Source organism: Dermacentor andersoni, chromosome 3 (genome assembly GCF_023375885.2).
Source record: "Dermacentor andersoni chromosome 3, qqDerAnde1_hic_scaffold, whole genome shotgun sequence".
Taxonomy (NCBI): domain Eukaryota; kingdom Metazoa; phylum Arthropoda; class Arachnida; order Ixodida; family Ixodidae; genus Dermacentor; species Dermacentor andersoni.
The window spans coordinates 112,227,682-112,299,770 of NC_092816.1; the positions used below are offsets into that span (position 1 = coordinate 112,227,682).

General features: G+C 45.2%; 1 long non-coding RNA gene across 1 annotated transcript; it reads left to right on the forward strand.

Annotated features, from left to right (window-relative positions):
* The first annotated feature begins 41,937 nt into the window (after nt 1-41,937).
* LOC126540289 (uncharacterized) lies at nt 41,938-59,952 on the forward strand. The gene is made up of 4 exons (XR_008613747.2): nt 41,938-42,015; nt 57,240-57,284; nt 57,363-57,414; nt 59,720-59,952. It is a non-coding gene; the product is annotated as an uncharacterized lncRNA (long non-coding RNA).
* Nucleotides 59,953-72,089: the final 12,137 nt, after the last annotated feature.

Here is a 72,089-nt window from a genome sequence, read left to right on the forward strand (position 1 = left end):
CGCGACTGGTGTTGGGGAACTCAACAAGACGAAGCTTTTGAGAAGATCAAGAGTACTCTCAGCTCGAACAGACGCCTAGCAAGGTACAGCCCCATGTACTCGACAAACGTTTCGGCGGACGCGTCTTCGCAAGGACATGGCGCCCTACGACTCCAGGATCAGCCATCTGGCAGAAGACGTCTAGTAGCATATGCCTCCAGATCACTCACGAAAACAGAGCACAGGTATTCACAAATCGAAAAGGAAGCGTTGGCTTTGACCTGAGGAGCAGAATGCATCGAATTACTGAGAGGCCTCACGTTTTTTTTTTTTTTTTGAGACAGACCACATGCCCCTCATTCCGCTACTGGGTCGCGATCCTCTCGATGCTCTTTCACCAAGAATCAAAAGGTTCAGAATGCGTCTTATGGGATACTGGTTCACGATCACGCATGTCCCGGGTAAAATCATCGCTACAGCAGACACTCTTTCTCGAACCAGACTAATGAACACGGGATGGTCTATCGGATAATAGTCTGAAGTTGACGTATCGGTTCACGTGGATGGATTCGTTCGATATGCACTCTCATATGACTTGCTCGACTGCATACACTCAGAGCAGGCAACGGACCCCGAATGCGCATTGTTGCTCGAAGCTTGCGTGCAAGGTTGGCCCGCAAAGGACCGGCTACAGCAACTTCTCAAACCATTCTGGACACATCGTGGCAACATAACGGTTTTCAAGCAGTTGCTTCTAATGGACTCCAGACTAGTAATCTCAAGAGCTCTGTGGAAATAAATGCTCCAGAGAACCTACGAAGGGCATCAAGGCATTGCCCGCTGCCACGCGAACGCTAAGGAATAAGTCTGGTGGCCAGAAATTAGCCAGGAAATCGCAACAACCGTAGCCAACTGCCAAACGTGTGCTGCAGAGCGCACCCAATTTTCCGAACCCATGATCACATCTGAAACAACTGAGCTTGCATGGGAGAAAATCGGAATTGTTTTATTTGAGATGAAAGGAGCTATCTATCTTGTTGTTATCGACTACCATTCCAGGTATCCTAAGATCGCCATACTGCATCACGGAACATCGTCACAGGTTGTCATCCAGCATCTGAAAAGCATCTTTGCCAGGCACGGGATCCTGAAAGCGGTAATATCAGACAACAGACCACAGTTCATCTCATTTGCTTTCATTGATTTTGCAAGAAAATATGGCTTCAAGCATGTCACAACAAGCCCGCGTTACCCACAAGCTAACGGGGAAGCTGAGAACATGGAAATGACTATCAAAAGACTACTGAAGAAAGCGGCGGGCCCTTGCATTGCCATGCTGAATTATAGCAACACACCGGGCCCAACCAGCTATAGTGAAACACAACTGCTAATGAGTCACCGCTTACGCTCACGAGTACCATGCACGCCATTCGCGTTAAAACCACGAGTGGTAATCGTTTCTTGGAAAAAGCAGGACGTAAAATATACATAGAGACAAAAGATGTATTTTGACAGACGTCATGCTGCGAGACCTGTTCCCAGTTTATCCGCAGGCAACCAAGTATAGCTGAGAGACAGATGCAGCAAGAGCACAGTCCTTCGTGCTTCCTCAGCACCAAGATACTACTGGGTCCAGACTGCAGGGGGCCTCGCACGCAGAAACGGACGCCATCTGTTCCTGCTCCCAAACGGGGGAGGAACTGGTCCGGTCTCGGCCGAACAGCCTAGACAAAGAAGCCTGCCAACGTACACGACCGATAACGAGGACATCGTGGCTAAGCAATCGTCCGAAACCTAAAAGGCCCTTGCACCGAACGAAACTTCAAGACCACAGCAAAGAACGACGCGATATGGGCGCGTTGCAAGAGAGCTGCAAAGACTCGGCATTGATGACTCATTTGTAAAGTGCTTTCCTTTCTTGGTAGGCACACAGTGCTTGTAAAACCGGGAAGATGTGACGTCATTCTGATATTCACTGTGTGTGCCTGAGCCGAAGACAAGCGCTGAGATAAGCGCTATACTTTCATTTCCTTTTACCAGTTCTCGCACAAGTCATGTGACCATTCTGGCTGTATATATATCTTTATGACGGAACAATAAAGGGAACAATTCTTGGTCATGAGACGACGAGCGTCAAAGGAATCGAAGTATCAGAGCAAAAGGGCCAGTTTACAGGTCTCTGGGAAGGTACCCTGCTCGCAAAACAAAAACGGAACGAAGACTACCACAACACCCGTAACCTCTCCCGGGCGAACTTGGACGACAAGCTACGCATATAGTTCGTCTTCGTCGTACTGGCATGGCTTTGGCACAGGTTATATTAGACATGGCGCCAATTTCTACGACGGACCAGCAACATAATCAACAACGTTGTCCGTGTACCCGATGCCATAGCGACACATCGGCGATGTCAGAGCACTTGTTATAGTAGAACAAAAGTTAGCCGGGTATCCTACAACTGTCCACCTAGTGAACAGGTTAATTTGCAATTGTCTGATTCTAAAGCGTTGATTGTGTGGGAATGCCACGCATAACGAGCACAGCGCGCCGACATTGACATGGCGAGATTCGAATAATGAATTGGGACTTAGGGCAATGGCATGACCACGATGGAATCACGACGACATCTTGGCAACGATTGTGCCACGAATGTGTGACAAATATGTCGTTTTCACGACTGCAAGTCGAACATCGAACGACAAAGCTGGAATGACGACGATCCAACGACCACGAAGGCATCACGACCACGAACATATCCATAGAGGCCCTAGCTATTAATCAAGTTTGGCCACCATACCCACGCAGAAAGCCTGAGGCAGACAACATGAGGGGAGCCAGATGGCAAAAGTATAAGGATGACGATAGAACGATCCCGACCACAAGCAGAAAGCTGGTGGCGTAACCTAGTACGCAATTTGGGAAACTTTCTTCGCAGAAGAGGACGGACGGACGGACGGATAGATGCAACACGCTTGAAGTAGGCTAAGAATTATAACGCATGAAAACGCTTGCGCCAAGACACAGCCACACCTACTGAAAGCTGCGACAAAGCAATCGGAAAACTTAAGAATGCAGTAAATAACTATTTACTAAAATATGTTCTCACAAAATACAAAATTTAGGTTTACGCCCGCCTCATTACTTTATCGGGTATTGCGTACTGCGTAGCGATGCAAGAGATTGCGGGTCTAATTCCTTGTGCAGACAGACGCATAAATATGGGAGCGAAATTCAAACACGCATATAACAAGCATTAAGCGCACTTTATGTAAATACTGGTGGTCTAAATAAATCTGCACTCTTTCACTGCTACGTGTCACGTAATATTATTTTAGTTATCGCACCTAAAACTTCAGATGTTATTCAATTTAACTTTAACATGCGAATGCAACATCGAGCTGAAGTCGCAGAGCTAAAAGTGAAAGAAAATCACGTAGCTCGGACACCCTATCTACAGCTCTTTTACACTCATTGCAGAAGATAACAGATGTCATTTTCCCAGAACAAGGAGCCACAGTGTGTAAGTGCGTTTCCAGCATGCTGTAACTCTGTTGCTATGCCATCGATTTTCAGCGGCTCTCGTTTTCACGAGTTGTTCAGCAAAGATAGTCACGCCAAACCGACGCGGATATAGCTGCACTTAAGATATGACTTGCGCGCAAGTGAATGGGACATCCATCTGTTTCTCAAATCATGCCAGTTGAGGCCACTTGCTTTCTCGAGGCATCACATGCCAGCTAGTACAAGCCAAGAAGCTGCTTGACAGAATTCTCCTGTGTCTCTCACTGCAATAATTGATGCGTCAGTCATTGTCACTTTGGAATGCTTGACATAGCGTAAACGTCAGCATTCAATAAATTTTTCATTCTCCGCGTACGGGCGCCTCTACGTGCTAGACACTTACTGTTGTCACTAGATTTTAATGGTGATATTTAAAAATATAAATAATTATTAGCGATGGCGCATCTTCGACGAAATTTCCGGCGCAGCTTTGTACTGCGATGGGGGCTTTTTATTTGGTGCCACAAGAAAAGAGAAGCAGTTTTGTATAGCAAAAAAAACGTTACCAAATTTCACGAGGGTTCTTACGCCTAAGTTATGAAATTTGATGCTGTAGAGGAGCCACTTTCAATGAAGATTTGTAAAGATAGCTCGCAATGGCATTAATTTTATTAAATCAAAAGGATGATTCTGCACCACGACAGCGCGCGGTTCAGAAGGTGAAGCAGAGACGTCGCAACTTCGCCCGAAGAGCGAAGCGTCGATTAGGATAGCAAATGCGTAGACAGCTATACGAAGTAAGGATGGCAAAATTGCCATGCGTATAACGTCGTAAACATTCACTTATTAAGTAAATTAAGAACCATGGTCTCATGCGCGCCCATTCAAACATGAACAAATCCTAATCGATGTAGTCGCTATGGATGAAACGACACGTCGCTAGTGTGCGTCGACAATGCAAAGCGGGTGAATCAAAACACCTGCGGCCACTGTGGGGCGCCAGATGTAGCCTGAGAGGAGAAGTTATCGCAGCGACACCATTCCCCGAAAAGTAACGACACCTCCGACAAGTAACTCCCAAAAAAGTAACTCCGAAAACTAACGAAGCCGCTTTCTGACATTACATTGAGCAGTGCGAGCTCACAACGAATCCTACCTTTCACTGCGTGCACAGCAGGTGTCATTATTCACTATGTTTTGAACGCCGTCGAGATTCTCGTGCTTTAGCAATGCTCACACGATGCAATACTAAGCTGGGACTTCCTTTCCGCTCACATTGCCGTGATCCACGGTGCTCGCGTCGAGAAGTCGAGTTTTCCCCGTTCTATGACCTCGCTTTCGTCGAGTCACCGCCTCTGCCTGCAAAAGTTCTTGTGGTAGCTGACACTGCGACACCCCCTTTCTCATCCCCCCTAGTATCTCTTTCTTGTGACATCCCTACTGGCTCAACCGTTCTTTTTACTCCTGAATCCGCTGCCCGTCGCAAGAGTTTTCTGGTTCCCATCGCCGTACTGACATTTGACGACACTTACACGGCCAGCCATGCTTCAATCCGTTTTTCTGCCCCTCCAATTTACTGCGGTCGAGTGTCTTGGCAGTGTTGACGAACTCGATGCCATTTCTAAATGTGTGGTTGCTGATCTAGATGCTCGTCCATCTTGAATCTTTTTTGCACTTTAAGATTTGCTCCTACGAAGGAGATGGCTACTATGCGGTATCAATGAATCGTAAAAGTAAGCTGTTGCATAATTTGTGCGCATTTGAGCATTTCACATGCGTTTAAATCTACGTATTTGCGCCGCATATATTGAAAACGTGAAGATGCTGTGAACGACCGTTAGTCATAAATGATGCTCTGCTAACGGTCGCTGACATAACTACAGCGAAAATCGTTGGCAACGATCAGCAGCCAAAATGCGCTCAGATAACAGTCCACCTTACTTGTGTGAAGCCTTCCTTAAACACCCTTTAAAACACTTCTTGCCTTCCAGCCTTGGTGAGAAAACGTCATCTACATACTGGAAAACATTGCACTGCTTTTTGTTGCAAGGTACAGCATGTTTGCACGCGAACTTTTGCGCTGTTTGTGCCACCGACGCAGTCAGGATCGAGGGCAGTCCTGCCCCCTATATGTACGTTCATGCGTCGGTTTGTATTAATGTTATGGAGTTTTACGTGCCAAAACTATTTTCTTATTATGAGGCACGCCGTAGTAGTGGACCCCGGCAATTTCGACCAGCTAGGGTTGGTTAACTTGCACCTAAATCTAAGTACTCGGGTGTTTTCGCATTCCACCTCCATTGAAATGCGGTGGCCGTGACCGGTATTGTATCCCGCGACCTCTTGCTCAGCAGCCCAACACCATAGCCACTGAGCAACCTCGGCCGGTCGTGTGTCTGTATGTGTGTGTGTATATATGTGCATGCAAACAAAATTTCTGAGAGCTGGAACCCATTCAGGCTACGCCAATGGTTAGAGCGTAGCATGGATTAAAAAGCGTAATCTTGCTTAGCGCTTGCGACCGCATGTAGCTCGCGACCAGAAGACAAAAAGGCAAATGGAACACCGCACGGCATTAGCCTCCTGCGCGCGTGAGGCGTCGCTTCACTGCATGGCTGGACTATACTGGTGGAGCTGTGCGCAACTCTACTCCATGCGGGACCATATACATGGACACACTCCAAAATAGTGATGAACTCATCCTAGCGGGTATTTTGGTTACCGACTGGAGCGCAATGTTTCTTTCCAATCACACCATTTATGCCTCGTAGCGCTGATGAGGAAAATAACACCAAAGTACGATCAATACTTTCATTTGCAGTGCTCTCTTAGGCGAAGAGCAAGAAAACCGCAGAATATACAAGACCCACAAAAAATACCAAGAGGAAAAAAACAAACCCAATTCGTCGAATTTCGCGTCGCCGAAAAGCTGCTTAGTTGAAAAAAAATATCGGAACTGATTAAACAAAGAATTGTAGGCTACGTAGTTTGAATATTTGGTTAATGTATTCCCCAATTCGCCCACTGGAAATTTCTCAAATGGGCTGAAATTAACAAGCTTGTTACTTTTTACAAGTAGAATAACATTTGTTCTTGGCCAAACGAGCTGCTTCAGGTATTTCCCCTTGCATTTGTTATAATTTTTGCGCAGCGTGTGTTCTGACATGTGTGCGACGCGAACTGTACAAGAAGGGTGTAGAAGTTGGCTTGTTGGTGAAACATGCTTTTATGTTTGAATAACAGCACAAGGGCAGCACCGCAGCCACCGTTGTCCTCCATAAAAAAAGCAACAAAATCCCAATAAAGAAAGGCGTCAGGCAGGGAGATACAATCTCTCCAATGCTATTCACAGCGTGTTTACAGGAGGTATTCAGAGACCTGGATTGGGAAGAATTGGGGATAAAACTTAATGGAGAATACCTTAGTAACTTGCGATTTGCTGATGATATTGCCTTGCTTAGTAACTAAGGGGACCAATTGCAATGCATGCTCACTGACCTGGAGAGGCAAAGCAGAAGAGTGGGTCTAAAAATTTATCTGCAGAAAATCAAAGTAATGTTTAACAGTCTCGGAAGAGAACAGCAATTTACAATACGTAGCGAGGCACTGAAAGTGGTAAGGGAATACATCTACTTATTTGCAGGTAGTGACGGCGGATACGGATTATGAGACGGAAATAATCAGAAGAATAAGAATGGGCTGGGGTGCGTTTGGCAGGCATTCTCAGATCATGAACAGCAGGTTGCCATTATCCCTCAAGAGAAAAGTGTATAATAGCTGTGTCTTCCCAGTACTCACCTACGCGGCAGAAACCTGGAGGCTTACGAAAAGAGTTCTACTCAAATTGAGGACGACGCAGCGAGCTATGGAAAGAAGAATGATAGGTGTAACGTTAAGAGAGAAGAAAACAGCAGATTGGGTGAGGGAACAAACGCGAGGTAATGACATCTTAGTTGAAATCAAGAAAACGAAATGGGCATGGGCAGGACATGTAATGAGGAGGGAAGATAACCGATCGTGATTAAGGGTTACGGACTGGATTCCAAGGGAAGGGAAGCGTAGCAGGGGGCGACAGAAAGTTAGGTGGGCGGATGAGATTAAGAAGTTTGCAGGGACGACATGGCCACAATTAGTACATGACCGGGGTTGTTGGAGAAGTATGGGAGAGGCCTTTGCCCTGCAGTGGGCGTACAGGCTAATGATGATGATGATGCAAGGGCAGCATAGCGGACAGAAGAGAGCACGGGGCGCTGACATGCAACCATCTATTTCCTTTTCAGAAAGCATACCAATATGTATAACCACACACTACAGCACACTAATCATGCGCAGAACACCGCGACACAGCCATACAATATTCAACGTATCTATAACTCGAGGTATCTGACCTCCTTGTCGGTTAGCGCAGCAGTGGGAGTGCGGAAAAAGGAAGTGATTTCTTGAAAGAGAATAAACTGTTGGAAATCAGTGCTCTATCCGCACTCCTGTCCCTTCTGCTGCAATTGGGCTGTAATTCGAACTTAAACGTAGTTCGAACAAGAATGGGGGATTGATGTATCTCCAGGTTATCATTGTATTCTTATTGAAAGTATAGACGACATTCACCCGATTTGTTTTTTAATATAATAGAAACTGTAGGGACACTTCTGGTGAAATTGCGCCGATGCGGCGTAAGCAGGGTACGTGCGCCACAGTAGCGTGTTGCTTCGTAAGCACTGTGCCCGGGCCGCTATAGTGTCGAAGGTCGGGTAAACTTAGGAGAACGAACTCCGGAAACGCGTTGTGGTTCAAAGCAGCAAAAAGCGATCGCCCGTCCTGCTTCTCCACTTCAGCACACCTGCATTGCGATCGCGAGTCATTGAGTGAGATGTATTCATATTTGTCTACGAACATAACAGCAAGCTTGTTAATTTAATGAGTAAGCAAAGGTTTAGGATAATTTTCACTGGCGGTAACACGCACAGCTGCTTAATCAATAAATCTGTCTGGTAATTTGCTATCGCAATCGCTAATTCGCCATTAGGGAGAAGTTCCACCATTATTACCGTTATTAGCTCGTTTGAGGAAGCCACGCTGACGTAGAGTAATTAGGATAATTGGATTTATCTTTGCACGCAGTCTAAGTTATTACTGCTTTTCTGGTGGCTATCAGCTCAGCTAACTTTTATAAAATCACAAGGAGGCAAAGCTATTGTCAGAACCAGCAGATTACTGTCAAGTGTGCAGCTTGTTATCATGCACATACATGGTGGATAGTATGTAGTGTACATATTTCCACACGCTCTTCTTGCATACTCTACAGCCATAATGCGTGTGTTTCATCTAACTGATGTTACTTGGGGTTGACATCATTCTTCATAACTGCACACTACTGAAGCAAGCCCACAGATATCTGCTAACTTTCTTAGCTATCTTTATTAGCATCTCTGCTCATAACGGTGCATTTCAGCATCTGCGACTGCTCAAATGAACCCGCAGCATTACTAGTAAATTATTTAGTCCCCAAGATACCGTTGGCCTCTTCTATTCTGCAACTGCAAACATGGATTAAAGGCTGCACCTAGCAAACGCTAACATTCTAGGGGCCAATGTATCTGTGAACTCTGGCATAAATTGCGTATGTCAGTGTTGAAGCAAGTCTACAGAAATTCCCCACTAAATTTCATAGCGCATGTGAAGTCCGGTGCATTTTGTGTCTGCAACATCTGAAGCCAACCTGAGCGAATTTTAGTAATTTGCGTACTGATCAAGATACCTATGATACCTTGAGAAGTATTTGTATCTGCAGCCATGGAAGAACAGCCACAATCAGCCTCTGGTCACTTCCTTTGAGGCCGTGTGATGCACGGGACTTGTTAGGATGAATTTCTTTGTGTGACCCCTGAAACAAGACCACACACATCCTGTCAATATTTAGTACGGGTGAACTTTTAAAATAAGTTTTTCCATCTGTGACCACTGAAGCAAGCTTGCTGCAATGTTTTAGTGAATCGTGCATTAGTCAATGTACCAGTGACATCTCCTGCAGTATTTGGCAGCGACCACGGAAGAAAGGCACCGTTCAGTCTTTGTTCATTTGCATAGAAACCTTTGAACATGCCAATTCTTGAAGGGTATTTGCATATGTGACTACTCAACCACAGCAAGGATTTTGTGACTTATAGTACCCGTGAACTTTATTTGGTTTTGTGCAGAAGCAAGTGTCTTGTAACTAATTTTGTACCTGTGAACTCTCAGTTGTGTTTGCGTCTTGAACTGCTAAAGTGAGCCTTTATTAATTTATCAGTGACCAATGCATCTCAATCATATTTATTATTATTGCTGTGTGGGACCGCTGAAGCAAGCCCACATAAATCCTGAATGAAGCAGCTTCCTTATGGCTTAGACACCTGTGAACTTTTAAGCAAATTTTGAGTACCTGCAACCGTAGAAGTGAGACAGCCCCTAGCAGGCGTCCTACTAAAGTACCTTGTGCCCAACCTTTACAAAAGCAAAAGTGTGATTGAGATTCTGGTAGTGAGCCTAGGGCAAGCCTCATGATAATTTCTGTAGTAGCTCCACTGCTAGGTAAAGTGTAAGGCTACCCAAAGTGCATATGTAAACAATTTATTTCCTGCACATCTTACTGGTCATAGTTCGTCATAACCTCTAAAAGCTTAACTTTTATGACGAAATTATTGAGTCTCCTTTATTTCATTTGGTTTCCTTTACTGAAAACTGCTGATTGCGTTTGAGAGTGGAACTGGTGATGCACCTGCAACTGTTTTATCAAAAAAAATTCTATATTTATTGAAAAAATCAAATGAATAAGCAGGTTTCAGAACATGGTTCTGTAGCTTCGTTCATGTTAGCACAAAAAACTATAATTTGTTTCTACTGGCGGGTTGTAGTTTATGCTACTTGTTTTTATTGCATCTTTTTCAAGTTCTATGTAATGTGTTATCTTCCCGTAACAGGAAATTAGGTGCAACATTCTTAGCTGCATTGCAGCTTTCTTTAGCATTCTTTGAGATGCGCTGGGCTGTATTCATGGCTTTCCCCCTAGTACTTCAGCTATTGCATGCCAAAAATATTTGGTAGCCTTACTGATCCGCTGGCATGGATCTTAATAGCTATGCAGTTCCTTTAACGTCAATGTCCCACCAGCCAACACAAAACCCGGCCAAGCTTACTTTGTTAGTGCTATTTAAAATGCGGAGGGGCCATCTGCACCACTAGGGAACATACTGATGAACGTCCCTATTGTGGTAATCTGTGATCAATGTGGACGCCCTGCAGGTATCCTAAATCAACAACCAACTGGGCCAACGTCCTTAGGACGTACTCTGGATTGTGGAATAAGAATCATTCGCATTTTAAGATCTATTGGACATCCGAATATCTCATGGCAATGTTCGTAGGACGTATTTAAGAACATCAATTGATGTGCATGTGACGATGCCATGGGCATCCAAAAACTATCCACAGCATTGTCCATTGTCCAAGGGCCATTTGAATTTCCCGTTCCGGACACTGTTCGACATATCTAAGTCCAATGCGAGAGATTAAAAGAGCTTGAAATAGGCAAAACTACTTAATGTATGAAAGGATTTGCGACAACATAGCGCCGAAGCCACTAGTTGATGCTTAATCCCCCCTTACAATAATTTTATGCGTGTAAACGTCGGCTTCAACTTTGTTTTTACGTTAGTAATTATGTTTTCTCCTTCAGTCACAAGACAACGCTCCTCGACGATGACCTGACATCGCACACCTGTAGCAACCAAAAACGCCAAACAAGCCTTAAATTGCAGTGGTTTACAAACGACTGTTAGCCATAAACATTACGAAGTGCCACATATAACATACCTCGTCTTTATGTTATTCCTCGTCATGTTGGACGTTTTAATGTATTTCCATATTTTAGCCACAGCATTGAGTAAAGCATGTATCAGGTATATTATATCCCACTGAACTCACGCAAGCTAAAAATCAGCGACATTATTCATGCCAGATGCAATTCTGCGCCTAAAAGTAGAGGTGGTCATTTTTTGCATTCGTTCATTGCTTATTGAAGTAGGTCTATTATATAAATGTTATTTGGTAACCAAACGCAGCGATATAGCTTCTTTCGACTTAGGCATAGCAGTGCATAGTGCGCTCGCCCCTTGGCGTATGCAATGGCAAGGCTACTGGAAACTATTCTTAGAGATTGAATACAAGCAACAAGGTCATGCTTTTTTTGTGTTACTCCATCCCTGTGCTCATTCAGGGCTATTTTATTCCTATCGTACATTGGTGTTATTTTCGTTCCAGATTGCAGTGTTCTTATTTTGACTTAATTTCATCTGATGCCCTCGCATTTCTGTCGCTATCCGCAGGCCTTGAAAATATAAGGTGGCGCTTACGTAGCCTTCTTTTACTCTCACTGTAGCAGATATCAAATGTAATTTCCCCATATGCGGAAAAAAACAGTGTGTGCGCGCATTTAAATCATTCCGTAGTTACATTGCCGTGCCCGCCGTTTTCAACGGTTACCCGCCGCGGTTGCTCAGTGGCTATGGTGTTGGGCTGCTGAGCACGAGGTCGCGGGATCGAATCCCGGCCACGGCAGCCGCATTTCGATGGGGGCAAAATGCGAAAACACCCATGTACTTAGATTTACGTGCACGCTAAAGATCCCCAAGTGGTCGAAATTTCCGGAGTGCTCCACTACGGCGTGCCTCATAATCAGAAAGTGGTTTTGGCACGTTAAACCCCATAATTTTTTTTCAGCGGTTTACATTTTGATAAAGTCTTTAAGCAAAAATACCGGTGCCGAACAGATGCGTACCCAGCAACAAAAACGACAGGACGGGCGAATAGTCGAAAGGAACGTTCATCTGTTTTTACGTCTGCGTCAGTTCCACGGAATATATTTTATTGACGCATGACCCGCCGACTAGTACAAGCCAAGACACTGCATGAAGGATTTCTACTTGTATTCTGCTGCAATAATCGATGTGTCAGTTGTTATCACTGTAGTATGTTTCACATAGGGGTAACGTCACACGCCTTCCTCGCGGACGTTCACCTCGAATAGTACAATTCAAGACGCTACATGATAGATTTCTACATGTTTCCCGCTACAATAATCGATATGTGAGTTATTATCACTGTGGAATGTTTCACAAAGTGGAAACGTCACACTCCTTTCCCGTGTACGCGCACCTGTATAAGGTGGACACACGCAAATGTTACGAGATCTCCGCAATGTTTTTTTTATATTACCAATGGGTGCCTACTAGGTGCGAAATAGTTTAATGAATGTAATGATGATTCGTTAATTAACATTGAGTTGTAGCTCGCGAGAAAGGCACTCTGTGTGAGAGCATGAAAATAATTTACGCGAGATTTCCAAATCATCAGGTATAAAGGGTGCTGACCAGAAAAGTTAAGCGAAGCTATGCTGTTGGTTCACGTCGAGGAGCTGCGCCCAGGTGGATCTGCGCTCTTTTTTGTCTGTATGGAAAGAGAATAAGTTTCTAGACCCAACTCCATCATGTTTGGCACCAGTCTATTGTAGTTGTCTACTATGACGAAGAAAAATGTTCGAGTGTGTCGTAGAATACGGCGGCATCTAACAGTAAGCGTGAGGGAACATTTATGCACCACAAAGTAATTGTTAGGTGGAATTCAAAGGTCATATACAACTTCCGCGATAATTAAAATTTCACTGTGATGGCGAAAGTAACGGCAATGAAACAGTAATAACTTCCACAGGAATAACATAGGTACGCGTCACGAATTTTTACACCAAATATTCCTAAATGCCCACTGCCGAAAAGCTGATTAACACTAAAGATAAAAAAATTATGGGCTTTTACGTGCCGAAACCACTTTCTGACTGAGGCACGCCGTAATGGAGGACTCCAGAAATTTCGACCACCTGAGGTTCTTCAACCGGCACCTAAATCTAAGCACACGGGTGTCTTCGCATTTCGCCCCATAGAAATGCGGCCGCCGTGGCCGGGATTCGATCCCGCGACCTTGTACTTAGCAGCCTGACAACATAGCCACTGAGCAACCACGGCGGGTAGCACTAAAGATAGCCTGCGACGAAAGGTAAACGCGATAACGCTTACAGCACATCGAACGTATCATTGCGCATATTGTCTGTGCACAGGGAGTGAAAGCTGGACATAGGAAAACAGTCATCGATAGCTAAGTTGCTTGCGATTTAAAGAACACTGATTTAGCGGCTCGACATCTCTAAAGCCGGCTTGGAAATGACTTGACGAGCTTGCTTGCGAGTTTTCGAAATGCAGACGCCCAACCAGTGAAGCCCACCGAACACTCCAAAGCAGAGTAAAATTTCAGCACCCTCGAAGCAGATTAGAATGCAAAAGCGACGCCACACGGCACGCAATTACATACAAAGTCAGCCACGCTTCATAGCCTTCAAACTTTAAATCAACACTACAACATAGCGCCTGGCATTCCACCGCCAACCACGCAGCCTGTGGACTATGCGAATGCCTTTGACGCCTTACGCAGATGTCACGCTGTACAAATGCAAATAAACTATCTGTCCGCTCTGAATGAGAGGCCAAGATGGGGTCATACAACACGACACACTCTAACTGAGCTACAGAAATCTTTCGCGAGTGGCAAAGAGCATCAACTCTCGCGTCTGCACTGCGCGCCTCCGCGTTAACTCGTCATAACTCTTCAAACAAGCCACTCAGAGGCTAGACTCTGAGCATCATGGCTGCCCGCAGGAATTATACCGTTGAAACAACAGGAGTCCCTATATTATTTCAGTGGAACTGCTGTTTCAACCTGCGGAAGGCAAAACTACAACTTAATGTTCAACACCTGCGTGACCCTGTGGCCATTGTCCCACAAGATGTGAATGCTACAGACCCCAGGCCTCCCCGATGCGAGCAGTACATTAAGCCGTCTGTAGTGTATCGAAATAAAAAGTTTTGGCAGCATGCTACACTCCTGTAGCACGTGAAGGCGAAAGCCTGCTGCTCACTGGCTAATGCGCCGTCTCGCATTATCGTGTTGAATCAACTTCACAGTGATGATAGTGTTAGAGTACATGACGTGTATTCTGGCTCTGCTTCTAGCAAGACTGGTGAAATGCGTATGCTTTGGGAATCCTTAAGCGCTGCTTTGTTTTGTAACGTGGTTTAGTGAAACTTGCTACCAGCATGATTTGCTGCAAAAGGGAGTGTGGAAAGGGTAATCAAAAGGAATGGAGAACAGGGTGAGCGCTCACCCTGTTCTCCATTCATTTTCATTATCCCTTCCAGCTTCCTTTCTGCTCTTTCTGAGTTGCGCTACGAACCTAAGCCTACATAGCAACTCGCCCAAACTGCTACAATATACTAGACATTCTCGTTAGATTTTTTTTATTATAATAGAAAGTGTCGGGACACTACAGGCAAAATTTCTCGGATACGGCGTACGCAGGGCACCTGCGGCACGGTGGGGTGTTGCATCATGAGCTCTCTTGCCGCGCAGCGATAGCGTCAAATGCCGCGTAAGCTTCGGGCCCTGGAAACGCGCTGTGGTTCGAGGCAGTAAGAAACGATTCCTTGTCGCTGCTTCACTTCAACACGCCAGCGTTCCCAACAGGGAGCTTCCCCTCTCATCCCATGAGATGTGTTCATGTTTGTCTTCGGGCACAACGCCACACTTGTTAATTTAATGAGTAAGCGAAAGTTTACAATAATTTAGACTGGCGATAACACGCACAGCTCTTTAATTATTGAAGCTGTCTGGTAATTAGCTATCCCGATCGCTAATTCGCCATTAGGGAGAAATTGCACTATTATTACTATTATCAGCTCGTTTGAGATAGCCATGCTAACGTTGAGTCATTAGGATAATTGGTTTTATCATTCCACAGAGTCGAAATTATTATTTCTTTTCTGGTGGCTATGAGCTATTTTTGATAAAGTGACAGGGAAGCAAAGTTGCTGCCAGAACCACCAGATTGCTGTTAAATGTGCAGCTTGTAAACATGCGCCTGGTGGATAGGCATTAGTACACATATTTCTAACTCGCCTTTATTGCATAATCTAAAGCCATGCTTCGTGCCCTACATCACCACGATGCCGCTTGGAGTTGACACCACTCTTCGTAACTCCTCACTACTGCAGCAAGTCCACAGCTATGTGCTAACTTAGCTAACTTTCTTAGATAAGGGTGCAGTTTAGTCTCTGTGACCGCTGAAATGATCCTGCAGCATGACTAGTAAATTCTGTAGTCGCCAAGGTACACGTGACCTCTTCGATTCTGCAACTGCAAACATGGATGAAAGGCTCCACCCACCAAATGGTGACATTCTTAGGTGACGATGTATCTGTTAACTCTGAGATAACTTGTCTCTGTGACTTTTAAAGGAAGTCCACAGAAGTGCCCACATAAATTTGTGTGTATAAGTGTGTGAAGTGCAGACCATTTTGCGTCTGCAACCGCTGAAACCAACCTGAGTGAGTCTTAGTAAATTGTGTAGTGATCAAGATACCTATGACCTTTTGAGAAATATTTGTACCTGCAGACTCGGAAGAACAGCCACAGTCAGCCTCTGGTCACTTCCTTTGATGCCGTCTGATACCCGGGTCTTGTTAGGATGAATTTATGTTTGTGTTACCGCTGAAACAAGCACACAGAAATCGTGTTAACTATTAGCACCGGCAAACAAATACAATAATTTACTGCATCCGTGACCATTGACGCAAGTTTGCTGCAAGGTCTTAGTGAATTGTATAGTAGCCAACTTGCCCTTCATGTGTTCAACACTATTTGGCTGCTACCACGCTAGAAAGGCTGCATTAAGTTTATTAATGTACTTAGAGGCCTTCGAGCCTGCGAAATCTTGAGGTGAATTTGTATATGAGACCGCTAAAGCACAGCAAGAATTTTGGGACTTCTAGTACCCGTGAAATGTTTAGTTTTGCGCTGAAGCAAGTGTCCTGTATGTGCCCTTGTACCGTAGAACTCTCCAGTTCTGTTTGCGTCTTTAACTGCTAAAGGTAGCCTTTAGTAAATTGATTAGTAACCAATGGCTCTCTAAAATGTTTTGTATTCTCCCTATGTGCTACGTTGAAGAAGCCTACAGAAAACCTGAATAAGGTAGCTTTCTTGATGGCTGACACACTTGTGGACTTATCAAATTTTGTGTTTATGTGCCTGCAACCACAGAAATGAGCCAGCCCGTAGTAGACCTCCTACTAACTTCCTTTGTGCCCCACCCTTGCAAATGGATTTTAATATTGTTTTACTGGCCTAGGTGTATCTGGAGTGTGTTAGAGCCACTCAAATGCTCTCATCACTACTCGAAAAGCATTCCTCTAATGAACCTAACCAGAATGTGCCGTGAATGCAGAGTGCATTAGCACTCTGAATGGGTGACCATATAGCAGCCGTTTGTATCTACGACCGCTGAACTAGTATCAGGTAACTTCGTTAACGCCTAAGGTCGTTGTGACACGTTGAGCATAACTTGTGTTAGTGTGGGTTACTACTGAAGGCGGCCTCAAATAAGACTCTTGCAACTTCCTTATAGTGGCTGACATATCTGAACATTCCAGCAAATTTTTCGTTGGAGTGCCTGAGATTGTGGCAGTTAGCCTAGGGCAGGCCTCATGATAACTTCTGTAATTTATCTTGCTACACAAAGTGCATTGATAAGCAGTTTATTTTCGGCACATATTACTGGTCGTGGTGCGTCATAAACTTTAATGGCTGAGAGATTATGACGAAATTGATGAGTCTTATATATTTAAATGATCTGCGTTACATAAAGCTACTGAGTGTATTTGAGAGTTGAACCTGTAATTTTCCTCCACCGGTTTTATTCCAATCATTGCTTTATTTTAAATGAGATCGTGAAATCACTAGGCAGCCTGCAGAACATAGTTCGGCAGCTTGGTTCCTCTTAGCACAAAAAACTTTAGTTTGCATCTGCTGAATGGTTGTAGTTTATGCTATGTGTTCTGATTTAATGGATCTTTATCAAATTCTATGCAATGTATTATCTTACCCTAACAGGAAATTATGTGTTCAAGGCTTAGCTGCATTGCAGAATTGTTTAGCCGAGCCTGTCTTCTGGTACTTCGGTGGTTGTATGACAAAAACATTTGGTCACCTTATTTAACCGCTGGGATGGATCTTCAAGAGCCATGCAAATCCTTTAGCACCAATGTCCTACCAGCCAATACATTACCAGGCCACGCTTACTTTGTTAGTGGTATTTTAAGTGCAGCGGGCCTGCTGCACTGCTTTGGCACATTCTGAGGAATATCAATATTATGTTAGTTATGATCAATGTGGGCGCACTTTGTACATGCTAAATCTACAAGCAAATAGGCCAAAGTGCTCAGGATGTACTCGGCATTATGCGAAAAGAATAACTCATAATTGAACATCTCTTGGACATCGGAATATCTGATTGCAAGGTTCGTAGGACATACATACGAACGTCAATTCGCGTACATGCTACGATGCCATCGACATTCGAAAATGATCCACAGGATATTTACGTATGTCCTGGGACCATATGAATTTTATGTCCCGGACACTGTTCGATATATGTACGACTTTGGTGGTCCAGTGGGAGAGATGCAAAACGCTTGAAGTAAGCAAAAATACTAATTTTATTTAAAGGTTTGCGGCAAGATAGCGCCGAAGCTACTCCGTCATGCTTGATCCTCCATCACAATAATTTTATACATGTAAATGTCTGCTTCAACTTTGTGTTTACGTTAGCAATTATGTTTTCTCTTTCAGTCACAAGAGAATCGCGCCTCGACGGGAATCTGACATTGAGACCTGTAGCAACCAAACACGTCAAAGAGGCGGTAAATTGCCGTCGTTTACAAAAAGCTGTTAGCCATAAAGGTCATGAAGTGCCACGTATGAAATATCTCGTTATTGTGTTAATTCATATCATGTTCAACGTTTTAATGCATTCCCCTATTTTAGCCCGAGCATCGAGTCAAGCACTGACCAGGTGTATTATATCCGACTGAACTCACGGAAGCTATAACTCAGCGACTTTATTCCTGCCGGACGCAATCCTATGCATAAACGTAGAGGAGCTCACTTGTTGCACTAGTTCATTTTATTTATAAATTTTATTTGTGAACGAAATCCAGACATATTGCTTTTTTTACTTAGGCATGGCAGTGCAGATTGCGCTCGCCCCTTCGCGAATGCAATAAGAAGGTTACTGCAAACTACCCATAGAGATTGTACACAAGCAAATACGTCATGCTTTTTTGTGTTACGCCGTCCCCATGTTCATTCAATGGCATTTTATTCGCATCGTACATTGGAGTTATTTTCCTGTCGGAGCACAGTGTTGTTGTTCCAAGTGAAGAACATCTGACGCCCTTGCATTTTTGTCGCGATCAGCAGGCCTTGAAAATGGCACTTACGTATTCTTGTATTACTCTCAGTGTAGTAGATATCAAATTTAAGTTCACCATAAGCAGAAAAACATGGCGTACGTGCATTGGAAGCATTCTGTAATTGTGTTGCTATACCCGTCGTTTTCAATGATTCACATTTTGATAACGGCGCCAAGGAAAAATTCCCGTGCCAAGCAGACGCGCGCCGAACGACACAAACGACAGGACGGGCGCATAGTTGAAAGGAACATTTCTCTGTTTTGAAGTCTGAGTCATCATGGCGGAATATATTTTTTAGAAGCATGACACGCCAACTAGTACAAGCCACCACGCTTCATGATAGAGTGCTCCTTGTTTCCCGCTGCAATAACAGATGGGTAAGTTATTATCACTGTGGAATGCTTCACAAATCGCAAGCGTCATACTCCTTCGCCGCGTACTGACGTCTTTATATGAAAGACACACGCAAATGTCACGAGATCTCCTCGATATTTTTGCAAATTTCAACGAAATGCACGTACTAGGCGCGCAAAAGTTAAAGGAATGCAATCACAATTCAGCGATTATCATTATGTTGTAGCTCGTGAGAAAGGCAGTCTATGTATGGGCATATATATGATTTACGCGAAATATTGAAATCATGAGGCTAGAAAGTGGGTCGACTGAAAACGTTAAGCAAAGCTATGCTGTTGGTTCACGTCGATGAGCTGCGCCCAGGTTGATCTGTTCTCTCTTGTTTTTCTATATGGAAAAAAAATAAGTTTCTGTACCAAACTCCGTCATGTGTGGCACCAGTGTGTTATATTTGTCTGCTATGAGCAAGAAGAATGCTACTGGGTGAACGAAAATACGGTGGCATTTAAGGGTGAGTGTGAGGGATCATTTATGTAGCAGAAAGATGATTGCTTGGTGAAGTGAAATGACCCTCTTCAACTTCAGCGATCAGTACGATTTCATTCTGATGGTGAAGGTAACGGCAATTAAAGAATATTAACATGCACAGTAAAGCGTAGGAAAGCCTCAGGAATTGTTAACACCAAATATTGCTAATTGTCCGCAACCGGAGACCTGATTAGTGCTACAGATAGCCGGTGATGAAAGGTAAACGCGATAACGCTTACAGCACATCGAACGAATCATGGTGTGTGATGTCAGTGCATAGGAAGTGAAAGCTTGGCATGGTACAACAGTCATTGATAGCTAAGTTGCTTGCGATTTAAGTAACACTGATTTAGCACCTCGACATCTCTAAAGCCGGCTTGGAATTGACTTCATGAGCTTGCCTTCGAGTGTTTGAAATACAAACGCCCAACCACTGAAGCCCACCGAGCCGTCTAAGCAGAGCAAGACTTCGACACCCGCGATGCAAAATACGATGCAAAAAGCGGCTCCTCTCGGCACACAATCACAAGGTCAGCCAGGCTTCATAGCCTTCAACCTTTAAATTAGCACTGCAACATAGCGTCTCGCCTTCTAACGCCAACCATGCAGCATGCGGACTGTACGAAAGCCTTTGACGCCTTACGCGGGGGACACGCCATACAAATGCAAATAAAGTATCTGCCCGCACTGAAGGAGAGGCTAAGATGAGGTCACACAACAACATGACACACTCCAAATGAGACAGAAATCTTGCACGAGTGGCAAGGAGCATTATCTCTCTCGACTGCACAGCGCGCCTCCGCGTTAACCCATCTTCACGCTTCAAACTAGCCACCCAGAGGCTAGACTGTAAGCATCACGGCTACCCGCAGGAAACATACCGCTGAAATAACCGAAGTGCATATAGTATTTAGGTGGAACTGCTGTTTCAACCTGCGGTAGGTAGAGCTTCAACCTATTATTCAACACCTGGGTGGCCCTGTGGCCATTATCGTACAATATGCGGATGCTACAGACCACAGGTTGCCCTGGTTCGAGCAGTACATTAAGCCGTCTGTAGTGTATCGAAAGAAAAAGTTTCGCCAGCATACTGCACTCATGTAAAACACAAAGGCGAACGCCTGCTGCTTACTGGGTAATGTGCCGACTTGCATCGTCGCACTTCGGCTTCTTCGGCTCGTTTTCGAAGCTTAGCGGTGGTTTCGCGTGCTCCAAAAGCGGGGTCACACTCGTGCCAACGACGTTTATCGTCGAATTTGCGCTGCATCGTCTGAGTAGGGGGTTGAAACGTATACTGTTCCGGGTGTTGTATCGGTGATTTCGATAAATCTATGCACTGCTCGCTTCACATTCCTGCACGCTTGTAACCTGTGACTTAAGCGTCTATCAGCCTTTTAATTTTTTTTCCTTTTTTGCGGAGGTATTAACACAATGATGTGGGGCTCCCGCACCGCGGGATTGCGCGCGCCAAGGTCGGCGCCATGAAAGACGGTGAAGCGCGTGAGCTGCACGTTCTTCTTTTGGCCCGCCATTAAAGAAAAGAGCCTATTTTGTAGAACTCCATCTTCTGTCTATGTTACATTTTTCTGTTGGAGGTGCTGGGTACATGCTACCACTCCCAGATCGAACACCGCCTACAAGCCGAGTACGAAGTCCAGTCGAGCTGACTCCAGTTCACGTACGGATAAGCCGCCGACTTCAAGGACTGCCACCTGAGCACAAGCCTCTACCAAATCCAGTCAGAAGGATGAGTACATCAGTTTCGTTTTCTTCCACAACGGCACCGATCGTCCTTAACCAGCCGCGAATCCCCACATCCTTCCATGGGGACACCTTCGAGGATGTTGAGGACTGGCTCGATCAATTTGAGCGTGTCGCAGAATTCAACGGCTGGACTCCAGAGCGCAATCTACGCAACGCCTACTTTGCCCTCGAGGACTATGCGCGGACATAATTAGAGAACCGTGAGGTGGCCCTATCGATATGGGACGAATTCCCACGGCAGCTAATCAGCGCGTACACCAGCCTCTATCGCAAGGAGCGAGCTTAATCTGCAATTCAGCCGAGAGTACAGCGGCCGAACGAAAGCGTCGCAATGTTTGTCAAAATATGTGCCGACTTTTCCGACGCAAGGATCCATCCATGCCGGAAGAAAAGAAGCTCAGCAACTTGATGCTCGGCGTCAAGCAAGAGTTACTCGGTGGCCTAATACGCAACGCACCAAAGACCGTTGCAGAGTCCCAGAGCTACGCGATACACCACAGCAGGAGGTACCGCAGCCACAGCCTCGCATGTCGTATGCGGAAGCTGCGCGAAGTTCGTTGTCCCCGACTTTTTACGATGTGCGCGACGTCCAGGACTTTCATGGTGTGCGCGCCATTGCACGAGCAGCTGGCGACTTCAGGCGTCGCCGCACGCCATTCATGGCTGAAACACGACCACCCCGCAAGAGCAACGTATGGCGCACTGCAGACCGGAGGCCCTTGTATTTTCATTGCGGTGAAGCCGATCACCTCTACAGGGCATGTCCTTACCGTCCAGCTGGCCTCTGGTGATTTTCACTTAATGCACCGTATCCACGCAATGGTGAACGCCCCCTGGAGGTTGAAGCGTACCTCGCAGACCCCAGGACCACGTTCGCCCCACGATTCCGTGTCACCGTCACCCGCACGAAACAGGTCTTCCAGCCCCGTCTTCACGCCGAGTGCAACAAGGCGCCGCTCACCCAGCCCTGCCTCCCGGGAAAACTGAGTCCAGCAACCTTCGGAGGTGAAGTCGCTGACGTTGCGAATGCTGAAGATCCTCCACTACGACGCCCGGGATATGACGTAACTGAGACGCAGAGAAAACAGTGTAGCTCAGTGTCAGTATTTTGGGACGTACCAGTTACCATAGATGACCACGAAGTCACGGCGTTAATCGACACGGCTGCGGACACGTCTGTTATGAGCCGTATTCTCGCGCGTATACTGAACAAATTTCGACGCAATGGACCGGAACTCAGATTCGTACTGCAGAAGGGCACCTCATAACTCCAACGCGCCGGTGCATGGCACGAGTCACCAAATGGGGCTTCACGTACACCGCCGACTTCGTCATTCTTCCAGAATGTTCAAAGGACCTTATACTCGGCATGTATTTCCTTCAGGCGAACGCTGCCATCATCGACTTGCAAGAGTCTAAAGTCAGCTTCGCTACTACGCAAGCCATATCAAACAGCAATGACAACGATCGTGACATTGCGCTTCGCGTACCTGACGATCACGTCACGTTGCCACCCAAGAGCAGCGTGCTTACCCTTGTCCGATGTGACATGGAGGACGACGCTGAAGGAATTGCTGAGGCAAACATCCCCCTGCTTCTTGAGTGCCACATCTGGATAGCCAGAGGGCTTCTTGAGGTGCGCAACAAATGTTCAGTCGTCTTGCTAACAAACTTTAGCAAAGAATATCGGCATGTACCGCGATGAACGACAACCGCATTTCTTCACGAAATCATTGACGTTGCTGACATTGCCACATTATAAATCGCATCGTCTCTGCAAGCTGAGGTACCCAGCCCAAAAGAACGGATTCGCGTTAACGCTGCTCTGTCAGGCCATCAGAAATACCGTCTACTGAGTCTCGTGAATGAATTTGCAGACTGTTTTTCAACGTCATCCAAAGTACGGAGCACGTCCATCAGAAAGCGCCGCATTATAACGGACGAGTCCGCCAGTCAGGTTTGTCAGCATCCTTACAGAGCGTCTCCAGTGGAAAGGGAAGCGATCAAGCATCAGGTGAAAGAAATGCTCCAAGACGACGTGATCCACCCGTCCACAAGCCTCTGGGCCTCCCCTGTAGTGTTAGTCAGAAAGAAAGACAACACACTACGCTTCTGTGTAGATTATAGAAAGTTGAACCGTATCACCAAGCACGATTTTTATCCATTGGCATGCATCGACGACGCATTGGATCGTGTACAACATCCCAAGTTTTTTTTCTTCGTTGGCTCTTAAATCAGGGTATTGGCAAATCGAAGTTGATGAAAAGAACCGTGAAAAAGCAGCGTTTGTCACACCTCACGGGCTTTATGAGTTCAAAGTTCTCCCTTTCGGTCTATGTACCGCACCTGCCACCTTTCAGTGGATGATAGATACCGTGCTTGCTGAAGTCAAATGGAAGACCTGCCTCATGTACTTGGACGAAGTCGTCGTGTTCTCGAGCACGTTTGACGAACATCTCACACGACTCGAGAGTGTCCTCGCGGCGATCCGTACTGCCGTCTCACGATCAAGCTCGAAAAATGCTACTTCGGGTTCCAAGGGCTCAAATTTCTTGGCCATGTCGCTGGTCCTACAGGCGTCCGATCACACTCCGACAATTTAGCTGCCGTAGCCGAGTTTTCGCCCCTCACAGACAAGAAGGCTGTCCAACTCTTGCTTGGTTGGTTAGAATGGTTATTCTGTGCTAGCGGTACATTGTATCCGCTCGTCCGACAATGTTGTTTACATTTAATTATTGATGAGCAAACGTCAAAGCGTTTCTAGAGTGGTGGTAGCCGCGCTAGAAAGGCCGCATTAAGTTTATTAATTTACTTAGAGGCCTTCGAACCTGCGAAATCTTGAGGTGAAATTGTATATGAGACCACTCAAGCAGAGCAAGGTTTTTGATACTTCTAGTACCCGTGAACTGGTTATTTTTGTGCTGAAGCAAGTGTCTTGTATGTGCTCTTGTACCATCGAACTCTCCAGTTCTGTTTGCGTCTGTAACTGCTAAAGGGAGCCTTTAGTAAATTGATTAGTAACCAATGGGTCTCTAAAATTTTTTGTATTCTCCCTATGTGCTACGTTAACGAAGCCTACAGAAAACCTGAATAAGGTAGCTTTCTTGATGACTCACACACTTGTGAACTTTTTATCAAATTTTGTGTTTATGTGTCTACAACCGCAGAAATGACCAGCCCGTAGTAGGCCTCCTACTAACATCCTTTGTGTCCCACCCTTGCAAAGGGATTTTAAAATTGTTTTACTGGCCAAGGTATATCTGGAGTGTGTAAGAGCCACTCAAATGCTCTCATCACTGCTCGAAAATTATTACTCTGATGAACCTAACCAGAGTGTGCCCTGAATGCAGAGTGCATTAGCACTCTGAATGGGTGACCATATAGCAGCTGTTTGTGTCTACGACCGCTGAACTAGTATCAGGTAATTTCGTTAACGCCTAAGGTCGTTGTGACATGTTGAGCAACTACTGAGGACGGCATCAAATAAGGCTTTTGCAACTTCCTAATAGTGGCTGACATATCTGAACATTCGAGGAAATTTTTCGTTGGAGTGCCTGAGATTGGGGTAATGAGCCTAGGGCAAGCCTCATGATAATTTGTGTAATTTCTCTTGCTACACAATGTGCATTGATGAACAGTTTATTTCCGGCACATATTACTGGTCGTAGTGCATCATAAATTTCAATGGCTGAAAGATTATGACGAAATTAATGAATCTTATATGATTAAACTGATCTGCTTTACTGAAAACTACTGAGTGCATTTGAGAGTTGCACATGAAATTTTCCTCCAATGGTTTTAGTCAAATAATTGCTGTATTTTAGGTGAGATTGTCAAGTCACTAAGCAGCTAGCGGAACATAGTTCGGCAGTTCGGTTCCTGTTAGCACCAAAAACTCTAGTTCGCATCTCCTGGCTGGTTGTAGTTTATGATATCTGTTGTGATTGAAAGGATATCAAATTCCATGTAATGTATGATCTTACCTACTTAGCTTAGAAACAAGGCTTGGCTGCACTGCAGCCTTGTTTAGCCGAGCCTGTCTCCTGGTACTTCGGTGGTTGTATGACAAAAACGTTTGGTCGCCTTAGGTAACCGCTCAGATGGATCTTCAAGAGCCATCCAAATCCTTTAACATCAATGTCCCACCAGCCAATACAATACCAGGCCACATTTACTTTGTTAATGGTATTTAAAATACAGCGATGCCTGCTGCACAGCTTGGGTAGATTCTGAGAAATGTCAATTTTATGTTAGTTATGATCAATGTGGGCGCCCTGTGTATATCCTAAATCTACAAGTAAATAGGCCAACGTCCTCAGGACGTAGTCGGCATTAGGCGAAAAGAATAGTTCATAATTAAACGTGTCTTGGGCATCGAAATATATGATTGCGAGATTCGTAGGACATACAAACGAACGTCAATTCACATACATGCGACGATGCTATCGACATCCAAAAATGATCCACAGGATTTTCACGTATGTCCTGGGGGCGTCTAAATTTTGTCTTCCGGACACTATTCGATATATGTACGAGTTTGGAGGTCCAGTGGGAGAGATAGAAAACGCTTGAAGTAGGCAAAAATACGAACTGTATGAAAATGTTTGGGACAAGATAGCGCCGAAGCTACTCATTGATGCTTCATCCTCCATCACAATAATATTAAACATGTAAATGTCTGCTTCAGCGTTGTTTCTACGTTAGGAATTACGTTTACTCCTTCAGTCACAAGACAATCGCTCCTCGACGGGAATCTGACATCGCGCACCTGTAGCAACCAAAAACGTCAAAAAGGCCTTAAATTACAGTGGTTTAAAAACAGCTATTAGCCATAAACCTAATGAAGTGCCACATATAAAATATCTCGTCTTTATGTTATTCCAAGTCATGTTGGACGTTTTAATGCATTTCCTTATTTTAGCCAGAGCATCGAGTCGAGCATTCATCAGGTATATTATATCCGACTGAACTCAGACAAGCTATAAATGACCGACTTTATTCATTCGAGATGCAATCCTGCGCATAGACGAACAGGAGCTCGCGTGTTGGCTTCTTTCATTGTTTACTTAAATAGGTTTTTAGAGAAATTTTACTTATGAATCAAACCCAGCGATATCGCGTTGTTTTTTTTTTTTGTCTTAGGCATAGCAGTGAATATTGCACTCGCCCCTTGGAGCATGCAGGGAGAGGTTACTAGAAACTTTCTATCGAGATTGTATACAAGCAAATAGCGCATACGTTTTTGCGTTACTCTGTCCCTATGCGCAATCAAGGGTATTTCATTCGCATGGTACATTGGTGTTATTTTTCTGCCAGATGGCAGTGTTCTTCTTCCAACTAAAGCTCCTTTTGCTCCCTCGCATTTTTGTCGCTATGCGCAGGCCTTGAATATTTAAGGTGGCCCTTGTGTAATTCTTCTTTAACTCTCATTGTAGCTGATAGTAAATGTCATTTCGCCATGAGCAGGAAAAACACTTTGTACGTGCATTTCCTGCATTCTGTAGTAGTTATATTGCCATGACCACCGTTTTCAGCGGTTCATATTTTGATAAAGTTGTTAAGGAAAATGCCTGTGCCGAGCACATGCGTTCCGAGAAACACAAACGACAGGAAGGGCGCATAAGTGAACGAAACCTTTATCTGTTTTTAAGTCTGCGTCTGCATGACGGAATATATTTCCTTGAAGCATGACACGCCATCTAGTACAAGCCACGCGGCCGCATGATAGAGTTATCCTTGTTTCCACCTACAATTATCGGTGCGAGACTTATTATCACTGTGGAATTTTCACAAAGCGGCAACGTCACACTCCTTCCGTGCGTACTGGCACCTCTATATCGTAGACACACGCAAACGTCATGAGATCTCCTCAATGTTTTCTTTTAATATTAATAATGGGTCCCTGCCAGGCACTCAAGAGTTAAAGGAATGCAATGATAATTCTGTTATTAACATTATGTTGTAGCTCGCGAGAAAGGCACTCCTTGTGAGTGCATGAAAATAATTTACGGAAGATCTTGAAACCATGAGGTTAGAAAGTGTGCCGACCAGAAATGTTAAGCAAAGCTACGCTATTGGTTCACGTCAATAGGCTGCGCCCAGGCTGATCTGTTCTTTTTTGTTCTGTATGGAAATGATTAAATTTATAGACCCAACTCTGTCATGTGTGGCACCAGTCTGTTATATTGTCTACAATGAGGAAGGAAAATGTTGGAGGGTGACGGAAAATACGGCGGCATCGAAAAGTAAGCGTTAGGAAACATTTATGCAGCACAAATTAATTGTTTGATGGAATCCCAGTGCCCTCTTCAACTTCAGTGATATTATATGAAACAATATTAAGTTTCCAAGGAATAAAATAGAAAAGCGTCAAGAATGGTTAACACCAAATATTCCTAAATGCTCACTGCCGGAATGCTGATTAATACTAAAGATAGCCTGCGATGAAAGGTAAAGGCGATCACGCTTGCAGCACATCGAAAGTGTCATTGCGTGTGTTGTCATTGCATACGAAATGAAAGCTCGGCTCGGTACAACAGTCAATTATAGCTAAGTTTCTTGTTATTTAAGTAACACTGATTTGCAACCTAGACATCTTTAAAGCGGGCTTTGGATTCATTTGATGAGCTTGTTTGCGGGCGTTTGAAATACAAATGCCCAAGCAGTGAAGCCCACCAAACAGGTTAAAGCAGAGCAAGACTTCGGCATCCGCGAAGCAAAATACGACGGAAAAGCGGCGCCACGCTGCACGCAATCACATGGTATGCCACGCTTCATAGCCCTCTAACTTGATTTCACTACTGCAACATAGTGTCCGGCATTCCGCCGCTAACCATGCAGCGTGTGGGCTGTACGAATGCCCTTGACGCCTTACGCAGAGGCCCCGACGTGCAAATGCAATTAAACCATCTGTCCGCACTGAAGAAGAGACCAAATTGATGCCATGCAATGACACCAAACACTCCGACTGAACCTCTGAAATTTTATGCACAATTTGTAAAAAGCACTATCTCTCGCGATAGCACTGCGCGCCTCAGAGTTAACCCGCTGTTACACTTCAAACGAGCCACTACGAGGCCAAACTCCGAGCGCCATGGCTGCCCGCAAGTATCGTACTGTAGCAAGAACCCATGCCACTCCCTACGCCTTCAGTGGAGCTGCTGGTTCAACCGGCGGAATGCAGAACTACAACTTAGTATTCAACGCCTGGGTGGCCCTGTGGACCTCCTCCTAAGTAATGTGGATGTTGCAGGCCATAGACAGCCAGGGTGCGAGCAGTACATTAAACCATTCATAGCGCACAGAAAGAAAAAGTTCGGCAGCGTGTTGCATACCTGTAACATGTGGAGTGCGAAGCCTGCTGCACACTTGGCAATGCTCGGTCTCGCATCGTCTCATTGCTCCTTTCGCAGTTCGGCTTCTTTGGCTCGTTTTCGACGCTTACCTATGGCTTCGCACGATCGTATTACGGGATCAGACTCGAGCCAACGAGGTCTCGTTCACTGCGTCACTGTCAGGGAAAAGGTATAATTCTTATCGGGTAGGTGCAAACATCGACATGCAGTGCAGTTCCGTTTCTCAGAAAGAATTATTTTCCTTACTTGATGCTTTCACTTTCTTTAATCTCATCCCGAAGCCAACCCGTATGATGTGTTACATTTCAACAGTTGCCGATCTTATGATAACCAACGTCGAACGGTACAGTATGAATTCGGGGACAATTTTAAATGAAGTCAGTGATCACCCTATTGTTTTTGCTTCCATTCGAGGAGACTGTTGTTATCGCGAAGCACAGCAAAGTCCTGCGCGCATTCGATTTGTCCACCAAAATAGAGATGAACTAGTCCTAGCGGTAATTTCCAAAACCGACTGGAGCACAGTGTTTCTTTCCAATGACGCCGATTATGCCTCGAAGCACTGATGAACAAAATAACACCAAAGTAGAATCAATGCTTTCCTTTTCAGTGCTTTCATAGGCGATGACCAATAAAAGCACCGGAATATGCAATACCTAGAAAAATATATTTAAAGGAAAAATGCAAACCCACCTCGTAAGATTTCGCGTGGCCGGAAAGCTGCTCAGCTACAAAAAATACCGGAACTAAAAAACATAGAATTGCAGGTTGCGAAGTTTGAATATTCAAGTAATGCATTCTCTAAGTCGCCCAATGTAAATATAAAGAAATTGAAATGTAAATAAATATACAAGCTTGTCAGTTTTCAAAGGAAGGAAAATTACAGGGTCTCTTAACATCTCTCGTAAGAGGTGAACGGCGAAAGCCTACGCTTCCTCCTCTTATCATTCGGCTCTTTCTTCTTGCCTCTTCACTTTCTCTTGTTTATTTTAGTCATTACCTCACACTCCTAAGCATTTTTAGTCATTTATAATCAACTGTGGTAATTACAAGCCGTCATTAGACAACTTGGTCGTATCATAGTCATCAGTAGCCATTGCAAGTCATTTCAGTCATTTTTAGTCATTATTAGTCAGTACTAAGCATTTTGGTCATTTCAAATCAATTGTAGTCGTTACAAGTTGTCGTTAAGCATATTGGTAATTTCGCAATGATTAGTAGTAATTTCAAGTCATTTCAGTGATTATTACTCATTACTGTTCACTAGGAAGCATTTTTAGATATTTGTAATCAATTGTAGTCATTACAAGGCGTCGTTAGACATATTGGTCATATCGTAGTCATTATTATTCATTACAACTAAATAGTAGTCATTGTTAGTCATTATTAGTCATTATTGACCGCTACCCCTCTCTATCATAATGTTAACATTCACTAACTGTCACTATCAATCATTTTTCATTCTTTAAGCTCTTTAATCTGTCTTCATATGGCGTGATGACGCTTCGCGGACACTCCGGCGGTCAAGTCTGCTGACACAAACGTCACCATGAGCCTTTAAAGCCTTTCGCCTTAACATACGTGGTTGGTCAGCCGAGCTGCTTCAGTTTTCTTTCCCCTCGCACTTGCTATCATTTGCACAGTGTGTGTGCTGACATGTGTGTGAGGCGTACTGTAGAAGAAGGGGTTCGATTAGGCTTGTTGGTGAAACATGCTTTGAAATTTGAACAACAGCGCAAGGACACCAGATGGGACAGAAGTCAGAACAGAGGGCTGACTTGTTTTCTGTTCAGAAAGCATAGGAAGGTAAAAGGCACACACTAGTACATGAACCATGCACAGAACACCACGACAAAGCAACACCAAATTCAGCGTATTGATATCCCGAGGTATCTGACCTCCTTGTCAGTTAGCGCGACATATGGGGTGCCGAAAAAGGAGTGTTTTCACAAAAGAGAATAAACTGTTCAAAATCAACGCTCTGTTCTCTCTCCAGTCCCCTCTTCTGTCATTGCGCAGTTACTCAAACTTAAGAGTACTGTACAAGATTTGGGCATTGTTCTATCCCCAGGTTATCATGGTATAGCTATATGTCGACTATAGTGAAGCTATAGTCGACATTCGCCTGATTTGTTTTCATTCTAATAGGAACTGTAGGGACACTCCAAGCGAAATTCCGCTGATGCGGCGTAAGCAGGGTATATGCGCCACTGTGGAGTGTTCCTTCGTGAGCGTGGTTCCCTGGCAGCTATAATGTCAAAGGTCGCGAAAACTTAGCGCACGCTGTAGAATCGCGTTGTGGCTAGAAGAAGCAAAAAAAAAAAAAAAAAAAAAAACGTTTGCTTGTCGCTGCTTTTTGGCTTCAGCACGCCAGCATTCCAACCGCGAGTTTCCCCTGTCATCGAGTCACATCTGTTCATATTTGTCTTCGCACACGACACCAAGCTTGTTGTTTTTTTAAGTAATCGAATGTTTACTGTAATTTACACTGGCGACAGCACGTACAGGTGCTTAATTATTAAAGCTGTCTGCTAATTTGCTATCGGTATCACTGTTCGCCAATCGGGTGAAACTACACCAATATTACTGTTATGAACTCGCTTGAAAAAGCCATGCTGACGTACATGCACTAAGATCATTCCTTTTATCTTTGCACCGAAAAATAATTATTACTTGTTTTCTGGTGGCTGTCAGCTCAGATAGTTTGTATAAAGCCGCAAGAGAGCAAAATTGTCGGAACCAGAAGATTTCTGTTAACATACACCTGGTGGATAGTAATTACTGTACATAATTCTAACATGATTTTCTTGCATACTTTACAGCCATGCTGCGTTCCTTTCATTAGCCTGATGTCACTTGAGGTAGACACTATTCTTCCTAACTGCTCATCACTGAGACAAGCCCACAGATATCTGCTAACTTTCTTAGCTAGCTTTCTTAGCACCTCCGACCTTAACAGTGTATTTTAGAGTCTGCGACCACTGAAACGATCCTGCAGCATGACTAGTAAATTGCGCACTCCCCAGCGGATCCGTGATCTCGTCTATTCTGCAACTGCAACCATGGATGAAAGGCTGCACCCAGCAAGTCGTACCTTTCTTAGGGGCCGTCGTATCTGTGAACTCTGGCATAACTTGTCTCTGTGACTGTTGAAGCAAGTCCACAGAAATTCCCCACTAAATTTCAATTTCTTAGTTCCTGTGAAATCGAGTGAATTTTGTGTGTGAAACTGCTGAAGCCAGCCTGGCCAAGTTTTAGCAAATTGTGTAGCGATGAAAATACCTATGACCTTTTCAGAAGTATTTGTATCTGCAGCCATGGAAGAATGAAGACAATCAGCCTCTTGTCACTTCCATTGACGCCGTCTGATACCCGGGGCGTACAAGGATAAATTTATATTTGTGTGACCGCTGAAGCACGCCTACACAAATCCTCTTAACATTTCGTAAGTGTGAACTCTTGCAATAAATTGTTCCATCTACAACCACTGAAGCAAGCTACCTCGAAGCTTTTGGTGAATTGTGGGGTAGACAATTACCTGTGAAATCTTCAGCAGTATTAGGCTGCCACCACGTAAGAAAGGCACCATTCAGTCTCTGTTAATTTGCTTAGAGACCTTCGAGCCTGCGAATTCTTGAGGCGAATTTTTGTACGTGACCACTCAAGCACAGCAGGAATTTGTAACTTCTAGTACCAGTGAACGCTGTGTTGGTGTTGAGCCGAAGCAAGTGTCTTCTAACTGCTTTTGTACCTGTGAACTCTCAAGTTGTGTTTGCGTCTGTAACTGCTATAGTGAGCCTTTACTAATTTTATTAAAGGCTAATGCATCTCAATCATTTTTAGTATTGTACTGTTTGCGACCGCTGACGCAAGCCTACAGAAAGCCTGAATGAAGCAGCTTCCTTGATGGCTGAGACACCTGTGAACTTTCCAGAAAATTTTCAGTGCCTGCAACCGCAGAAGTGAGGCAGCCGCTTGTAGGCGTCCCACTAACGTACTTTGTGCGCAACCCTTACAAATGGATTTTGAAATTGTTTTACTGGCAGAGGTGCATCATACTGGCCTTGGTGCATCATAACCTCGAATGGCTGAGCTTGTACAATGAAAGTATTGACTCTTATTTATTTCTATTGATTTACTTTACTGAAAACTATGGAGTGCATTTGAGAGCTGAACGTGTGATCTTCTGCGACAGTTTTACTGAAATAATTGGTGTATTCCTTATGAAATTTTAAATAATTAAGCAGCCTGCAAAACATAGCTCTGCAGCTACGTTCCTGCTAGCACTAAAATTTATAGTTTCAATATCCTGACTGATTGTTGTTTATGCTATATCTTTTGATTTAATGGATCTATATCAAGTTCTATGCAATGTATTACCTTACCGTAACAGGAAAATGTGTGCACAAAGCTTAGCTGCACTCCAGCCTTGTTTACCATTCTTTGAGATGCGGTGGGTTGTATTTCTGGCCTTTCGCTTGGTACTACGGCTTTTGCATGAGAAAACGTTTGCTGGCCTTATTTAACTGCTGGGATAGATTTTCAAAAGCCATGGCGTTCCTTTAACATCTAAGTCCCACCAGGCAACACAAAACCAGGCCAAGCTTACGTTGTTAGCGGTACTTAAAATGCAGCGGGCCTGCTGCAATGCTAGGACACCTTCTGGGGAAAGTCCCTATTACGTCAATTTATGATCAATGATCCATCCTAAATCCACAACCAAGGGGGTCAACATCCTGAGGACGTACTCGTGATTATGCGATAAGAATAATTCATATTTGATTATATCTTAGATATCTCAATATCTCATTCCATGGTTCGTAGGACTCACTTACGGATGTCAATTCGTGTGCATGTGACGATGCCATACACATAAAAAAAAATCCTCCGCAGAATTTTCACTTATATCCTAGGGACGTTTGAATATGCCGCTTAAAACAGCTATTACAGCTATTAAGACGTAAGAAAAAGCTATCAGTGATAAAGATCAAGAAGTGCCACGTATAAAATATATATTCTGTTTTAGACCACGTATGTAATCACATGTTCGGTGTTTTAATGCATTCCCCTATTTTTGCCAGAGCACCGAGTATGTAATAGGTATGTATGTAAGTAAGTAATAGGTAAGTGTAAGTAACAGGTATGTAATACATCTGACTAAACTAACGCAAGTTATAACTCAGCGACCTTATTCATGCCAGATGCAATTCTGTGCATAAACGTAGACGACCTCGCTTGATCCTGCATTCACTCATTGCTCATTTAGATAAGTCTACTATATAAAGTTTATTTATGAATCAAACCCAGCGATGTTGCTTTTTTTTACTTAGGCATAGCAGTGTAGATTGCACTAGCCCTTTGGCTTATGCAATGGCAAAGGTACTGAAAACAACGTATAGAGATTGTATACGAGCAAATTGGTCATGCTTTTTTGTGTTACCCCGTTTCCATTCTCATTCAAGGATATTTTATTCGCACCGTACATTGGTGTTATTTTCCTGCCAGATTGCAGTGCTGTTGTTCCAGTTGAAGCTCATTGTACGCCCTCGCACTTTTGTCGCTATGCGCAGGCCGTGAACATATAAGGAGGCGCTTGTGTAGTCTTCTTTAACTCTCATTGTAGCGTATAGTAAATGTCATTTCGCCAAGAGCAGGAAAAACAGCGTGTAGGTGAATTTGAAGCATTCTGTATTTATATTGTGATGCCCGCCGTTTTCAACGGTTGGCATATTGATAAACTCATCAAAAAAAAAAAAAAAAACTGGTGCTGAACACATGCGTACCGAGCAACACAAACGACAGGACGGGCGCATAGTGAATGGAACCTTTATCTGTTTTTATGTCTACGTCTGCTTGACGGAATATATTTTCTTGAAGCATGACACGCTGACTAGTACAAGCCGCGACGCTGCATGATAGAATTCGACTTCTTTCCCGCTGCAATAATCGATGCATGGGTTATCCCTGTGGAATATTTCACAAAGCGGAAATGCCACACTCCTTCCTCGCGTACGGGTATATATGGTATGGTATATGGAGGTCTATATGGTAGACACACGCAAATGTCACAATATCTCCTCGATGTTTTTTTATATGAACAATGGGTGCTTACTAGGCACTCAAGAGTTAAAGGAATGCAATGACGATTCAGTTATTAGCATTATGTTGTAGCTCGCGAGAAACGCACTCTTTGTGAGAGCATGAAAATAATTTACGCCAGATTTTGAAATCATGAGGTTAGAAAGTGTGCTGACCAGAAAAGTTAAGCAAAGCTGTGCTGTTGGTTCACCTCGATAGGCTGCGCCCAGGCTGATCTGTTCTCTTTTCTTTTATGCAAAGAAAGAAAATAAATTTGTAGACCCAACTCCGTCATGTGTGGTACCAGTCTTTTTATAGTTGTCTACTATGAGCAAGGAGAATGTTACTAGGTGAACGAACATACGGCGGCATTTAAGGGTAAGTGTGAGGGAACATTTATGCAGCACAAAGTAATTGTTAGATGGAATTCAAAGGCCACATTCAACTTCCGCCATAAATATGATTTCATTGCGATGACGAAGGTAACGACAATCAAAGAATATTAAGTCCCACAGGAGTAACAAAAGAAAACCTCAAGAATTGTAACCCCAGTTATTCCATAATGTCCTCTGCTGGAAAGCTGAATAATGCTACATATATCCAGCGATGAAACATATTTGCGATCATGCTTATAGCACATCGAATGTATTATGAAGTATATTGTCAGAGTATAGGAAGTGATAGCTAGGCGTGGTATAGCAGTTAATGAAAACTAAGTTGCGCTCCATTTAAATAACACTGATCTAGTGCCTTCACATCTCTGAAACCAGCTTGGAAGCGAAGTGATGAGTTTGCTTGCGAGTGTTTGATTGACCGGCGTCCGTTGCTAATAAGGGGGCAAGCCAGATAGAGGGGAGCCCTAAACCAAAATAAGCAAGCGGTCATTAAATACAATTAAGGTCATATCTGCCTGAAGAATGACAGCCCTGCGAGTTTAACAAGGGAAAGTTGCGTTGATCCTTGTTTCGCCATTGCAGTAATTATTGAGAATTATCTTCTATTTATTGTCTGAGTGTGTGCGGGCGTACACGCGCGGATGGTTGTGACTTCAGATCAATTTTCAGGTGCTATGAATTCTTTCTGGTTGCTTTTACTGATATATTTACTATTGTTGAAGGAATAGTGGAACCTAAGCTTAACGCTCACACTGTTGCAATTCTGGCGTTCCTGTGTGGTTTAATTGAAAACTGTAGACTGCTGCTTTTCTGCATAGGCCTTACACCCCTCCATCTCGCAAACTTGCAAATAGTTCATGCTCAGGCTCCGAGTCAAAGAGGCCCAGTTGTCATTATGATGTCCATTGAGGTTCTGATAGCTAGGCGTGGCCAGCTTGCAGGCAAATTACTCTATTTTGCCTGTCTTCTTGAATCGAGAAATTAAAAAGGCATGACATACATGCAAGCGAAAAGTGGTGAAGCGAAAGCTATTCCAATAACTATATAAACGATGGATCTAGGGGCAGTATTTAAATACATGCCTTGTGAAGATTCCGTGTCTTGGAGTAACTTCCAGTAGTGACACATTCACTGTTCACTTGTACGTCCAGGGACAATATAGCCCAAAGAGACGAACAAATATGAGCAGTGTTTTGGAAGCTGACTTCCAAAGAAGAAAATACAGCCTGATTTACTATGATGGAATCATGCGCGATCGTGAACGCCCCATGAGTACGTAAGCATTTCAGAAAAATGCGGTGTTGTGGAAACTATCTTTCTGCATTTTTGCCTTGCATACGAGTTTTCCATCGGCTTCGCAGGCCTATTAGCAAAACATATCGTTTCTTCAATAACCTGTCACCTTTGCAACGTGTGTTAAACAACTGAACACACTCATTCGTTGTAAGCATGCTGTTTTACTGTGGGATATCCTCCACATGAATTTGCAGAGGTATTTTGCATTAAATTCTCAGAGTATCCAAAATTTCGTTGTTCCTTGTGATGACATACCATTCTACATGGTTGTACGCCTCGAAAACTAGTCAGGGGTATGGTTTATTCCGTAGTATTTATCCATGGTCGCGTAGTGCAGCTCCCCTAGGGGCAAATAGGCGAAAGCATGTTCATGTTCGTAGTCCTAATTTTTTTCTCACGCATGTTTAAGTGAGTCAGGAAATGTGGCCTACATCTGTCGTGAGAAAACGGAAACCCGCGTCTGGCCGCCTGTATCTTTGCAATGGCATGGTTTAAATCTTATGCCGATGTACGGAGCCGTGTCCTCCCCGAAGACTTCGTAAATGACGGGAGCAGACGCTAGTAACCGATGTTTTTGGAGAAGGCCCTTTCGTAGGTTACGCAGGGCATGGTGGTATCGCGAGATCTGGCTACACGCGTTGCTTACGTAATGTGACTCTTCAATGTAATTCAGTAAGCATAGTGGCGGTCGTAGAACTTGGGCAAGTTTCTTAGCTTAGTAAGGCAGAGATGATCGTACCGTTCAGCAGGCGCACTCTGCTTTCTTCCTCACGCTCCCTTCGTTCACGCCACCTTTCATCCGCCGCATTAAACCGCATTCGATTTTATTCTTCGCTGTGTTGGTTCACTCGGTTACGCCGAAGTAGGCCACCGTGGCACGTCGACACAGAAGCGGGCGCCTAAGAGCTGCGCTCTAAACTGGAATTTGACTAAAAATCACATGTCACTGTGCTTGAATCTATGATAAGCAGACGAATAAAAGGACGAATACGACGCTTCGTGGAAAATTTCCTCTCGAACCGAACCTTTAGATCACAGTCGGAGAGGCGATTAGTCGGTCCTAAGAAGGTAACATTGGAGTCCCTCAATGCGCCGTTATCTCGTCAGCTGTATTTAATGTAGCAACGGCTCAACTTCCACAGCATCTGCAAGTTATCGAAGGCATCGATTTACCGACGATGTCTGATTTCGACAATCGGTAGCCCTATTGGTCGCCACGAAGAAGCACTGCTTTCGCCATTGGAGGTAATTTCTGGTAACTTTCGGAGACCAGGGCGATTTCCACCTCCGGAAAAAAACACATATTTGTCAGCACGAAATGAAGTGACTCTAGCCAACATTCCCATGGAAAAGTTCAACCAGTGTCGTGGCTGCTCAGATGAATATGAGAACTGGCACAAGGACAGGCATGTATTAAGCATAAGCCTTAGCCTTGCATCACGGCATGAAGGGCTGGTCAGGCATTACTTTGATAAGCTGCAAATCAAATACCGCATGCAAACTCTTGCCTGAATGAAAACGCTGGCGTTACTGCTTGTTTCCCTTAAAATGTCACTGTCGGGAAATGCTGCTTTGAAATCTCCATAGCAACCTTCATGTAAAAACATCCTGTTTCCTTGGAGCACCCACAGAACTACCGATAGGCCAGCTTCGCTGTATCGTATATTTGTGGCCAGAGCCAATTGAGAAACGGGTGAACCGAAATCACAAAAGTCAAAAATATAGCGCACACACTCAGCCTTTACAATCTGATGGAACGTCGCAATTACCGAGACAACGGCACAATACGATACTCAGTACAACCGAGCTGCAGATTTCGCGGGGGCTGGAAAATGGGTACTCATATTTGACTAGAGAGGAGAAAGAGAGATAAAGGTTTAATGATACGAAATGCAGAGAGGTCGGTCTGAGCTACATACCTTTAGCCAGCCACCCTAGGTTGAGGCAAGGGGAAGAGGGAAAGAAAGAGGCAAGAAAAAGGGGCATGATGGGCGACGATGATGAGGAAAGATATAAAGCATATAGTAAGCTGTTTGGACAACTTAAAGCCTACAGTTCAGGTCATCAGCTGTGACACAGATCATTTGTAACAGAAAGACAACATACAAAGGCATTACACGGCAGCGATGATGCGATTATCATGATGATGATGATGATGATGATGCCTCGCCGATGTCTCGCGTATGCATGCGTGCCTGTACTGCGTTAGCGCTCGTTTCATTTTTTTTCTTCTTTCTTCGCTGACAGCTTTTGCCAGTTAAGTACCCTTGAGAGATAACCACCCTCCATCACGGCACAAGGGCCTGCCAAAAGCAAACGGCATTGGCAAAAGTAATGAATCCACTCACAGGTCATCGGGAGTCTGTGCTGTCCAGCCCTGAAGTCGACAATCAGCTGCAACTAGTCGAGCGAGCTCGCAAAGCAGCACAAATCACTGGTGCTATGAACCAGGCGTGCCAAACGTGAATCCTACGAGATTCTCTATTTTATTTTTTTTGGGGGGGGGGCGGGATCAATGAATGCTTTTTTTTTCAATCAAAATTTACTCTCCCACGGACAGCGTTTTTCGCTTTGCATTTGCTGCGAAGTGAACCAAGCACACATGGAACGGGAAAATTTTTCTGTGCGAAACAGAATGTGCAGTCGGTAGAAGCGAATTGATCAGGCTGAAGACAAAGAAATTACAATTTTAAGTGAGGTAAAAACTTAAGGAGTTACATTTTCAGTAAATGTACTTTGTAGCAAACATGTCGAGTTTCCTTGTAGTAAGCTAGACATAGTAACAGGGCTATTACAAAGACACCGACATGTCTTCCTCACTATTGTGAGACGAACTGTATATAATTCACTGTTTTTATCTGCATTAAATTATTGTCACCTAGTCGGGGCAACAACATCAAAGCAAAACATCACTAAACTAAAATTGTCAGAAGCGCGCAATTCGTGCAGTAGCAAATATTTCCTCTAAAGAACACACTTGTACACATTTTTTCGAATACAAAATAATGTAAGTTGAATTTATTTCCTCATTTCATCTCGCATGTATCAACAAATCCGCATCGCAAAAGGGAAATGCTGGTCACATCAACTTGTTTAACCTGAACCATCGCGAAATTTCGTTTGAGACATACAGACCAGGGTGAGGAACGTTCTTGTTGTACAAATTATGGGCACCAATCGGCTTCATTCCATGCTGCTTCTCTGTAGAACACCCTGGCTGCTAATGGACTAGGCCTGGGAACTACGTCCGCTCATTCCAATTTAGTTATTTATTTTCATAAGAGCATATATATTTTCATATATATATATATATATATATATATATATATATATATATATATATATATATATATATATATATATATATATATATATATATATATATATAGACGGACTGATCTTTATGTGGTTATTTCTATTTTTTCGTTTTCTATTAGTTTATTGTTTTCTTTGCGTAATTTTGTCGACATCTCAGTTTATTGCTTGTTTTTTCTTTTATTTTTGGTTTTTTGTATTTTGCTTATGAATCGAGCATTGTAATTTGTAACTGAACCTATTTCCCAGCAGTACAATATTGTTACTGTATTACCATTTTTTCCTTCGCAGGTTTTGTGTCTCTCGTACAGTGCCTACATTTATGTCAAACTACCTTGCACGTGTGCCAGTGCTCCTTACTGCCGAATTGTAACACAGGCGACAGGGCTTAGTCAAGCTTTTGTTAAGCAGCTTTTTCCCACCACCTCATATTTTTAATAGAATAATGTTTTTTGGCTTGATTTTTCTTTGTATGTTTGTGTAAGTCCCTAGAACGATGTCACCCTCCTCCTATAGCTAGGAATTTTTACTGTGACTCTCAGTATGCACGTTTGCCCGTAGTGTGCGCGCCGTTAGTGGCCTGAATAGATTGGTGTAGTGCGCACAGCATGGCACTTGAATGAGTGTCTTGTGCTACAGCAGCGCTGTCACTTTCGGCATAACCGAGTGCGCGTTGTTTTTCAATCTGCAATCATTCTTGAAAAAGATTTTACGGACGGTTTGCTATTTTTTTCTTCCGACGCATTTCTTTTGCCGAAATACGTGAAATAAAGGAACGTTTTGTCCTTTCAAATGAGTAATGATGGTAATCAACTCATTTCTTTTGGTGATTTGAGTGTAGTGCAAGCTAGCACTGTCGGAGGGTCCTGCAGTTGAGATGTCAGTGTGCTCGCGAGTGCCGTAGAGTACATGTACAAAATGGCATTTTATCTTAGTCCACCGTTAGCAAAGCAATTCCAAAAGAATAAACATGTTCACTGTATAGTTGCTGCTACCCGGGCCTCTTGATGAGTAATATGTATTTCTCTGCGCAAGATGAAGGACCTAATCAACACATGTAAGGGCCTTTATGAAGAAGACATGTTGCAACTGTGGAACGGGTTAGTATCTCTAAACTGTCATATCCTGTTTCGCATATCAGTCACTGCTGGAAGGCGGGATGCTCGACGCACTTACAAGCAAGACCACCAAAATAGACGTGAGGTCCCCATTAACACGAACACAAAACTCCTCACGCAAACCGGAAACCGGAATTCGTGAGACTAGCTCACCATCGTGCTAATTAGACAGCAAGACATCGGGCTCTTAGGACCACATTAGGGCGCAGACATCACTCAGTCCCTGGACATAGTACCTACGGCCACACGCCCATACGAAATATGCACAATACTGCCAAAAGCGGCAAGATTCCTAAACATTCCGTTCATTCTAAAGCACGCGAAGCCACCCAATCATGCAAAACGAAGTAGTTGAAAGGTGCAGTACCGAACAAACACAATAAACCAAATTTATTCCTAACACACCGATGCCAGCGCGTTGGCAAAAGCTGTTCTAGACAGCCGCACCGCCATTTATACCCCGTGCATGTAATTAACGGAAAGCCTCTCTGCCAAACTCACAGTACTCTCGTATGGTGATGAAGGAGGAAGTGATCTTGTCAGTGATTCTTGTAAGAAGGAGAAAGTGATAGGGATAAAATATTTGTCCTACGTCACAGTTTTTTGTATCTACATTCATTAGCTTCTCTTAACATGCGTCATACTTAGACATTTGTCATCGTGTTGAGATAACAGATCTACAGAAAAGATCCTCTTCAGATTGAAACTTCACAATGCACTTGACGTTATACGTATTGCAGTTGGCTTTACTAGTGATAAATTATGTGTGAATTGTTCAGAAGTTATGAGCGTACTAACTATCTCAACCAAAATGTCAGAGCTCCTCAAAAATCTAGTATAAATAATGCGTGAGGGAGCCATGTGAACGGCAGGAGCCGTTCTTGATTCAAGCAATGAAGGCCATAGGTATCATTTTCCTCGTGGCTGCTGCTGCTGCTGAGTCATCGTAAGACAATTTTGAGAAACTTTGCCTGAAGACCCATTTGGTCACGTAATTAGCGGCCTTGATCCCCAAGACAAATTGCAGTGAACTTGTTCGCAAAAGAGCTAAATTTCAAGCGTTTAGCAAATGTATACCTTGAAGAACTGACGTTTTTGTTTACAGAGTTAATTGTAACAGGGTCGTGAGACACGCAGTGGTAGAGGGTTTGAGAATAAATTGGCCTGTCTATATTTTTTACCGTAAACATCATTTATCTGCACAAGAGATTTAATTGGATTAACCTCCTTATGGTACTTCATGTATTTTCCAGGATGCTTCGAACCGTTTTCCCGGCCACTAGTGTCACTGTGTAGTCTTTGTTCTAATCGGTATACGTCGGGGCATTTGTAATTCCAGCACAGACATAGGCAACTGAGCATGGGCCAGTAGGTATGTGCAAGAAAAAACAATGAGGTTGACTTGACAGCTACCAAATTACTTGAGACACTAAGTATGCTTAAAAGTTAAAATCTGTGGTTTTACATCCCAGAACGACGAAGTTATTATAAGGCGCGCCATACTGGCAGACTCGGGAATATTTTGGCCAACTAGGGTACTTTAACGTGCACTAGATGCACTGTAGACGACGGTTTTTGCATTTCATCCCCATGTACGCGTAGATGCGACCTCCAGGGCAGGAATTCGATTCCACGCCTTCGGGGTTAGCACCGCAACTCCAAAACCACTGCGCCACCGCGACGGGTACAAAGTATATGAAACTTTGCATGTACCACCGGGAATCTCTCCCAGTAGACAACTTAAGAATATAAAGCATGGCATGGCGCACTGGGTTTGTGCTTCAAAAGACAATTTGGGTCATTGGGCACTTGGCCCTAGGCATGCGAATATTCTTGGCCAATCCTCCAGAATGGGTATGTGTCACTCTGTAGGTAAACGGATAATCAAACAGAACAAGAGACAATAAACAAAAAAACCCCTAATGAAAACTTGAAGTCAGCCATAAAGGGGTCAAAATGTCGGTGTCAAAAGCAGCCGCCCGTGCAGAATGAAGTGATCAGATTGGTACCAGAGAGTTCCATGAGCTACAGGTGTTGTGCTACACAGAAGTGAAGACAATGGCAATATTGTAAGGCGCAACCAGAAATGCCGCCAGCAATAAGAAGACGATTTGACGTGTAGAGACGGAATCTGGCTCGACAGCCATCTTTTTTATGCATCGTTGCCGCTGTTGTAAATATTGTAAATACATCTTTATATGTGACTTTTGCAACGTAATAAATCGGTGAGAGGTGCGGGGTATTCACGAAAACCAGCAATGAAGCTCCGCAGTGGCCGTCGCCTCGAAATGGACAGCATGACGGACGAAACAGGAACCGACATGGCGCGGCTCACATCAACATCTACGACCCCGATGGTTATACTGCTTTAGCCGCGGGATCCAGGAAACAGTCTGCGGCGCCGACCACCTCGACATGGAAGACTGGATCGCCACGTGTGATCGTGTAAGTGTCCACCAGAAATGGGATCCAACGATTATGTTGGCTAATTTGGTCTTCTACCTACAAGGCACGGTGCTGGTGTGGCATAACAGCCGCGAGGAAGAGCTTAGTGTCTAGGACACGTGCAAACAGAAGCTGAGGGATTTGTTCGGCTGTCCCACCGGAAGGAAGAGCAGCGCTGAGAAATAACTAGCCACACGCGCCTAGATGTTCACTGAATCATACCTTTCTTACATCCAAGACGTGCTGGCTCTGTGCCGCAAAGCCTACAGTGACCTGGCTGAGTCCGACAAGGTTGGGCATGTAGTGAAGAGAATCGCCGGCAATGTTTTCAACCTGCTTATGTGCAAAAATATCGAAACAGTACAGGACATCATAAAAGAGTGTCAACGTTTTAAGCAGGCCAAAGACGCCTCATTGCAACGCTGTTCACACGCTTGCGAACACAGCTGCGACATCCTCGTGTGACGACAGGCTAGGAGTGCAGCGACCATCATCATTTCATGAGCTGACGCCGACTGTGCGGCGAAAACTTGAATCTATGGCTCCTGCAGCCCATTTTTCCCGCCCCCGTGTGCCGAAAGACTTGCCTACAACACCATTTCTGCAGACAATAGTCAAGTAAGAAATCGATAATCTTTGGAGTTCATTTTGTATGTGCCATTGTCGCTTCAAAGCTGTCTCATGCTCCAGGTCCATCGACTGGTCCGCGGTATCCTGCGCCCTGCCGAAATCCAGCCGAGTGGCAATCCGCAGACGATCGGTCAATCTGCTTTGCCTGCCCGCGTATCGCTGACGTTGCTCGCCATTGCAACAACCGCACTGTCTTCTCTCCTCTGCGACCGCCATTCACCAGTTATTAAGGCCCCAAACAGAGTGAGCGCCGTTACCAGCCGCCATTGGCTCCTAAACAGCCAAACGATGACGCTTATGCTCCTTGGAACAATCCGTCTTCGTGAATCCGACGTCGCCAGCTCGTCGCCACCAGCTCGTCCACCATCGTCGCTATCATCGCATACTCGTCGTCCACCGTCCCCGATGCAACCCCGATGCCCATCTACGGAAAACTAGGCGATTCAGTTCCCGGAGGTGACGCTGCATTGACGACGCACTTTGCCGAAGAAACAAAACTTGACGGATGTTCTGGTTGATGGTGTCAATGTCCCAGCACTCATTGACACTGGAGCGCACGTATCCGTGACGAGTGCCCAATTGCGCCGTCGCCTGTACAATGTTCTCACACCCTCTGTATCACGCACAGTCCCGTCGCCGATGGAGGAGCGCTCACCGTGCATGGTATATGCACCACTTCCATGGCATCGCGGAACGCCCAAGGACAGTTTTTTTTTTTTTTTAGTTTTTGTACAATGCCCGTGCGACGTTATACTCGGCTTAGACTTTTTATCCTCCCATACAGCCCTATATGATAGCGCGTCTAGTGTCATTCAGCTTTAACTGCGCCATGGCTGTTTTAGTCCACCAGTCCCACAGCCACGCTTAGGCTATCCCTAAGACATCCGACGTCACCCTACTGTCGTTCCCATCTGCTCCTGACGGGCGTCTATTTACTATTTATTACTGCTGGCATAGTGCTAAAAAGAGATTTCACTGTTGCCTGTGCCGTGCTCATTGTTACAGGCAATCTGCCTTCGCTTCCTCTCAATAATTTTATCGGCTCGACTCAGACTCTTCCAAGAGGAATGTCTTTGGACGACATCTTGCCTGTGAACGACAGCGAAATATCGGCTTTTGACGCTGAAATGTCGTCGCTCTCTACAGGAACATCCGATTTACCGATCTCACAGACGAACATTGCACCTGATCTTCTCCCGGCACAAGCTGCTGACCTCTGCCGTCTCTTGGAAACTTTCCGCGACGTTTTTTTTTAACATGATGGCCGCCCTTTAGTTCAGACATCGGTGGTCACTCATTGAATTTACACCAGAGACGTCAATCCGATACACCACCGCCCGTACCGTGTGTCACATGCTGAACGACAAGCGATACATCGGGATGACGACAAGATATTCACTGAAGGCGTTTGGAGCGATCTTGCAGTCCGTGGGCACCCCTTGTAGTTCTTGTCAAAAAGAACGGCAATAGGCGCTTTTGTGCGGATTACAGACACCTAAACAAAATGAAGCGCAAAGATATCTACCCCTTGCCGCGTATTGGCACATTTGAGTGCTCGCATGGGGCCAAGTACTTTTCATCGATAGACCCCCAATCAGGCTATTGACAAATATCGGTAAATGACATCGACCACGAGAAAACCTGACGGCACCTGCCAATTCAAGGCTATGCCGTGTGGCCTTTGTAACGCCCCGGTAACCTTTGAAAGAATGGTGGATGCCTTAATTCGCGGCTATAAATCGTCCACATCCCTATGTTACCTAGACGATGTGAAAGTCTTTTGCCCAACTTAAAAGAGTCAACAAGCGCGTCTATCGGCTATACCTGCTGTTTTACGATATGCTGGCCTGCAGTTGAACTCGTCCAAGTGCCGCTGTGAACGCCGTCAAATAACTGTCCTTGGCCATCTCCTCGGTGTCACCGGCGTTCAATCCAACCCTGGCAAGATTCGCGCTGTCCAGAACTTTCCTCTTCCGTCTTTCTTGACAGACGCAACTAGCTTTCTTACGCTATGCTTGTATTTCTGCCGTTTTATCAAGAACATTGCCGAAACCGTTCGCCCACTCATGGACTGACTTAAGAAGGACGTTGCTTTGGCATCGGGCCTTGCTCAAACCAAAGCCTTCTCCATCCTCGTACGCTTGCTCACGGCTTCCCCATTGCTGGCTCATTATGATCCATCTGCCGCCACCAAACTGCGCACGCATGCCAATGGCCATGGAATTGGGGATGTGCTTGTTCAATGGCAGCATAACGCAGAGCGAGTAATTGTATACACTTGCCGCCTCCTGTCACCCAGCGAGACGAATTATTTAATTACCGCACGGGAGCGCCTGGCATTAGATTGGGCAGTGGCCAAATTTCTCCCCTACTTGTACGATTGCACATTTGCCCTGGTTGCCGATCAGCACGCCTTCTGCTGGCTCTCCTTACTTAAAGACCCCACTGGACGATTGGGCAGATGGGCGCTGCGGTACCATGAATATTCATTTGCTGTGCAGTACCACGAATATTCTTTTATTTGCTGCGCGACAGTTGATGTCGCGCAGATCAGGATTGGCGTGTACGCAAGAGTCGGTGTCAGGCGCATCATATTTAGGGCTGTCGACAGGATGACGGCAGAGGCAGTCAGAGTCCCTGTGAAAACGGCCTAGTCAGGCCGTTTTCACAGGGACTCTGACTGCCTCTGCCGTCATCCTGTCGACAGCCCTAAATATGATGCGCCTGACACCGACTCTTGCGTACACAGGCCGTTTTCACAGGGACTCTGACTGCCTCTGCCGTCATCCTGTCGACAGCCCTAAATATGATGCGCCTGACACCGACTCTTGCGTACACGCCAATCCTGATCTGCGCGACATCCGTACCGAACAACAGCGTGATGACTACTTACATATCCTCATCGAGCGTCTCAATTCTGGACATGGAGTGCCCACACTGCACGTGTTCGTGCTCAGCGACGATGTTCTCTTCCGTTGCAGCTTGCACCCTCAAGGACTAGAATTTTTACTCGCTGTACCAGGGCATGTTGTACTATACCACGCCTCGTTGTACCAACGGACATCAGTTGTTGAGCAGCTGCATGACGCCCCTACTGCAGGTCACCTCGGCGTATAGCGTACTTATGGGCCCTATAACGTAACACTATTCCAATATGTTTTTATTCCTATCTCCATACGTCAAATTTGCGTAACCGCCTACGCAAGCAACGGACGGTCACCCGCAGCGTTGTCGGAACAGACCGATCAAACGCTGTCCTCGTTCATTGGAGGTCACTTTTGTTTGCTTGAACAACGAATAACCTTGCCTACACTCAACGGTCTATCTTATCGAATTGGCTGACAAGAGGCGACAAACACGCTCAAATAGAGAGATATTCGATCAGGCCGAGCCAGTGCACTGAACATCGATAACCGGATCAAGAGGGTGGTGCCAGGGTCTGCGATTGGTCCGCTTTCCCTGTGGCTCGTCGAAAGTCGCGGCGGCATGCAACTGAAGCTTAAGGATGACGCTGAACGGATCCTCAGCAAAGAATAGTTGGCAGAACGAGGTCGTAAACGTGCCGAAAGTGCTCAAAAACGTTACACGATCACGCAAAAAGTTTCGTTATGCGCAATTAAACCCATGTTCTCCTACACGTGCGATTCACCAGTGCCTGAGCGATCGGCGGCAGCCATCTTTTATTCCTTTCAGAACGGGGCAGCCTGCGGCTATTCGGAAGAAAATTCAGTTTTGTTCGGCATATTAATGCATGTTCAACACGTACACGTCACTTTGACGCGGTACGTTCTTGCGGTTTTGTGACGTCGCGTGACAGTCAGGTGAAGTGGGTGCAAACCTAAAACCTTTAAACAATAGCCAAGGGCTAATGACGAAAGGCGTCGAATCAGAAATAGTTATTTTTTTGTTCGGTCAAATTATACACAATCAGTGTGTATACGTAACATCAGATGGGGAGCTATCACGGTTTTCGTGACGTCGCGTGACAGGAAGGTGAAGTGGGAGTGGTCCAAAAAATTTTTGACCAATCAGGGATGGCTGATTGCAGAACTGGAATAGAAATGTTTGGAATAGTTTAACGTTATAGCGCCCATGACCACGTACGGCACCACTTGTACTGGCCAGGCCTCTACCACTTTGTTCACCCTGGGCGCGCTGTCAGCACCGAAAAAATTATATTGTGCTGCCCGCTGGATGTCTTCACTCCATGGGTGTTCCCTCAGAACCATTCTTTCGCGTCAGTTTCGGTCTTCTCGACCCTTTCCTGACGTCAAAATCTGGAAATAAGTGGGTTGTCGTCGCGACTGATTAAACGACCCGGAATGCTATCACGCGAGCTTTGCACACAAGCAATGCAACTGAGGTTGCATATATCCTTTAACATGACGTCATCCGCCATCATGGCGCACCGCGGCAGCTCCTCACTGATCGCAGCCGCACCTGCTTGTCCCGAGTTGAATACCTTCTTTGCTCCTGTTCTGCCATGCACAAGCTTCCCGCAGCCTATCACCCGCAGACAAACGGACTGAAGGCGTGGCTCCATCGCACGTTGACATAAATGCTGTTTATGCACGTTTTTGAGGGCAACAGTGATTCAGACAGCACTTTTCCCTTCGTGACCTTTGCGTATAATTCGTCCCGTCAAGAGACCACTGGCTTTTGACCATTTTACCTTCTGTTCGGCTGCAACCCTTCTTTGCCCTTTGACACACTGCTTTCTTCCCCGATGGAGACTCCTACTGAACACGCTCAAGACGTCTTCGCCCGCGCTCACATGGCACGCAAGAGTGCCGGCTCCCGGCTAGCTGAGTCTAAGGCCGCGGAGAAAATCCGGCACGACGGCCGACCTTGGGATGTTCATTTTCGTCCTGGCTCTGCTGTACTCCTATTGACACAATGTCGCCGCGTCGGCTTTCCCTTCTTCCCTTCTTTCCCTTCTATCTGTTGCATGTCTTTATTAACCATTTTTCTACCTACCTGCGTCACTGGGTTGTCAGTGGTCAAGTGGTAGTGCCACGGGCCGCTGCACTAAGGCTACAGGCCCCGAAGCCAACGATCAAACCAACTTTAGTAGCTCAGTATGTACCATCGTGTACATACGTGCCGCTCTTCAGCGAACTCACTCACGCAGACATGGATCACTGTAGATGCCGGACTGCGTAGGTACCACTGTCAGAAAGAAATCTTTGACGCCGACTTGGCGCACTGCGTATGTGCCTCTCGGTCTGTGCTAGCCTCCACTGAGCCTCTCTGATGCCAACTTGAGTCACAGGGTATGTGCCAGTAGGTGTGCGCAGCTCTTCAATGAGCTCTTTGGCGCCTACCTGGGTAACAAGCTATGCACCACTGGAATTGCGCAGCTCTATAGTTACGAAAAAGATACCTTAAATTTCGATGCTGAGCTGAATCCCTAACCCACGTCACAATCATTCCTCAAGGATAGCAACCGGATGCTTTAGCAGGCTGCGCCTCATATGCACTACGTATGTAGCGCTTTTAAACAAACATCGCGCCATCTTGGGTCTCCAAGTATGTGCAACTGAGTGCGCGGCAAGTGAGTGAGCAATCATCAACCTTGGCAAGCGCTAACGCTGCGCGCTTCTAGTCTCGGTAACTACGCGCAGACTTCTCGGCAGTGTCACCAAGTGCCGCAGTCTGTCCAGAAAGACGCGCGAGAGAAGCCAGTTTGCTGCATGACGCCTTTCTCAGCCTTCGCATGAATCGTCGCGCCATGCATATCGGAGGCTATTTTACAGGCGTACGTGTTATAGTATTCTACTTACGGTGTTAGTAGGTTTTGTCCAGGCGAACATCCAATGCACCCGTAGACGAATAAAGCCTCAAAGAAAATAGGAAGACTGGTAAATCCTCCGGTCTCGTAAAATCAAGAGAGAGATGCGCTCTTGTCTGGGATGTTCAATAACTGCGACAGAACTAAGCTGCTACGTTTATGCTAATGAATATGTTTATGAGTATGTTAATGTATCTTGTCTTAGTAACAAGGATCTCTGGGCTACCTATATTGCGGCTTCTAAACAAAGCTTCCGGCTTTTTCTTTTCCGACTAATATGATGCTATTAAGATATTCTTTCTTTTAAGAGTTGGCTTATCGCCATCGTAAGAGCATTTCTGATCAGCAGTGGAAACTGTCCCTACGTAAAGTTGATAGGCAGTAACAGAGATCATCAGAGGAAAGGTTATTTACCTCTCGCATTCCAGAACCTACGTTTGCTCATAGGTAATCTTTTTCAAATATATTACCAAACATATTTTGCACTTGGCATGAATAACTAATATATATGAAAGACGTCCACACTCATATAATTATTTTTATTGTAAAAAGCGGACGGCTATTCGCTTCTTCATTATTGCAACTTCTGGATTAGTTCTTGATTATATTTTACTGAGCTGCGGCGTATTTCTCAGCGAAAAAATTCCAACGTAAAATTAAGTTTTTGCTGCGGTACACATTCACGTACTTTTCTAGGTTGGTAATCTAACTTCAATATTGCGGTTATTTGTGTAAATATTTTGTCAACTAACTTTGTTAAAGGCAAGTCTTGCTGTAGGGCGACGCGTTCTGCACTTCAGCACTGTAGCTGCATCCGACTAATCTTTTCGAGAAGGAGTGTACACTGTAATGCGGTGATGCGATTACCCACAAAATTAAGAAAATGCCTCTTAAATCCGAACATATATAATGAAATTTTATATGTAATGCTATGCGGGCTAAGACATCTAGTAAATTATTTTTTTTTAAGTTCAGCAGAAGCCATCTTAGAATGACTTGTACATTGATGGGGTTAGCATTGAAGCAATGTAGCGCCACACCGTATTGTTTCCACTGATGTGCGTGAATGAGGCGTGTACTGCAGCTGGGCTCCGCCGTTCTCGCGCGTCCCTCTGGACACGGTGTGGCGCCGTCACCTACAGCACGTAGCGTACACGCATCCACTCGTGGGCAGCGGCACCTCCGAAATGCCCATGCGTGAGTCGTGTTGGAATACAAGTTCAGAGAAGATTTTGTGAAGATTCACGAGGTGGGATCGATTCCGCCCAGCACCAAAAAAGTTCTGAAAGTTCGTTTTTGTTTCTTTTTGCTTTCCATTGAAGAGATGGCACATTCAAAGTGGTACCATTGACACGAGTTGATATTGGACAGGCCCAATGAAGAGCGGCACATATCGATGGCACATACCCCGTACCCTAAGTTAGAATATGAACTTAAATGTCACAGCAGACGTGCCTGCATGCAATGACGTGTTTACGCAGTTTTGGCCCAATATAAAGATTTTGTGAGAAATAACATACCCTTTAATACCGCGGAGATTCTTAGTATCTTTCCTAATTCTCATTTGCCGACCATGAGGTCCGTGCACTTTTAGTTCATTCGGCAGGCGAGGCGGGTGTATTGTCTGCACACTTCCCGAACTTGCATTTTCCTGATTGCCAATGGAGTTTGTTTGCCCCGTAGTCAATTACCTTACCCGCAGAAGTAAAAATCCGGTCAGACATGTGGACGCGTTAGACGAAAGGAGCCGTCATAAATATATAGTCTCTTCTGCGACCTGCTTCACACCACTTAAAGATGACAGAGTATTTGTTATAAATTATTTTCAATCATTCTTTTAAAAAAATGCTGGTGAACAGTAACAGAGTTACGGGGAGAATTGAAGACCAAAAATACTTCAAATTTCTGGTTGATATCTCAGGGCCGTCACCGAAGTGTCACGTCACGAATTTAAGTTTTCGTTTTGAATGTGGCCTGTTTTGGGGCCAGATAATTTCTTATAACTAGCCGGCGTGGTCACGTAGTGCCTATGGCTTTGCACTGTTAAGTCGGAGAGTGCGGCATCAAACCCCCACCAGGGCGGCCTCATTCTGATGGCGCAAAATACAAAAATGCCCGTGTACCATGTGTTGAGTGCACGTTAAGCACGTTCAAGTTAATTCGCCCCCCCCCCCCACTACGGCATGTCTCACAGTCATATCATGGTTTGGGCATGTAAAACCTCAGAATATAATTCTTAATAGGTTCTGATAACTTCCCAGGGGGAGCCATTGGCTCTTCAGAATGAAGTTTGGCCATTTAACTAAAAAACTTTGAACTATAAGTCCATACACATGCTATCAAAATTCACGACGTCTTAACAAGCTAGTACAGGCAGTGTTGCTATGCGATCTTGTTTTTGCGCATTTTCTCCCTTACCAAGCTCCCTAATCATAGCAAAAAAGCTTTTTGCCATATCGGTGGCTTAATGAACTAATTGTAGGCTCTCTGTTTGATGTACTGCTCTATGTTAAAGAGACTTGTCATGATGTAATCATCGTTTGCTACCCACTTTGCAATTACCCCCACTGGAGTCTGCAGTATTTTAAATAAAAGAAATACAAATACTGCTCAATTCAATTTTTTTTAGTGTACCTTTTAGTGTAAACACACGCGCCGTGGTGGCGTGGTGGCTTTGACGTTGTGCTGCGAAGCGCGAGGACGCGGCATCAAATTACGGCTGCGGCGGCCGCATTTCGAATGTGGCGAACTGAAAAAACGGCCGTGTATCGTACATTTGGTGCACGCTAAAATAATCCCAGATGGTCTAAACTATTCCGGAGTCCCGCTGAACGTTGTGCCTCATAATTACACCTTGGTTGTGGCATGTAAAACATCTACTGGAAGAATAATCTCTGAATGTACTATGGGAAGACACGGAGGATGCTCTAAAATTCTGCACAGAACGGCCAACCTCTGAGCTCACCTGCTTTTCACACTTGGTGAGAGGAGCGCTGAAGTACTGATAAAATAGGATTTACTGTCTCTCTTTTCGGGCTTTTCAGGTAGTTGATAAATTACGCTCCGAAGCTTCAACAGGTCTAAGTAGCCACGAATTATTAATTACAGCAACTTTTATGCGACCAGTTCCAAACACGCAACAAGTGCAACATAGCTTTGAATGTAAAAATTTGGACTGTGTCACCGAAAGTGGTAGTGGCGCTCCCCATGTATTACAGTCAACCAAATGGCGTTCGAGTCAGAACAGGGCAGTGGTTGTAGGCTACACAGTGGTCATGTGGCCTAAAGGTGCCATATTTGCCACATCAAATGTGCACTACCATTGCAAACTCTGGGGAATCAGTTCTCCACTCTTCTCCCGTCGAATGATGGTGTACTGAGCTTTAAGGAAAGTAGTCATAATGCGTGTGTACGTTTGAGGCTGCCACATTAGGTTCCGGCCATGTGAGTGGCCACTATTTATGTATCAAATTCTGCTCTATTTGGCGCGCAGGTAGAACTGGTCACATTATGCATAGCATAATCCGTAATTGGCTGAGTTCTCGACAAATTAAGGCTACATAGCGTAATTATTTGCTTGACAGTTATCCCCTAATGAAATAAGAGAAAATCATTTTGTGCGTAAGCATATAAAAACGAGGAATTCTTTGCTGCATACCTACCGAGACGTTCACAGATTGACTAAGCAATGCATCTCAAGGGATTGCAATGCCATCTTTTTCTGGGTCATTGTGAATGACCGAGTTACCAGGACACTCTCCTATGTCGCTTTCAATCCAGAAAAGCTGAAATGCTATGTCCCGCGGTAATGACGCTTGTAGGAATTGCCGCTCTGAGAAACAAAGGGTGTAAATGCAGCACACTACCACCCTCATAAATGCTAAGCAGACTGGGTGGAATAATATGTCACCTCAAGGTTAACATTAACAAGCTTCCGCATAATTTACGTTAATGTGCCTAATTCTTAGAGGCAAATTTACGCCCTTTTTTGTTATCCTCCTTGGTAAAAAAAACGATAAAATTCTTTTTACCAAAATTCCAAATCTTCTTTTTTTTGATGCCCTTCGATTTGTACTTGAAGTGCAGAACATAACCAGAAAAGAATACAAACTCAACCAAAGCGTTATAAATGAGATTAAACGAAGTGTTCTACATATCCATCGGCACATAGCCCGTGACCTTGGTTGGTGTGAAAGTGATTCAAGCCCAGATGTCCAAGTTGGTCCGACGCAGGTTTCGAACCTGGTTTTCAGAAGGAGTGGCATGAAGTGCAGCACAGCAAGAACAGGGACACAAGATGAAACTAAAGACAGACACAAGCCTTATAGTGATTTTTCATGGTCAACCAACCAGCCCACAAAGGCACCTCGTTTCCTCAAGACATGACACAACAGCAGCCCAATGCCCCACCAATTGACTATCAACGACCCAGTTTGTCCAATTTGCCGGGAAACATATTAGATACGGAATTACAACAGGCAAGATAACTGGGTGATGTTCCAAACAATGCTAATCGCTATGAAATTATTACGCAGATGCAGCCCCGTATTGCCAACAGGGAGCATGCACAGTTTAACCATTGTAGCGTCAAAACTGCAATGCGTGTTTACTCCGCAAAAAGTGGGACATAGGTTAAAAACGAAAGAGATCAACGCTAAACTTTCGACTAAGAAATTAACAAGTGAAAGGATTACTATATAACTGCATAAGTATATGGAGACCAACACGTTAGGGCTTCCCGCACCTCCCTCCCCCCCCCCCCCGTGTACTGCTCCCCTCCCCCTCCCCTGCTGTTTCCATCACAAAGACAAGCAAACTGGACATTAACATCGCCCAGGCTCCTTGTATTCGAGCGCATGATGGCTCACAGATTCACGCTGATCGCCATCTTTGATCTCTTAGGAATTTGCACTGAAAGTAATCGAAAATATTTTTTTCCTTCGAATGACGCACAGGGACGCTGATAACGAAATCCCTCAGTCAGTCCTCGTGAAAGTTATCCTCTGTAGCCTTATCGGTCCTGAAGAATGTCAGTTCTTCTACCTAAGGGCTGCCCTGAACGTATCCTTATTCTTTGTTGCATCTACTTTTTAATAGATTTCCCTCCATTGCACCATGCGCCTAAAGAACTGTCGCATTGCCACTCGTACAGATGTAGTATTTATATGATCCGCTGCCGCTGCTGCTGTCTATTTGCCAAACATCGTGTTATTACCCACGTTTAAAACGCTTCAGAGGTGTCATCACTTCTCAAGGATAAAGGCTGTGGCCTGTTTCATAAATTTCTTCCTTGAAACGTACAAGACATTCGCCCGGAGGCATTGAACTAAATAAAATATTTATTACATAGGTGATGCATTTTACGCAACCCAGGCGGTAACATTTTGAGCAAAAAGAATAGACGTATTTTTGCTGTGTTAGAAACATTTTATGTGCTACATTAGTATGAGAGTAGTTAGCGGACACTAGTTAACTGAAAAATTTGGCTTACTTGATATCTTTTATTGCGGCGTCCAGCAGAATATAGAGACACTACTCACCTAGCCGCAGTAGTCGTGTGCAATTAAATGCATAACCTATGCAAAAACAATACATATTTCAGGTCACGTTTCACAACTTCTGGATTGCTTCCTATCAGATTCAAGTTGATATTTTCAGCCAAGTCATTCGCACGCTTCTATAGACATTATTAGCGGCGATAAGCTGGAGTGGTGCCCCCTCGTGAGTGACGTCACTAGTGGAACACCACTTTCTTTGGCTTGCTTCGTGCATATGGGCGATGTGAGTCAAGCATTCTAGCTGCGCTTTCTGTAGATGTTTCGTGTGCTTGGCGTGCTTGTTGCCATCACGCCTAAGCTGCAGCTTGGCTTATCAAAACCTGCGGCTCACCGAACTATGCGATTGGATATCGCAAACTATGTACAGTTGAAAAACTCTATTGGCATTTGAATGCATAACATTCCTAGTGCGTATTGATAAATTTCGTCGAACAAGAACGCACGAAATTTAAGCGCGCAGTGTTTTGTCCAAAATTTTGCTCTGAGTGTGATAATTTGTCATATAATAATAATATATTAATTATATATAGTATATAGTTATATTATATAATTGATTGTTTGATTAATATAAATATTTTATTTATTTATTTATTTATTTATTTATTTATTTATTATATTTATTAATATAATAATGTCATATTTTAGTCACAATAAACACTGCATTATTATTGGTGTGAAAACTGTGAATCCGTATATAAGGAGGTATACGATGGGTGCCGCTATCAAAGCTTTTAATTAGTTTTTATTGATAGCAGCGAGTATTAAGACTAGATGAAATCTGTAGGAACCACTGACATGAGCCAGTAGGAACACAAGCGCCACGTCAAATAGCATTGATTTGGCTATGGGATATACTATTAGGCTGCGTATCAGCGGCACCCAAGACAGTTTGCTTACTTCAAATTATATGTCACTTATATACTACGGAGAGCAGCCGAAAATACGGTAGTCAAGCGAATGGTGGGACATTAAAAGAATATAAAAGATAAGGTAGGGCAGGGTAAGGCAGAATTATTTTATGTATTAGAAAACAGATGAGCTTGAGAGATACGGAATTAAGCACGGCCTAATTATTATATAGCAACCACAAATTTCGCGGTTGACAGTGCTTCACAATATCTATTCACCTTGCTCGGTGGTCTGGCTGCTAAAATTGCTGCTGCAGCTGCAAGCCTAAATCCTCGTGGGTATATTTAAATTCTGGAATTAGTTTATGCGGTTTAATATAAGAAATTGAGTTGTTTAGTGAAACTTGTTCGTATGGTTGTAAGTGTAACAGCAATTATTTCATAAACATTAGACCACTATCAGGCACGATTATCGCAGAAATATGAATTATATCACCTCGTAAATTTAAATCTCCGCCACTGCTATGGAGGTTGCTCAGTAGAGGCTCTAATTGTGTTATTGAATCACATTTTTCAATGGTTTGATACTGTGCATAAACACTCCTATTGCATATTCACGATCAGTATCAACTTTGTCATGTTTATGTACCTCAGAAATGATATGAAGGCTATGTGTATGCGATACTATCTTTTGAAAAGGATTGCACAATGGTTGAGCAAGAGTGTAGCTTCAGCGAAACTTCTCGACAAGGGAACACGTTCCTATCACTAGTGTTGCGTAGAGAAGTCTTCTTCTGGAAATTTTGACTAAAACCAATGCGCTTTTTCTCAATCGCTATTTATCACTTCAAATCACAGTGTCTCGGCTAACCTCTGTCTTGTATGCGTCTCTTTCAAGGAGGCAAATTACCACAATTCACCTTCCATCTCATTGTGGCTCAAGGTTCGTATAAGCATCAGTTCATTGACAAAACGAAGAAACATTAAATTTTATGCTTGAATTCTCTTGTCCCCGATATAGTGGCTGCGAAGTGTTATTCCAGTACAAGCTAACGCAACCGTGTGCGGCACAGGTAAGTGAGCAACATTATGCTATCATAAAGTAATTCTGAGTACTCCTGATGATGCAAGCACTCCTCACCAGTCGAATAACATATAACACGCCCTATCTCGCGCTGACGAATACAGAGGTAAAAACTTAGCACTGAAATAAGCAAAGCCATCAAAATCACTCTGGAGCTACCTAACACCTACGGCTTCGACTACGAGACCTCATGATGCGCGAACAGAATACCCGGCAAGAAGTAGCTGAAGCTCACAAAGCTAGTCAATTAGAACGACTGGAGCTCACGCCCTGTGCTACAAGCCCTTTAATAGCCACTACAATTTTAATAGGCACCACACACCGAAAAGAAAGAATTCCTCCAAACATCCGCGAATCCCTGTGCACAGCAAAAACGCCACGCAACATGCACCCCACATCCCAGAAGGAAAGAAGACAAGCTCACGTGGATGCCCTACGGCGAAGACTCCGGCAAGATCCGGATGCCAGACGCACCGACTCAGCCAAGTACCGGCAAAGAAACGCTTACGCCCTGAGCGTCGTAGATTTCAATATTAGACTGCTAGTGTCCACCACACTCCGCATAAAAAACCCTGAGACTGCAGAAGAGGCGGCGATCGCCCTAGCAACTACCACGTGCATAGACACAGCTGTCGCCTTTTCCAATTCTGAAGCAGCTGTCAGGAACTATGCTAACGGTAGTGTGTCGACAGATGCAATAAAGATATTGAAGCACCGCAGCACTCCGATCCCCTACACCTGCGCGACAAGGATTTCTTGGCATAAGGGGCGGGAAGGAAACAAAGCGGCACGCGCCGCGGTGCGAGGTCATGGCTGCAAGTCCAACCCTTCCTACTCTCGAGATGCCCAGTCTGCGTCAGCGGGGGGCAGAGACCGTACCCACCACTTTCTAAACAATCTTTCAACATCACAGGCTGGAACGCGGGGTGTACCCACGACCTCACACAAAGCTCAACAAAATAGAAAGTACCACACTCAGAAGGCTACACAGTAACACCTGCACCCACGGATTGTTCATGCAGAGCCTCTACCCAACGCTATAAGGATACCACTGCCCAATGTGCGACATACCGGACACCTTGGCCCGTCTGATCCTCGAATGCCCATGGCATGTAGACACAAGCGCATTGCCTTCGCCGAAACTCTGTAATGAGCCAGACAAGAAAGCGAAGACCTCATCGAAACATGGGAAGCAAAGCTCATCTCCGAGGACCTGGAACAACATCGCCTCGTCACCAGGGCCAAGGAGGCAGTGAAGGCCAGAGGGCTCCCAGAATGAGGAAACTTCCCACCTAGAGTATAACCGGGGCCTGTCGCAGGATACTGTTTCAAAAATAGACGTTTATTCCTCCTCCTCCTCCTTAAGTTAATTGATTTTAGGCGAAAAATAATAATGACCTCAAAATTGCAGTGTTTTATTTACCTTGTGATACTCAATTATAAAAGATAGTCAGCTATGACGTTATAAAATTTCAATATTGTTGCCATTTGTCAAGCTTTATTGTTATTAATTACATTCAGGGCTCTAAAAGACAGATTATGACTATGAAATATCCCTGATGTGTCTTGAAGCCTCCGAAAAGCCTCTGGATACACGGCGCAAACGTTTCAAAAATAAATTTGTACCGCCAGCATAAATAGAACTGACATCTGGCCAGCCGTATAACTACAAGCATTATTTGATTGCTGGTGTTGATGTCCTATAAATAACGCCTAATATAAAAATAATGAATAAATTAGTTACAAATAGGGTAACTCGTTATTCTTTAGCAATGTGACGCAAAGAAGCACACTAATCAAAAGTAGTGATACTGAGTGATACAGAGAGAGAAGCTCGGTAGAGAGAGAACTTTTTAAAGTACAGTTGCTATGCATTACTCTGCCTACATTCAGTTGTGCTGTTGTTTTTGGTTAACACAGAGTTACATTTACACTATACGTAATTTTTGAGAGTGCTCTTTTCCGTCATCAGCTGAAGCAATCAAAACTTCAGTTGAATGTCCATATGGAAACACCGTGATTGATAGCGATAATGCATTTTGAATTTCTTCTTGCAGCAAAATTTGACAGTGTTGCGATGAATAAAAAAAATGTAATTTTTTTCCGAATATGCAAGAAAATGTTTGCTCTAGATATTATATGAAATATGTGGTAGCTAAATAAAGGCCACTATCTAAATGCATGCATAGTAAGGATTTCATATTTTCACGCCTTCGTAATTATAGCAGACGCGCATTTCAAGGATGTATGTTATTATTCGCTTACCAGTACAATTTTCTTTTACATTTTTACAGTGCATTTTAACCCATAAAGAGCCGTGCAGTCCTGGCTGCACGTGCATTCCAAGACCGGACTTAAATGATGGATATGAAGGAATATGTTTTAATACAAGCATACCCCTTCCACCTCATTTTCTGAATCTTTCCTGTACACATCCTCCTGCTCTATCTTCCACAAAGTGAAAAACAGACTCAGAAACAACTGAGCTCACTATTCCTTTGCAATAAATATGAGCTTGAGGTGTTGACTTCTCACTCTTCTCTAAGCTGTGACACGATCATGACAGGGCGAGGTGGATCTTCACCGCCAAAATTAGGCGGCGACGACGAAGGCGGGAACCACTATGATAAATATGAGAAAAAAATATGCAGATCCCACGCACTGAGGGAATCGGTGTGAACGAAGCTTTGTATGCTGTTTGCTGTGATTGACGATAATTAGCGGTGATGTAGGTGGCAAATGTTTAATTTCTTAACCGTTTATTTCAGTACAATAGTGGCGAGATGATACTAAGCATTACCTATCGTGCGCCTCCGCTCTTAGTCTGCGTAGTCCACAGAACACACAGGTAAACGTGTTTGCTTGAGGCATTCTTGTGTGCTGAGGCGTTGTTCATATTCTCTGTGAGTTGAGCATTATCAGTTCCCCACATGGCACATCATATACTGGCACAACTGCTAAATTTAATTTGAATTATGAAGCTGCAAGTAAATAAATTAGGTACTATTATAAAATTGTATGCATATATTGCATAAACACATTTGCGGTCTGCACTATGTTTCGCTGCACAGAGAAAAACCTCCTGTTCCGCGCGACGCTTCTTTCAGGTCTGGGTGTCCTCGACGCTGAGAGCAAGCTTTGGAGTCATTTTGCCGGCGCATGTTTACATGCTCCTTCTGCATACGTGGACAGCATGCTGTTGAGATGCCAGCTTTAAGCGCTCTGTTGAGGTTACAGGCCATTGTAGTGTTCACACAATCACAGCCCAGCACACGACCTCCACAGCCCTGCACCTGCATTTTTTTTCGCATAGGAAAGCAAGCACAGCACGTGCCATGCGCACAAACTATACGCATACCGGCCCGCAGCGGCCCCGGCCGCGATGGATGGATGTTATGAGCCTCCCATTTGGAACAGGGCGGTAGGTTGCGCCACCAAGCTCTTACTATTATACTGCCTATTGTCCTACCTAGGTTAAAAAAAGAAATAGAGATAAAAACCAATATCAACTCCCACAACCAAATTATCTGATCCCCTATTGCGAACTATGCTTTTGTAGGTCTCCGTTTTTTGTCGCTTCCCTACTTCCACCAATCCTCCAATCACCTCTTACTAATCCCTATTGCAAACATGTTTACTTTTCCACTGCTCTCACTGAACCCAAGGACTTCAAGGAGGCCAGTGGTGCCTAAATCGACCGCTGGGCAGACGCCTTCACATTCTAATAAAACATGCTCCATAGTTTCCTTAGCTTTACCGCAGCAAGCACATGCTTCTTCTTCCGTCTTATATCTCGCTTTATAGGTATGTGTTCTAAGGCATTCAGATATGGCGCGGAGGCGAGCGCCATCTGGTGGTGTTGAAAGAAACTCAGTGGCATACGCGGCAAGACCATAACAGCAGCCCCCGGAAAGTCGGGAGAAGAGACAAAGAAAGTTTCGTTTTAAAACATATATTAATAATATGTGCAATCCATTAACTCTCTCAGAGCATATAGTGATATTAGCTAACAGTGGGACCTCAAATGCCTTAAACATGAGATCGTATGTGGCCGAAATAGCCGATGGAGTTACCCAGTGGAAAGATCATCAAGGAATAATCATTATTATTTTGTAGACCCATGAAGGGGTGGCCTCCTCCTCCTCGTTGCTTACATATCTGTCGCTGGGGTCATCTCAGGGAGCGGCTGTGGGCGCGTGTGTAGCGGCGCGGCGATGGAGCTGCGCACCACCCCCGCAGCCATAAACAACTCCGCGGGGCGTCCCGCGGGCCTCCCGTAAGCGGACCTTCGCGAGTGTTGGACACCAGGCACACGGACACACGTCTTTTCGGTAACAAGGTCTAGTTTATTCTGTCTAAAGAGAGAATTGAGCGGGCGCGCGCAGCGCGCCGGAAGTGGCGAGTGCTTTAGAGAGAGAGAGGAGAAAAGAAGGAAAATGGAGCATAGAGAAGTGCGGTGCGCGGACCTAGTGCGAAAGGAAAGCAGTAAACAAAGTAATAAGAAAAAGGAGCTCGCGCACGACCTTCGGCACAGTGAGTCGGATCATGTGTCCGTGTGCCTGGTGTCCAACACTCGCGAAGGTCCGCTTACGGGAGGCCCGCGGGACGCCCCGCGGAGTTGTTTATGGCTGCGGGGGTGGTGCGCAGCTCCATCGCCGCGCCGCTAAAGATTGCTCCCCCCTTAGAGAGGAAGCGGAAGCCACGAACGATGCTCACAATGCACAAGTGGCAGCCCAGTGCACACGACGAAGAGGTGACGAACCGCGCACTTGCAAGGCGGAGTCCGCATGTCCCGGGAAGGCGAGATAATTAAGCGCGGGTGCCTCGCTGAATGCTGGCTTGAGTCACTCAAGCGCGATCGTATCCCGTTTCCCATTTACGTCGACGACGAAGTTGGAAGGGAAACGTTCTAAAACGGGGAATGGCCCTAGGTAGTGGGGCTGAAGCGAGCCGCGCACGGGGCCGTAACGCACAAAAACATGTGTGGCTGTCTGCAAGTCTGAAGTGATGTACACTGCACGGGGTTTGTTAAAACGTGTAGGCTGCGGACGGAGGTTTCGGAACACATCGCGAAGCTGGTCGACGTACTCGCTTGCTGTTACAGAGGAGGTGAGGGTCTTTTCTTCGAAGAAGTCGGCTGGCAGGCGAAGCGAGGTGCCGTAAACAAGCTCCGCAGTAGCGCAGGAGAGGTCCTCTTTGAAGGCAGATCGAATTCCGAGAAGCGTGAGCGGAAGTCTGTCAACACACTTGTTTGGGCAGCCGTGCGCTGTGAGTGCTGCCTTGAGATGGCGATGAAATCTCTCGACGAGGCCATTTGTTTGAGGGTGGTAGGAGGCAGTTCGCAAGCGGGCTGTTCCGAGAAGTTGAAGCAGCTCCGTGAAAAGGGACGACTCGAATTGCCGGCCTCGATCAGTGACAACTTTCGTTGGACAGCCAAATCGGGATACCCAAATGGACACAAAAGCTGCGGCGACAGTAGCTGCAGACATGTCGGGGATAGGTGTCGCTTCGGGCCATCGGGTAAAGCGGTCGACACATGTCAGAAGATAGCGATAGCCTTGGCATGGAGGTAGCGGGCCGACAATGTCGACGTGCACAACGGAGAAACGTTCGTCGGGTTGCAAGAAAGGCTTTGTAGGGGGGACAGGGTACCGCTGAACTTTCGCGCGCTGACAAGGTGCGCACGAGCGGACCCAGTCCCTGATATTTGCGTTCATGCCCGGCCAGACGAAGCGTGATGAGACAAGCTTTTGAGATGCGCGAATGCCTGGGTGTGCAAGAGTGTGATATGAGTCAAATATTTGCCTGCGGAAAGAGGTGGTTAGGTAAGGCCGAGGTGTGCCCGTGGAGGTGTCGCAAACAATTGGCACATCTTCAAAGGTAACTGGTTCAAGCTGAAGAGATGCTGACGCGTCACGTAGGTGACGGAGCTCAGAATCACTAGCTTGTTCTGTAGCCAATTCTTGGAGGTTGAAAGGAAATGATGTTGAAATAGAGCTCTTGGAGCGACTGCGTGTGATAGCATCCACGCGACTGAGAGCGTCAGCTGGTGAGTTATCAACGCCGCTGACGTGGCGTATGTCAGTTGAAAACTCTGAGATGAAGGCGAGCTGGCGCACCTCACGTGGAGTGTATAACGATTCAGAGCGGCCGATTGAGTAGGTGAGAGGCTTGTGGTCAGTGAAGATTGTGAACGAGCGGCCTTCAAGCAGGTGCCGGAAATGCTTCACGGCGAGAAATATGGCGAGCAACTCACGGCCGAAAACTGTAACGTGTTTGTGCGGGGGTCATGCGTTTTGAGAAAAAGGCAAGGGGCTGCCACCCACCGTTTACTTTTTGTTGCAGTACCGCTCCGACCGCAGAGCTGGAGGCATCCGTCATGAGCGACAACGGATAGCTGGGGTTGGGATGAGCTAGCAGTGTGGCATAGGCCAAAGCGTGCTTGATGGAATTGAAAGCTTCATCTGTGGTGCTGTCCCAGGGCAGTGCAGTTGACGATTGTTTGCCGCAGAGCAAGCGCTCGAGGGGTTCCAGCAGCATAGCACAGTTTCTAATGAATCGGTGGTAAAAGTTTACCAGGCCTAGAAACTGGCGCAGCTTAGTGATTGAAGCTGGCTTGGGGAACTCCATGATGGCTTGCACTTTGTGAGGAAGAGGGCGGATGCCGTTGTTATCCAAGCGATGGCCGAGAAAACCAAGTGATGGTACTCCGAACTCGCTCTTGGCAGTGTTGACGACGATACCATTTGCCGATAGGCGCTCAAAAAGCTGATGGAGATGTTGGAGGTGCTCATCGTGGGATGAGCTTGCCACAAGCAAGTCGTCAACGTAGGCGAAAACGAACGGCAGACCACGTGTGACTGTGTCGATGAACCGCTGTGATGTCTGTGCAGCATTTCGGAGACCGAATGGCATTCTCAAAAATTCAAAGAGGCCAAATGGAGTGGTAATGGCTGTTTTTGGAATGTCTTCTTGTGCGACAGGAATTTGGTGAAAGGCTCGCACCAGGTCAATTTTGGAAAATACTGTAGTGCCATCCAGTGCCGACGTGAAATCTTGGATGTTAGGCAGTGGGTACCGGTCCGGAATGGTTTTTGCATTCAGGGATCGGTAGTCCCCACATGGCCTCCAGTCACCTGATTTCTTGGGGACCAGATGGAGCGGAGATGCCCAGCTGCTGGACGATGGTCGTATAATTCCAAGTTCCAACATGTGTTCGAACTCTGCTCGGGCAATTTTGAGTTTGTCCGGGGCGAGTCGTCGTGGGCGAGCAAATACAGGTGGACCAGTTGTTAGGATGTGATGACGTACATCATGTTGTACGGGCTTTGTCCAGTCGGGTGGTCGCGTGAGGTTGGGGAACTTTTGAAGGAGGCAAGCAAAAGGATCACCAGCAATTGTTGTGGTTGGGGCGACTATAGGCGAGTCACAGGAAACGACGCCATGAACAGAGAGCAACGTAGCAGTGTCCAGCAGGCGCTGTAGCGGCGCGGCGATGGAGCTGCGCACCACCCCCGCAGCCATAAACAACTCCGCGGGGCGTCCCGCGGGCCTCCCGTAAGCGGACCTTCGCGAGTGTTGGACACCAGGCACACGGACACATGATCCGACTCACTGTGCCGAAGGTCGTGCGCGAGCTCCCTTTTCTTATTACTTTGTTTACTGCTTTCCTTTCGCACTAGGTCCGCGCACCGCACTTCTCTATGCTCCATTTTCCTTCTTTTCTCCTCTCTCTCTCTAAAGCCCTCGCCACTTCCGGCGCGCTGCGCGCGCCCGCTCAATTCTCTCTTTAGACAGAATAAACTAGACCTTGTTACCGAAAAGACGTGTCCGTCTCGTTTACCACGGCTCTACACGTGTAATGGTAGTGCGGGAGCTTCTTTGTTAGCTGCAGATTCCGAACATTTTTTTATATGTGAATGGTTGGGGCGGGAGGGACTGGAAGGATGCAGCTTCGCAATTTCTATGTAGTGGCTTTACGTGTGCACAAAATAATCCCCAAGAGAAGTTTGCCTTATCGCAGTTTGGAATTTCGCAGCTGCCCTCTTGTAATGTGGCCCAAATCACCTGGGAACAAGAGCGCTGAGCGCCGAGAAAGGCAAATAGCTAGGGAAGAAATACGAGCAAGAAGGTTAGCCCGGACTAACGCCGCCGAATTGCAGACCAGCCATAATAGCCTGTCAGCCACCACAAAAGGTCTCGCTGGGGTCGCACCATTACTGCCCTTTGAAAGCACTATCAAACCCTGTGCATATGTCTCGCTTCTCAGCTTGGCCCAATGCTTGTCAGGTTGCGCCTTCTGAAGATAAATGACGCCAAGCACAAGGCACCACAAACATAGAGCACTCAACTAACCATGATGATTTCCAGGTATACGTGTTCTTCTAAATAATATATTCTTGAAAATCCTTCCTGGAGCCCTCGTTTGAGGTTAGTGGAGCACAAGGAGAAAGGCCAATTATCCTTGCGATATAGCGCTGCTGCCTTCATATCGCCTTTACTACGACAACATGAGAAAACATTTTCTTCTTTCTCTGCGGTAATGCGCATTGAACACAATCAGCTCATACAGCACTTCTCACAGGAAAAGCAAACTTTACCAAAAACTCAGACCCCGCTACAATCGTAACCAAACCTCACTTGGGAATAAAGCTGAAACACGTGCATAATATTATAGGATGTTACCACACTTCCCTTTCGCGCTTCGAACCCTTCTTCAAAATGCACGCTTACTCTAGAAGAAGCAGCATGCATCGAAAACGGGAAGAGTCAATGCCAAACTGACACCTTTGACAGGTTTTGCTTCAGCAAACCTTTCCTTAGATGCTCATTAAACCTAAGGACATGTAAATGACAGCATCCCACTCTGCTCTAAACATCTCAAGCATCTGACAATAATCCTGCTTTCGCGCCACAGCCTTTCCTTAAAAATCATTTATATAAGCAGTGTGATTGCAAGTATCCAAAAACTTCTCAGCTACTGTTCCTTACGGCTCATAAACTATGAACACAACACACAACCCAAGTAGAAACATACAAAATAACCATTACTGAAAACGGGAATCCTAACTAAGAAAAATTGCATAGCTTACCACAATGTATGTACACATATGTAATGGGATCTAAGCTGATCGCACCCTTCCCAAATTGCCGATACCTTTTAGCCGCATCCGATAGGGCCGCGTAACGGAAGGCGTTCTAACCCGCTAGAGACGACGAAGTACTCCAGACACAGTCTGCTTCCTGTAGTTACAACCTTGGCGGCATTCGCTCACCTGAAACGGAAACCAAACCTACGGATGGAATAATGACCATTCTCTTCTTGTGCTAGCTCTTGCGCCACGCCAAAGTATTGTGGTCTTCGTCCAAATATTGTACAGACGAGCTTTCCCCCGCCAAGCGCAAAATTTAAGTCACGTCTGTCTCATATGTTACGCAAGAAAATATGGGAATAAAGGTCATTGGTGATTACAACGTCCCCAACATGCCTCCTTATTATCGTGGACTAAAGTGTCCCCAATAACAAGGCACCAGTACCAGAATAAATCCCAATGCAGCTAGTCACACTGCTCGATTACTAGGACAAGGTACAGCATCACAGTGCCATAAAGAAGGGATTAAAATCAAGAATATTCTGATTAGATGGCAGAAGAGTGTGGCGAGCCCTATCTATCTATGCAGACGAAGGTACTAAACATAGCACAAGCTCATCTGTATTCATAGTTTGTACGAAGCCGTGCAGGCCAGAGGCAAAATATGTGGCGTACAGCTATATGTTGGCTCGGGTTACTCGGATTTTTTCCTACTAAGTTCGATAATGCACAAACTTTTCAGAACATTATACCCAGGAAAAACTAGCGTCCTTCTTGCGCACCGCCGTTGTTGCCAGCCCATAGAGAAACCGGGACTTCATTTCTAAGGCTTCTGGATACGCTCGTCGTGAGTTAATCCTGTAGCTATCACCTCTCCGCACGGAGCTGGTCGGATGAAACCGCGGCATCTAAACTTCTGAGCAAATAATCGCCTGTAATCACGAACCAAAATCTAGAAAACTGAGGCCACACGATTTTTCATGTTTCTGTTCCATACGACTACAGCTGAAAGCTATTTTGAGCATCCTCTCATTGCAAAAATATAAAACACGGCAACACAGCGTTTGCTGCGGGCCATGGAGCCTCCTACCTTTACCCATTTTTCATTGCTTCATCAGTGGCGAGCTCGAAGAGGTGTTTCTTGAGCGCGTTCCTTTCACGCTATGTGCCTTCGGTATGAATTTATCTCAGCAGCAAGCATTTTGACACCTATAGAAGCTATTTTGTTGTTATATAGAAACTAAAACATTCAGGCTTGTATGGGTCTCAAAAAATTACGAGAGGCTATGTCACAGTACTGTCGAATTGTTTGGAATCACCTTCGTCGTGGGGCCTCTGAGCATTAAGCTTCCTGTGCTTGTGCAGCGTTCTGTAAGAGAAATCGCATGATTTATGTCATTTGTTGCGTACTGACAGCAATGGCGGTTTAACTATAAAGGGAAGCTGAAACACTTTTCCAAAAAAAATTTGTTCTCTGCAGGATTCTCCAGTTTTGAGTCCCCTGAACACGAATATCTGGTTCAAAAAGGGCGGAAACAAAGGCAAGTGGCTGTTTTTCCAAGAAAACGTGCACCAGCGCCTCAGGGCATCGCGCGAACGCCGCTGTTGCCCGTGATTGGTCGGGGCCGCTGTGACGTCATTCGCGGTAGTCGCCGGTCGGCGCCGCCGTTTAAGAGCGTAGCACGCTGTTCTGTTCTGGCTTCATAGCTGAGTCAAAGTTGTTCTTTATTCTATGGCTGAGTTGTAAGCATTATGGAAAGTTCTCGCTGTCTCGGACAGCTTGTGTTTTCGCCGTACATGTTCGAACCGACAGCCGATACGGAAAACGATGGCGGCAACGACGATGTTGAGTGTGCCAACAGCGAGAGCGATGTGTGCGCCTTCTCGCGCGTTGGATATCTTAGCTGGTACGTATGTTTTTTTTTTTTTTTTCATGTAGCTGCACGTTCCAATGACGGGAGAAAAATGCGCTAAAGTGTCACTGGGAACTTGCTGCTGGAAGAATGCCGAAGCACTAACTTCTCATTAGATTGTAAACACGGGTGTAATTACGCGATGTCAAGCACTTTGCCGCTGCTTGGCTAAAGTTCCGTGGTTTTTTGCGTGTTGATACACGATCGCGAACATAAGTGCCGCGTTTGGCTACTTCAAGCTCTTCAAGATTATCTGCCTGTGTCGCACTGGCTGCTTCAAACTCTTCGATTGGTGATGGTAGTGGAACAGGTTCATCAGGGGCTCGGTTCTCTAGGTGCTCTGCTAGAACCTGAAAGAGTGCAAGGCATGGATGTCATGAATTTCAGCATATCATGCATATCAGCAAACATGACAACAGTTGGATTACTTGCAGTAATTGAAATACTTTTTCAGTAATTTATGTGATGGATTAGTTGTCTAGTGCTTTAGCAATGTGAATTATTTGGTGTCTGTAATTTCATGGCTGAAGTAATTTATTAATTGCGTTAAATATGCCCCAGTAAGTTGTGTACGGTGCCAGAACGTTGGTAGTGCCGTGAGGTGTCGTGGAGGAACACGGGAGGGGAGGGCATGAAATGTTGGCAAGTGTACGTTACCTTGAAGAAAGGTTGGCGTCCCTTTAAACTTTGCTTTTTGCTTCTTGTATGCATGAAAACTTTTTTGAAGCAATCGTAAAGTAATACCATTTTCGAAAGTGGTAATCGGTAATGTAATTCAAATCGATGATTGTAATAACAAAGTAATGAGTAATGTAATATAGTTACTTTCAAATAATAATTTTGCCATGCCTGATACATAGCTAGTTCTCTAGGTACAAAGGCAAGAGAACATTTTTTTGTGCAGCAGCGATGCCTGTTTGGGCTAGACGACGTCGAACGCTGACAAGTTCAATACCTCACAACGTTACTCCATTATTTGAGCCCGTTCGCTTTGCCACGGGTGCGGCTGTGCCGACGCTTGTTTTTGCGGCATTTCGCTGCTGGTAGCAAGCTGTGAGTGCGAAATGTACGAAACGAAGTTTTTGCACGCCGAGTTTAACTACTGTATCGCGAGCATGAAAATATTACCGTAACGCCTCATGTCGTGCGATTTGAACACGAATGCTGTACAGCTAAACCTGCGGGCACCGCGTGGTAGGACGAATAGCAAATATCACGTAATGCACAAGCGTACCCCCGGTCAGTTATTTCACAGTATCAAGACAGCACCGAACAAACAGCCATAGTACAGTGTTCCGTGACACAACGGAGGGGAAAAACAGGATGAAAACGGCAAGCTGCTTGCACGCATGTGCATATTCCCGGCTGTGCCTCCACCTCGCTTCGTCAAAGGCCGCTGTAAGGCCGTTTGTTCGCCACTCGGGTGATCATCTGTTTAAAACATTGCCCGTGTGCACATTAAAACCCTTACCTCACCCTTTCTCCTCTTGGCGAAGGCCGCCCTTCGAGGTGACCAGGTGTTTGTCTTGTGGGAGAATATAGACGGAACAACGCCGGGCTTCAGTCGCGCCGATTTAGTTGCAATACCGATTGCCCGCATCGTTGTCAAGCTCCGATGATAACCACTGTCGCGGAAATGCTCCGTGCACAGCACAGTTGATTTCGTCGGCACGAAATTATCTCTCCTCACCGCACGGACCCACTGCGCTGCAAGTTTCTTGTTCTTCGGGAACATGTGAAACACCACATCGTCTCGGCCGCCTGTGTTCGCACAGCCGAATGTGCACAGAACGAGGGCAGGTTAGGCGCCCTTGGCTGTAGGCACTCACGCAGCACAGAAAGGAAGCACAGTTCACGAAAATCGCAGAAGAAAACAAACGTCAGCGGCGGCATATCTCTCGTAGCGTCGTTTAGTAAAGCGCAGGACGGGAAGAAACATGCCAGCACATGCGAACACGCCGGTCCGGCAGTATGGTCCCCGCTAGTGACGTCACTCTCACCGGTTCTCTCGTCTGGCAACCACCTCATCCGGCGCTCCGGGAAGCGACGAGGGCGTGTCCGCGGGGGGGATTTAGAAAGCTATTTCTGCTCCTTATATTAACAAAACAGAGAAAAACATTTCAGAACCGTAAATGAATAGGTCTGTTCTTCCCAACCCCAGCAATTCATGGAAATTGAAAACCGCTTCAGCTTCCCTTTAGGCCAAAATTCCGCTGCTCATCCGATGCGTTTGCTATTGTGCCAGACATTGCGCAAAAAGTCTCACAATTACGGTGTGCACCGAAAGCGTCGATGTTCCCGAAACAAAATCTCGTCTTCTTGAGCGCATCCCGTTGATGAGTGATGAACTTAGATGTACAGAAATAAAAAAAGGACGGACGTGTTGTTGCGAATGGGTCGGAAGCCCCAAGGGTAGCGCTGGCCTGGCGGCCTTAGGCACAGCTGGAAGCATCCGAAGGTCCTGGCAAAGGATGAGTCGACTGCTAACAGAACAACTTGTTTATTCTAGCATCGCAAAAGAGCGGCCGGTCATGTCGACCGAAGTGGAGAAACGGGAGACCACGCTACTCGACTGAATAAATCGAAGCTTCTCTCTTGGCGTCCGGGGGCAGCTGCTTTTATACTCTCGGAGTTGAGGGCATGAAGGAACGGCTCGAACGAGGCGCACGTGACTGCGGCGCACGGATACGTTGTGACAAGAAGTGACGTATCCGCCGGGCCGGCGCCGGTCAGACCTCCTCGCTTCACCGTTGGGGAGCTCCTCTCCCCGGCTGCCGCGCTTTGACAAGCATGGGCACCAACATGCACACACACACACACGAAGACATGTGGCAATGAAACATGCCTGGACGCGCTTGGCAGGAGGCGTTGCGGCAGCGCTGAACTGGCCAAAATGTCCGCCGCTTTGAACGAAGCCCCAGCGTCCGTTGCATCCGCGCCGGCTATATCGCACGTCTGAGGCGAAACCTAATAGTGTGAATTAACCAGCACAGCATGAATAATTCTACTTCGTGTCACTGTGCTTCATGCGCTAAACTGCATTTATTTTCTTCAATTTTTGTATCCGTAATGCTCATTCCGTAGCATCAACCGTGCACTTCTGAGTCAGGCGCATTTAATATTAAGAATGTGCTGAATGACTGCAATAGAGAGTGGTTGTCGAACACATATAGAAGTGTTCATGCTTGCCTGTGCGCATGACACCGTGCTTGTTATATTAGCTATTAAGCGAATGTTTACAATTTTATGCAGACAATAGAACTACTATTCTTACTTTGTATAGCTATCTACTATTTATGCTGCCGCAATCGATGCTTCGCCTTTCGGGCGAAACGGCGACTTTTCTTTATGATGTTCAAACAGAAAGTTTCATTGTAGGCAATGCGCAGACAGATAAGGACGAGTACGGGAGAACGCAGTTAGATCAAGAGCTGAGCGCTGATCTTCTTTAGTCGTCATCTCTACTCGCACTGTTTGCAAATAATCACTTGCGAATTGTCCGCTTCATGAACTGTTTACATAAATGCACAAAGCTCAAGTTCATGTTCACACTTCCGGTACCTGTAGCGAAACATTTATTTGGCTCTTAGAGTTCGGTATACAATCTGGAGGTTGTTACACCGCCGCCGTCTTCTTAAACTGTTTCCGCATTGTAAGAA